Source organism: Mesoplodon bidens (genome assembly GCF_964165515.1).
Source record: "Mesoplodon bidens genome assembly, chromosome: 8".
Classification (NCBI taxonomy): Eukaryota; Metazoa; Chordata; class Mammalia; order Artiodactyla; family Ziphiidae; genus Mesoplodon; species Mesoplodon bidens.
Window position 1 is genome coordinate 110,342,563 of NC_138165.1, and position 71,852 is coordinate 110,414,414.

General features: G+C 44.0%; 1 protein-coding gene and 1 long non-coding RNA gene across 3 annotated transcripts; one reads left to right on the forward strand and one right to left on the reverse strand.

The window, feature by feature from the left end:
* The first annotated feature begins 5,330 nt into the window (after positions 1–5,330).
* Positions 5,331–17,729, forward strand: COPS8 (COP9 signalosome subunit 8). 2 transcript variants are annotated; one of them, XM_081243353.1, is made up of 8 exons: positions 5,335–5,505; positions 6,552–6,622; positions 7,772–7,820; positions 9,023–9,155; positions 12,394–12,501; positions 14,636–14,698; positions 15,884–15,931; positions 16,702–17,729. In XM_081243353.1, exons 1-8 carry the CDS (start codon positions 5,428–5,430, stop codon positions 16,779–16,781), a joined length of 630 nt encoding a protein of 209 aa, XP_081099479.1. In that variant the 5' UTR covers positions 5,335–5,427; the 3' UTR covers positions 16,782–17,729. The 2 variants fall into 2 exon arrangements, with proteins under 2 accessions (XP_081099480.1, XP_081099479.1); XM_081243354.1 differs by lacking the exons at positions 15,884–15,931; positions 16,702–17,729 and adding an exon at positions 15,624–15,841 and having other exon boundaries at positions 5,331–5,505.
* A 199-nt stretch (positions 17,730–17,928) lies between these two features.
* Positions 17,929–23,018, reverse strand: LOC308621945. The gene is made up of 3 exons (XR_014016545.1): positions 21,444–23,018; positions 20,195–20,800; positions 17,929–18,403 (listed from the first exon to the last, which is right to left on the reverse strand). It is a non-coding gene; the product is annotated as an uncharacterized lncRNA (long non-coding RNA).
* Between the last annotated feature and the right edge of the window lie 48,834 nt (positions 23,019–71,852).

The following is a 71,852-nucleotide window of genomic DNA, read 5'->3' on the forward strand; positions in this document are numbered from 1 at the left end:
ACTGCTGCAGCTGCTGCCTTGCAACTCTGAGGCAGACCTGTGTTGTCAGCAAACTCCGCCCATGGCTCTGGTCCTCTGTGGCCCGTCCTCTTTCCCCAGATCCCGCTGCCTCCTGCCAGTTCCTTTCTGTCTCCATGGATTTGCCTATTCTGAATATTTCATATAAAGAGAATCATACTGTATTTGGTCATTTCCAATTGGCTTATTTCACTTAACACAATGTTTTCAAGATTCCTCCAGGTTGTAGCACAGGTCAGTACTTCTACTGTTTTTATTGCCCAGTAGTATTCCACTGTACAGATAGATCACATTTTATTATCAGTTCATCAATTGATAGACATTTGGATTGTTTTTACTTTTTGGCTATTATGAATAATGCTGCTATAAACATCTACGTAAAAGTTTTGTGTGGACATATGTTCATTTCTCTTGGATATATACCTAGGAATAGAATTGCTAGGTCACATGATATCTCTCTGTTTAAACTTTTGAGGAAGTTCCAGACTGTTTTCCAAAGAAATTGCACCATATCACAGACCCACAAGCAGTGTATACGTGTTTCAACTTCTCCATATCCTCACCAACACATTTTTCTGCCTTTTTTATTATAACCACCCTAGTAGGTGGGAAGTAATATCTCATTTTGGGTCTGATTTGCATTTTCCTAACCAATAGTGATGTTGAGCGTCTTTTCATGTGCTTATCGGCCATTTGTACATCTTCTCTGAAGAAACGACTACGTAAACCCTTTGTCTATTCTTAAATTTGGTTATTAGCCACTCTACTTTTGAGTTATTCTAAACCCAAGTCTCCTATCCAACATATGATTTATAAAATTTTCTTGCATTCCTCGGCTGTCTTTTCACTTTTTTGATGTGTCTTTTGAAGCACAAAAGGTTTTAAGTTTGATAACATCTAACTTATCTATTTTTTCTTTTGATGCCTGTGCTTTTGATGTCATATCTGAGAAACCAGTGCCTAATCCCAGGTCATGAAGACTTAACGCTATGTTTTCTTCTAACAGTTTTATAGTTTTACCTCTTACATTGAAGTCCTTGATCCAGTTTGAGTTTATTATTGTATCTAGTATGAGATATGAGTCCAACTTTTTTCTTTTGCATATGGATATCTAGTTGTCACGGCACCATTTGTTGAGAGGACTATTCTTTCGCACACAGAATGGTCTTGGCAGCCTGGTCAAAAATTTATTGAATGTAAATGCAAAGGTTTATTTCTGGACTCTCAATCTGTCCCATTGATCTGTATATCTCCTCTAATTATCCTTTGACCTACATATCTACCATGTATTGATTACTATAGCTTTGTAGTTAAGTTTTTACATTGAAAAGTGTGAGACTTACTGCTCTTTTTAAAATTACTTTATTTATTTTTGGCTGCACTGGGTCTCCATTGTTGTGTGTGGGATTTCTCTAGTTGCGGTGAGCGGGGTCTACTCTTTGTTGCGGTGCGTGGGCTTCTCATTGTGGTGGCTTCTCTTGCTGCAGAGCACGGGCTCTAGAGCGCGTGGGCTTCAGTAGTTGTGGCACGTGGGCTCAGTAGTTGAGGCTCGTGGGCTCTAGAACATAGGCTCAGTAGTTGTGGCACACGGGCTTAGTTGCTCCACGGTATGTGGGATCTTCCCGGACCAGGGCTTGAACCCGTGTCCCCTGCATTGGCAGGCAGATTCTTAACCACTGTGCCACCAGGGAAGTCTGAAACCTACTGTTCTTAATTTTCAAGATTGTTTAGACTATTCCCTGTCCCTTGAATTTGAATAGGAATTTTGTGATCATCTTGTCAATATCTGCAAAGAAACCAGCTGTGATTTTGATCAGGATTGCAGTAAATCTGAATGTGAGTAGTATAGCCATCATAATATAAAGTCTTCCAATCCATGAACAAGAGATGCATTTCCATTTCTTTAAGCCTTCTTTAATTTCTTTGAACAGTGCTTTATAGTTTTCAAAGTATAAATTTTGCTCGTACTGTGCTAACTTTATTCCTAAGTATCTTATTCTTTCCATGCTATTGTAAATGAAGTTGTTTTCTTAAATTCTGTTTGTTCATGGTTACTGTATAGAAATCAATTATTTTTTATATTGATCATCTATTCCTGCAATCTTGCTGAACCCATTTATTAATTCTTGTTTTTTCAGTGGATTCCTTAGGAACTAGGTGAAATTTTGGAGTTCCGAATTAGCCATCTTCCCATTTCCAACCCCTTGATGACAACAGTGCTTCTCCTCTGAGAACTGTTGGGAGAGGAGGGGCAACTTGCAGAAGTGGGGGCTAAGCTAAGGGTAATGGGTATGAGACCTACACTCTCCAGCCTCAGGAGCCCACGCTTCCCTGCTTCATGATGACCCATCCTTCATCCCAAGCGCACTGGGAAAAACAGCCTCCCGCCACCCCCAAGGCAGCATCTCTGGGGAGCAGATCTTCCTTCTGGTGGCCTCTTCTCTACTGTCTTGCTTTTGCAGTATTTCTATATCTCTTCTGAGTCCTACCTCCTGGAATTACTGCCTTCTATACAACACTGCCCTTTATCATACCCCTTCACTCCATTATTGAAAGTTTGGGGGGGTAAAAACATAGGTACAGCTCCATCAGTAACAACTTAAAACTGAATGTCAGCCACTGCAGCCCTGGAAATCCATCAGCCCTTCACGGTCACTTGGAATTCTCTGCATGTAAGCCAAGTCTCACCATAGGCCCCCAATTACTCCATTCCCCTCACGCCCAGAGCCCTCTTTCCCTCTCCAAGACTCTCTTCCTTCCCCCCACTGTAGCTCCCAGCCTCCAATTCCCAAATCCCTGTAACTGTCTGTTAAAGAAGAGTTTGGTCCTCTGAATGACACCCCAAACTCTACCTCTACCCTGTGATTGTATTTCCAAAGCTTTATTGTGACTTTCTGTTCAGCAAAAAAAAACCATCTATTGTCTTCATCTTTTAGCAACCCATAGTACCTGCCAAAGCTTTAAAATCATAGTTTTCCCTTTAAATGATCAAACTGCTGGAATCAGGTGAAATTTCAGGGTTCTGAATTAGCCATCTTCCCACTGAATCCTTCTGAGTCAGAAATAGGTTGGGAGCCATTATCACATGTTGAAAATTCAAAATCCTGCTCCTCAAACTTTGCAGAATGATTTCAGAATCATTCTGCCCTTAGTCCTTCTCTCTTTTGCATGATTAATGAAACTTTGTTGCTTTATTCCTTCAAAATATCTCTAGTTATACTAGCTATTTGATACCTTCCTATTTAAGGTTGGCTATTCTTCGAGGGATTTTGTCGTCATTTTGTATTTTTATATTCCATCCAATGCATTACTAAACACAATCATTTCCACATGGAAACAGTGTTGATTCTGCAAAAATAATCAGTAAAGCCATCACTGTCTTAGCATCCTTAATAATTTTATCTTCTAGCTTGTGTTTGGTAAATGAAGTCCACAGGGACAGTGGAAACACAAGCAAAGAGACACACGCAGTATGTTGTCTGCCATTCCAAAGCGTGTTTAAAATACCCCATGAATCTAGAATTCTCAGTGGATCCCCAACGGTGGGAATTCACCCACCCAAGACTCAACATGAGTGCAAGACAACTGTGTTATGTCTTCAATAGAGTACACTGGGTGCTGACATCCCTGAAAGGCCACATTTTTCCCTTAGAACCTGAACTGGCTTCAAATGCATAATGTAGACAATGGTGTCCTAAGAAACACGAATAATCAAGGAACCTGATCATATTCTTTCTTACTTGTGTTACTTCCTTGTATGATGCTAAATATTCCTTTGTTTTGAAAACAATAACATAACAGTGAAGGGCAAGATAGGGCAACCCATGGTTCCTTTTGCTTTCAGTCCTCCCTCACACATCCATAAGCCTAACTAAGGTAGGGAGTGCTGGTAGGGCTTGTGCAAAAAACAAAGTGTGGTAAAAACAGTTGAGTTCATTTTGTGAAGTATTCCCATGGTTCTGATAAGGATAAAATACACACACATGTACGAGCTATGAAATACAAATTGTGTGATTTCTGTGATTCCACATATCAGTTAAATGCACTTATATTTGCTTTTAAAACTGGCTTCGCAATGGATGTATTGGGAGTTTGAGATTAGCAGATGCAAACTATTCTACATAGAATGGATAGACAACAAGGTTTTACTGTATAGCACAGAGAATTATAGTCAATATCCTGTGATAAACTATAATGGAAAAGAATATGAAAAAGAATATATATACACATATATAGAACTGAATCACTTTGCTGTACACCAGAAACTAACACAACATTGTAAATCAAGTATGCTTCAATAACAAATTAATTAAAATAAAATAAAATTTAACGGGCTTTGCATAAAGATGGATGGTAAAATTCATGCTAATAATTTAAAATTTTATTACTTTTTCTTTACTTAGGATATTAAATAGCAGTTTTTGAAATGATGTGAAAATCTGAGAGACACACTGCGAATAAAGGGAAAAGCTTTATATTACATAGCTTTAATTGTACTTTCCCGTTTTTTGAACAAGGGACCTGCGTTTTCAATTTGCTCTGGGCCCATAAATAGTGTAGCCAGCCCTGCAACATGGGACAAATGGAAGTCACTTCCCTGTCTAGCCAAGGGCAGCAAAACAAAGATGTAAATAAATAATTCACAACATAATGTTCGCTAACGATAAGCACCAGGCAGAAAACTAAGGAGGCCAGGATGGCCAGAGCAAGGCCAGAGCAGAGGGGATCTGGGAATTAGATCTTGAAGCCCTGCAAGCAATGTGAAAGACTGGATTTTAGGAATTTGCTGTTATGCTATCATTTTCATCAGAGCAACAAGATCTGATTTATGTTTCCGAAAGCATCGTTTCGGCTGCGGTGGCTGTGTGGGGAGTAGCCTGGAGGGAGGCAGGAGTGGAAGTCAGGATAACGTTGCAGTTCAGGCAGTACTGGAGGTCCAGGCCAGCGCAGGTTCCCTCGGAGGTGGGGACGTGAGGTCGCTGGAGGGGAGCCCGCAGGGCACCGCAGCGCCTTCACCGATGTGGCAGGGCTGCTGAAGGAGTAGGTGCGGGAGGAACCAAAAGTTAGGTTTTGAACGTTTAAATTTGCATGGCCTCAAAGCAAAGACGCCTAACCGTCCTCAAATATGCACACAACCCCTCCCATCCCGACTGTCGCTGCGCGCTCTTAAAGCGACTGGCTGCCTTGGAGGCCGGGCCAGTCCTCCAGAGCACCGAGAGCGCCGGCCAGAGCGGTGGCATACCCGCCCGACCGCAGGGATGTCCGCTGACGCGGCGGAACCAACGAGGCACCTGCGCATGGGCGCTCGGCGGCACCGTCGGCTTTTACGTCATCGCGGGCGCGACGCCCCGAGGGACAGTCTGAGGTCCGGCTCGGTGGGGAGGTTCGGTGGCGGGACCGGCCGGGAAAATGCCAGTGGCGGTGATGGCGGAAAGTTCCTTTAGTTTCAGAAAGTTGCTGGATCAGTGCGAGAACCAGGAGCTCGAGGTAGCCATTCGCCTCGTGGGGTCGCGCTTGGCATCGGGCCGCGCCGGTCTCCACGGTAACGGGGCCTGGGGCCCACGGGGCTTGGGGCCGGCCCCCTGCGGGTGCGGGAGCTGGGCGTGTGGAGTCCGGGCCGCCGGGGCCTGCTCCGAAGGCTAAGCCTCCAGGCCTGGCCTCCCCCAACTCGCTCGGAGCTTTGTTGTTTGTCTTCAGCTACTGAGCCCGAAGACGCTGTGCATCTTTGCTTCCAGCATCCTTTATGCTTCTCGTATTAAACAAAATCTCTTTCCTCCCCATTGTGGGTAGAGGTGGAGAATGTGTATATTGTTAAAGACGGTTGTGCAGGCATACACACAGACCAAGAAGATGTGATCACTGTAACCTTTTATTAATTCGGAAAGCCCTTCTTAGTCTCAGTCTCCTGTGATAACTGAAGCTTACCGTTTGTTTTCAGTAGGGCAGGTGAAGGTTATATCATGCAACTACTGAAGTAATTAAGGGTTGGGTTTTTTTCTTAGACCCTTAAAGACATTTATAGCATTGATATAAAAAGCTAATTAACCAAAGGAGGCAACTGCCAGGAAGCAGCCGCTGACTAACAGACACTTAGTAGATGTCTTCTGAATGAATTAAAATTGAATGAGGGGAGTAGTGTCTTTGTTACTCTTTATTACTCATTTATGTAGCTATTCAACGTATTTGGTATAATGGGCAGAATCATACTGCTTTAGGAATCTGTTGGAAATACTTCCTATAATAGTGAGGCTATTTAAATAAGAATTTGAGAACTGGGAAAGGGATCCCATTTAAATACTCTTGTGCGTATGAAGACACAGAGGCCCAGAGGGGGAGAAATCACAACTGATGACAGATCTAAACTTAATACTCTGGGTTTTTAGTGTGCGACACTTCTCTAAGCTGTTTCTCCATCTGTAATAGTAAGTCCTATAAAATATACTTAGTCTTTAGATGAGTTAAGAAAATACTTCTAAAAATATAAAAGTATAAGAATAAATGAGGCTTTTTTCTTTCGGTTTTTGGTCTTACAGGCTCCAGGAGGAATTGCTACACCCCCAGTGTATGGTCAGCTTCTAGCTTTATATCTACTTTATAATGACATGTAAGTACCTTTTACGTAAAGCTAAGAGAAGCATTTTCCTCAAGAAGTTATTCTTGCATTGAAATACCAACACTAAAGCATAGGCACAAGGAGCTTTACTTTTTAGTGTAATAATCAATATATTTATTCTGTATATTGAAAAATCATGACTTAAGAAATTGTGATTAGGCTGAGTTATTTTAAAATACACCTGTTTTACATATACCTTGTAAAAAACATTCCAGTTTGTTATGAGAAACCGCATTGTCAGTAAATTCCTTTAAATCTATTGATCTTTTCTTTATTCTCTTGTTATAAAACCTGTCTTTTATGACCTCTGTTTACTTAACTTCCCATGTAAAGTTTACTTAACTGTTTACTTAACTTCACAGTCTCTATTGAGACTGAGAGAAACTGAAGATTGAGAAGACTAAGAGGAATTTGTTACTAACATGTATGACAGTTCTTGAAAGGTTTTTGTTTTTTAATTATTCCTAATTCACGTTCATTGAAGAGAAGTCAGAAAGTATAGTTGTGCAAAAAGAGTCCCTTGTAGTTCTGCAGCCCACTGATGGTTACTGTTAAATTTTGTTTTAATTTCTTCTAAACCTTTTCATTTCATACCTTTTAAACTAAACTGAGATTTTCATTATTCACGTAGCATATAAATTATCTGTTTCCTGTTTTATAATCCTGTCGTCATATGCTTGAGGTCATTCAAGCTTGCGAACTCTTTAAAAAAAAAAAAAAAACTACCGTGAAGTTTTGGTGGCTCTATATCCACAAGTAGGACTAGGGGTCATGATAAGAAGAAAAGCATTGTGTACTGTGTATATTGTCAGGGAATGCCAGGACCCTGAAAGTGTATGAATTTGTTTATTTTGTATATGAATAAATTATTTAGGCAGTTCTATTTAAGTCTTTGTAGTGTTGCCTAATTTAAGATCTGTATTATTAATTTAAAAATGGTAAAACATTACTTTGGTAAAAATATTTCATGTCTTTTATCTGGAAAACCACTGTTACTTCCCCTGGATAAATTCATTATATGAATTTCACTCTGTATTTTATAGAGTATTTTAAAGTATACTTCTGGGATCTAGAATTTTAAACATTTACGGAGGTGATTTTTTTAAATTGCTTATTCTTTCTTGGGGGGGTGTAAATTAGGAATAATGCAAGATATCTTTGGAAAAGAATACCACCTGCTATAAAATCTGTAAGTAGTCTTCAATATACCTTATTACTTTAATATAGTAATGACATTCATTTAAAAAGCGATCTCTTAAAAGTTTCTGTTTTCTTTTTCATGTGGATCACAGAAATAGTTATTAAACTGGTATTAAAGTTTAAGAATAGATCTACAAATTCCTCTCATCAGAAATTGTAATTTCCCTTGGGTGGTACAGAAATCTGTGCTCAACTCCTGCCGATCAGATTTCTTAAGACACTTTGTAGAAGTGTCACTTTACACAATAAACAACTGGGTCAGTTTAGGTAAAAGTTTGGTTTTTATTTGTTAGTTTTTTGTGTGCAGCACTGATTTGTGCAGTTTCCTATAATGGTATTTATTTTGCAACTATTATTATTTTCAAGAACACTCTAAAAATAATAATTATTCAGAGCATTAAGATTTTTGCTAATTAGGATTTTAGATTTCTTGTTTTTCATGTGAGAATAGATGAACTCACTTGAAAGTTTCTTCCAGGATGGAATGAAGTAAATTTTTAATTTCAGGCGATTCACTGTGTCTAGCATAAATGTGAAGTGAATTTTTTGTACATTCACAGAGCATTAATAAGAATTCACCTGAATTCCTTTGTTTGTTATTGATATTTAGCAGCAGATCAGATTAGCATTTATACTCTCTTTCTTTCCTCCACATTCTATTAAATAAGTTTGGAATGTTCCTCCAGCTTTATTGGCTTAAAATAAAGCTGTAAATTAGATGCACAGTTTCAGTGGTATTAGTGGGAACTTTATCCTTAGGCTGCATTTTATGACATCTTAGATTGGGAGTCTATATTAGTAGCCATTTTGCTATTATTTTTGCCCTAAGAATAGGTGTATGTATTTTATGTACATGTATATGTGGATTAGTACATGTTCTGTATGTTATACATAAGTATATATGAAATGTAAATAAATGTAAATCTTCAAAAAACAATGTTTCAGATAACTAATTCCTAAACTTATTTGTGAAATATTGTTGGACTGCTTTCTCATGCCTTAATTTTCTGTTAGAATAAAACATGCAAATAAATTCTACAGTTCAAAACATTTGAAAACCTTTTTGATAATGGTTGGGCTGAAAAAGTAATTACACCTCTTAAAAGAAATGTTGAATTATGTTTTAAGATACAGTTGTTGGTATATGTGCAGAGTGAATATCTTCAAATGAGGCAATGATATTTATTGCAGGCAAATTCTGAACTTGGGGGAATTTGGTCGGTAGGACAAAGAATCTGGCAGAGAGATTTCCCCGGGATCTATACCACCATCAGCGCTCACCCGTGGTCTGAGACGGTCCAGCCAATCATGGAGGCACTTAGAGGTAGTGTTTCTTTGTGGCTCAGAATTAAGTCAGACTAGACCTGTTCCCTTAAGGTGCCGGGGTGTTGAAGTAAGTCGATAATGTGTGTGAAAATAGGTATGCTTTGCTAAGTGAGTAGGGTTGCAGAAGTCTTTTTTAGATTTGCTGTAATCATGCTTTGATTTCACATGGCTTGAGTTTATGTCGGCAGCTGAGGGCCTCACTGTCTATTAATTTAATTCTAGAAGTGAAGTTGCTTGTCAGTAAGAGGTGTTTTTTTTGCTACTGAAATGAAATGTAATATTCTAATAAGTCCAAGTCGTGAGTTGGATACGATTTCAAGTCCGCATGTTTGAAAGTAGAGACTGCTTTGGACTCTGTGGACCTCGGCATTTGATGGGGTTGTCTCCAGCTTCTGGATTTGTGATTTATCAATTCAGTACGCAGATGCTCGAACTTTTTTTAATCATGCTGAAAGATTGCAAGTGTGGTGCAACATAGCACTGATCCTGCAACAAAACTCCAAGGTGCTTCTCTCTTTCCATTCTCCCACCCCCAGCGTTTGCTTCCAGTCTTCTCGGTTCCCCCTCTTACATGTTGTTATGCCCTTCCTTCTTGTTACCTTGTTCCTATGGTCACTGCCTGCCCTCGCTGTCCACCCTTCTGCTCTGGAGGAATCAGTGAGCAGAAGTTCTTGAGAATCGCTCATCCCTCCGGCAGGGCACGTCAGCTTCTCAGGGGGCGGGAGGTGAAGGTTGCTTCTGAGGTGTACCTGGTTCTTGGCACGGTGAAGGTGAAGCAAAGCAATGTGAGCGAGGAAGCAGGAGGCACTTCCGTGAAGCCTGGAGGAAGTGAGCAGGAGCGCCGGGCCGGCAGCTGGGTGGGAGGGAGGCGTGCGGGCTATCACTGCTGCGCTGGTACAGTGGGGGCAGCTTGGGATCTTCACACTGGAGACAGCCTTAACCTCAGCCTCGTTGCATAAGCCCTGAGGAGCTGGGATACAGAGCTTCAGCCAGAGCAAGACAGGGAGGGGGCCGAGCAAATACATTCCCTGCCTTGCAGAATCCCATTCACCGAGTAAGGGAGCCCAGGTGCCACAGGCCTGGGTGGCCATCCGCCCTGGAATGGAAGGGCAGAGGTGGGTCGGGAAGGACGGCAGGCTCGCCTTCCGTTGCGTCTCCATGCCGGCGGTTGGCAGTTCCTGGTATGTAATAGGCACATTTACGTATCTGTTGAACAAACGAAGGAGCATTCTCTTAGGGTCTCCCCAGGACGGTCCCAGGATGAATTACCAGCAGTATTAGGTGCGAGCTCAAGTGATTCCACCCTCCAGCTTGTCGTCGTAACGCGTGCCCTCCTGAGGTTGCACATCTCCTGGCTCTCCCGGGCCACGTGGTGACCGGTGAGGATGTAGATGTCAGACTCATTCGTGCCGAGAGGTTAAAAGCCGCCCGAGTGTCTAACTGATGCTGTGGATCACTTAGCCTTGATTTCTGCTTTCCTTGTCCATCTGCTGTGCCTCCCCTTGTATGTTTCTCTTCTCTCCATTCTGCTTTTCTCTTTCACTCACGTTCTGTTCTTGTTCTGTTCCCCATCTTTTTCAAGTCTGAGCAGAGTACTTGAACTAAAGTGAATGTTCTTAGACTATGGTAAGCTTGCCAAATGAATGTAGTTTGGGGTGCACACTTGTAGTTTCCTCTTTCACTGTTGCTCTCGGTTCTTTTCCACTGAATGTCTGTAGCCATGAACAGAAAAAGTTCCTTTATCTCTAAGCTGTATTAGAAGTCTGATTTTAGGTCGTTTGCTGAGAGTTGGTAGCAAGAGGGAAGGAATTGGAAGAGGAGCAAACAGTGGCTCAGTGAAAGCTGGGGAGGGTGTCAGCCTCAGTGAGAAACGACGAAACGTGATTGACTGCCGCGATTTTTCAGGCAGATGGGAGCACAAAGCCTAAGGCTGGGGTCGGGCCCCCTTGGGTCCTGGTGAGACCTTCCACAAGCCTGTGTTCAGCACATGCTTCCTTAGAGATGCTGGGCCCCTCGGGGGATATAAAAGCCCTCCTGTAGAGAAGTTCCGGAAGTAATTGAGACGATGGGGTGGGGAGGGGTGCAGTGTACACCACAGGTGGTAAAAGACTGCTTGTTCAATAAGTAAACGTTACTGTGAGTTCAGAGAAGGGCGGAGATTGCAGTGACTCCAGTGCCACAGGGAGAGTTTATAAACAGACCTAGGACTAGAAGAGAGGAGGGCGGTTCAGACCACACAGCAGCATAAACCCAACACCCCGGGGACGAGAAGGTGTAAGGCTCCTCTGAGAGCCAGCAGGCTACTTGGGAGCAAAGTGTGTCTACGGGGATTGATGTGGCTGTTAGGCAGTGTCCCAGGAGTGGAGAGCGGATTTTCTTATGTTGCAGGGCTGTCTTGTACGTGTATACTTGCCTGTTAAATGTGGAAAGTAAAATCCAGAACACTTCCTAAGCATGTTGAAGGCAGGCGGGGGATCCTTTGTGTTACTCAGGGAGCAGCGGGCAGGAAGACAGGCCAGCTGGGCTCCACTTTCTACCGTTTGGTTATTGTCTCTGCCTCGTTCCTGAATTATTTAATGTGGAAATTTAAGCCTGGTTGGGAGGGGGGGCGGAAATCCCACATGTGGTCTCCAGGGAGGAGGTTTTGTTGCTGGAATTGCTTGCAACCCCTTTCTAAGAGGCTCAGTCATTCAGGATTAGCACCTGAATGACATCAGGAGTTCAGAGTAGACTTGAAAGTTAAGAAGGTGCTGTAATTATAAGGTTTGCTCTGCAACTCCCAGGTGTGGTCCTCTATCAGAGGCCCTGATGAAAAAGGACAGCTAATTATGGGACTAGGTAATTTCTGCTCCATTCATTCTAGTTTTTATAAGTGAGATAAAAGAAAAATTTTGAAACATACATCCCCAATACGTCCCAAATTTAAATGATATTTTCTTAGAGCTGGAGTCTTGTGTACATTAACTGTTTTCCATCTTTGTAATTTTTATTGTCACCTGAGATTTTTTGACCTAAGAGAAAGTATAAGAAATGCATGTGTTTATTCAGCAATATTGGAGCCCCTCTTACATGTTAGGCACCTCCCGCTGCACCTGGAAACGCAGAGACCTTTAGGTTCGTGTAGTCTTGCTTATCAAATTTGGACAAGGACAATGACGTAATAATTTAATTGTGTATTTCAAAAAAATGCCAGCTCTTGTGGTTCACTGTTTGCCAAACCTTCCCTCCCACAATAGATGCCACCCGGAGGCGAGCCTTCGCCCTGGTCTCTCAGGCATATACCTCCATCATCGCCGACGATTTCGCAGCCTTTGTTGGACTTCCCGTGGAAGAGGCTGTGAAAGGTATTTGGGGCTTACTTTTTACTTTCAAGGAAAACGGAAGTGTAAATTATAGGTCCACGGTCCCTTATCTGAAACCATTGGAACAGGATGTGTTTTGGAGTTTAGGTTGTGTGTGTTCTTTAGAAAGGTGATAGGAGACCTGCACTGCACCAACCCCCAGCAACCAGCACCATGTGACCGAGCCCAGTCGTGGTTCTGCAGGCAGCACAGAGTGCAGACTCGCACACAGTTGGCGTGAGGGAAGAGTGTACATAAAAGGCTTGGGGGTTCACGTCAGATTTCGCCACCATGTGAGTTAAAGAAAACTTTTTGGTTCATAGAGGTTTTTTTGACTTCTGCGTGTGGATAAGAAATTTCGGGTTTATGTTTACTAAAGCACTTTTTGCCAAAGACAGGCACCAGATAGCGATGTCTTAGAACAGGAGCTTTGTAAAGGAATACTTTGCCATTTTTATGAAATTAAAATTTGAATGTGTCTTTGAGATGTACCCTTGTTGCATGTGATTATTCTAGCTCTTTCCTTATGCAACCTCTTTACTGTTCCTTTAGTTATTCCTTATCATGGTGCACATGGTCTGACCCCTGAATATTTTCTAGTTTTATCTCTAAGACCTTTGATCAACTCCTAAGCCCTACTAAGTGATAGTGAGCCCTCCAAGTTGATGCCCAGGAAGGAAAAATTAGAGCTGCTGTTGACTAAGAGTGGGAGGGAAAAGGAAGGTGGTGAGAACAGTGCGTTCCTGGAAGAAAAAGCTAGCGAATGGGTACAGAGTCAAGCATTCGATAACATTCCCACATCTGAGCCCCAGGTTACAGCTTAGTTACAAGTGGTAGACAATGTGAGATGCAAGAAAATAAAGCATGTGCACATTATTTGCTTCTAAACGTGCCAGGTGGGTAACATTATATTCATAATTCTGAGCTTAAACTTTGTAACATCTTTAAATTATTTCTCTTCCTTTGAAAATCAGCATGAGGTGGGGGTTTGGTTGGCGGGTTTTCTCAGGGAAGGCAGTTTTAGTTGGTCCGGAGCTCGCATTTAGAAATCCCTGTTTCACCCTTCCTTGGTGAAGGGGGTCTCATCCAGTATCCCTTTTCAGCCCAGCTTTTCCCTCACCATTTCCTAACAGTAACCTAGATGCTTGCACCCCACTCTTAGCCACTGGTTTCCAAATGTGCTTTTGCATTTTCATTTTTCAGGTCATGCCCAAATTGTCCCCTCCCCTTGCTAGATTGCTGTAGAATATTAATACTGCATGTGCCTTGTGGTGGTGTTTTACGATGATGGATGTGTTGGATTCTCCAGTCAATATATGAGCTCCATTAAGCACCATAGATTATAAATTTCCAAGGCCTAGCACAGTTCTAGACGCATAGATGGCAGGTTAATGAACGTTCTTATAGTAAATCATACTGTTACTTACTAATACACACATTTATTTGTTTTGACTATCTTGAAATTGATCCATAATTTATTATCTAATAAATAGTATATCCCAGAGTCCGTACTCTTAACTGACTGAGTGTGAATCCTGGTACCCTTCCCCATGCTAGCTATGTGACCTAAGGCAATTTACTGGAATTCTCTAAACTTCCTTTTCCACGTCTGTTCAATTATGGTGATATGTCCCCTTTGCAGAGTTGTTGTGGTGATTACATAAAGTGATCCCTGTAAAAGCACCTAGCACAGTACCTATTGGCCAGCCTTCTGTGTTGTGTATGTATGCTGTTGCTTTTATTATCACCATCGTCTTATTACTGATGTAATGATTATGGAAAATACTAAATAAGTCTTCCTTATGTCTGTCTTTAATAAGGTTTGATCAGGTTAATACTATTTTATATATATATATATATATATATATATATATATATATAATAGAAAACTAATCGTCTGTTAGTGATTATATCAGCCTGATAGAATAAAATCATAGATGTTTCAGAAATATTTCAAAAACAAGTTCCCATGAGAATGCTGTCTCTAGTACACCCTTCTAGTAAAAATACACATTACAGGTTAATCTACACACGTCAGGTCTCCCATACAAGTAATGTCATTGACAGATTGTGAATCTTGTAAATGAAAAGTTTTTGGTTTTTTTAATTCATTTCTGTGTTAAATACACATTTTTAGGTATCCTAGAACAAGGATGGCAGGCCGACTCCACCACAAGGATGGTCATGCCCAAAAAGCCAGGTAGGTGGAGCTCTTCGTCCATCTTACAGCACTGAGCTCTTTTAAGATCACTGAAGTTTTTCAGGCATTGAATTTGAATAATTTGATATAAAATTCTGCTATGCTAACAAAATGAGAGTAACTCATGTTAAGTTCAGATATAGGATGGACACTTAGGGTAGAAAGGATCTTAAAGGTCACCTGGGGCTTCCCTGGTGGCGCAGTGGTTGAGAGTCCGCCTGCCGATGCAGGGGACACGGGTTCGTGCCCCGGTCCAGGAAGATCCCACATGCTGCAGAGCGGCTGGGCCCGTGAGCCATGGCCGCTGAGCCTGCGCGTCCGGAGCCTGTGCTCCTCAACGGGAAAGGCCACAGCAGTGAGAGGCCTGCGTACCGCAAAAAAAAAAAAAAAAAAAGTCACCTGGTTTTACCTTAATTTTTTTAATGTACTTCATACATAAACTATTTTATGTGAGTGTTTCATAATCCTTATTACAACTTAATTTTTAATAAGTATTAATCTCTCGTTCTCTTATTTATGGGGCCATTTCTAACTGCTTATTCTTAATATCTAAACTATTGCCTTTTAAAAAGATATTTAAAATATTCAGAAATTCCCCTTTTCTCCTCATGCTGTAGACACATAGACTCTTCTCCTAAACAAGATTTTCAGTGGCTTTAACTTTCACAAAATTAAGGTCTCTGGCCTTTGCAGGCCTTAAATGATTTGGCCTGTCCTCATTGTCTCCACCTGAATTCCTGGTCCCTCGGCCTTCCTCTCTGAAACGAGCCACGTTCCTTCCTGCAAGGAGGCTCCACACCCTCCTGCTTACCAGGAGTGGCCTTTCCTGCCCTGTCCTTAGAGCTGGCCTCAGTGCCCACATGCATAAACCTTCTGATCTGCCTCATCCCAGAGTTCGTTCCGTCTGCTCTGAATCCGTTGTTAGACATTGTTGACCCCACAGTAAAGTGGTGCACAAACGTCCATGTGCTCAGACCTGCGAGGGTGCGGAGGAGTGATGAGACGGGGTCCCGTCCACCTAGATGGTGAGAGAAGACTGCTGCAGTGAAAAAAAAAAAAAAACAGTGTAATAAAATAGAGCCTAACTGTTGTCTCTGTCTGAATGCCACTGCATTAAAAATGACGTGTTCTATGTGAAGGTTCTTTACAATGACTTCTGTAAATTGGGCTCTACATTTTATTTAGTTGCAGGGGCCCTGGATGTTTCCTTTAACAGGTTTATTCCCTTTTCAGGTATGTATTTTCATATGCTCATTTAAAAATTGTTTCATCGTTTTTCTTGTTTGCTGTTGTAGTATTTATTTTTCTTAGCTCTAATCTTATAAACAAAGGGATGAAATCCTAACTTGGTATTTATAATAGTACATCTGGTTACAACCATGAACGTGTGGGCTCGCCTCTGTAGCTTACCTGGAGGTAGTGATCCCCTCTGGCCTGGCTGCAGGGTGTCCTGTAGGGGAGGTGTGATCGAGCTTCTCACCAGCACTGACGTAGACGCGGCCCTAGGCTGACACGTAGTAGCTTAAAAGTTAGAAGTAAACTTTGGGGGGATGGGGTCCTTTGTGGGTTTTTTGTTCACTGACCATTGAGTAGTCTAGAGGAGCGCCTGGCATGTGGTTAACACTAGGTGTCTATGGAAGTAAATATCATGTGGGAAGGGTCTTTCCAAGAAGAGCTATGTTCCCTTGGTAGACGGATTACCTGTTAAAAGTATTTTTAACCTTCGCATGGAAAACTTCAGTAACAGCAAAGCCAGACATGCCTTTACTCCCAGTTTGGGAAAACTACTCATAAAAATGGACGCTTCTTGGCTTGTTTTTTTTTAATGTCCAAGATCATCATAAAAATTGACGCTTCTTGGCTTGTTTTTTTTTAATGTCCAAGATCAAGGCAAAGCTAAGAAAGTTTCCGTATTGTTAAAGACATCGGAGGGCGGGGGTGGCAGTGCCAAAAATTGTGACCCTGGTGTCTGACTTGAGTGTGTTTCTCTCTCCAACGCGCAGAGCCTGCCCCTGTTCCACCTATCCCCAATGAACAGCAGTTAGCCAGACTCACCGATTATGTGGCTTTCCTCGAAAACTGACTTATCATTCTGAGTTCAAGATCCACCTTCGGCATCCTGAATACTGACAGAAAAATGTAAAATTTTTATTTTCAACTTTATTGGATGGATTAAGCACCTCAGCATTCCTTACTGAGTATGTGATAAAATACGTATATAATATAAAGTATATTATATATATTTTGTCCTTGAACATGCCGAATGGTTGTTGAAACAATTCTCATTTTGTAATATTGGACAGTTTGGATGGAGCCCGTCAGCGTTAGGCAGTCCGTTTATACTTCCTAGTGACTCGTAAAAGACAGCTCTCCTGCCTCATGTAGAACCGTGGTTGTCAGCTGTTTCTTCTGCCCCAGCACACCGCACACTCCCATCTCTACCACAGGTTGATAGTTACAGTGATGCATCTGGGGTTTGAGGAGGACTGTCCCCAGGGGCAGTATCTGAAGTGCTGGGGACTCTAATTCACCCCCTTTGGAGAATATGCTCTTTTTCTCTCCCCTCCTGAGAATCACAGGTATAAAATGCTGAGATAGAGCTGAGGAACAGAGACCATCTCTCTAGTAAACCAGCTTGTTAACTTTAGGTTTTTTTCTGAGAGTGTGAGTGCATCCATTGCTGGCAGTGGAGGGCTTGCCGTGAACATGCGACGTATTAAAGACATTCATGAGAAGTATTAAGTTGTCATATTTCCTTTCAGAAGAAGGGAAACGTGAGTGTGGAAGGCACTGTTTGGGGAAGAAGCGATTAAGTGATACACTTTGTACCACTGTCCTGCAGCCCCTTGGTTGCTCCTATTTGGCCATTGGGTCAAGTTCTGCCCTTTGGAGAAATACCGAACAAGTCTTTCATTGTTTGTGTGACAGCCCTCTGAATATTTGAAGTTGTTTCTTGTATCTCCAGGTTAAAACCACCCCCTAGTTCATTTATTCTGCATTTGTTCAATAAATATTTCATTGAATTTTTCAACTAGAAAGTTTCAACTAGAAGTTTCACTATCCTGTCTTCCTGTGGACGTGTTCTAGTTCATCATTGTCTCTTTTAAATTACAAATTTCTTAATTAAATAGAAATGACCTATATAGTGGTAATTACATGATTCATGTTTTTCACTCATTTTAAATAGACTTTACTGGCTATTTCAGCTATTGTTAACATTTATGGAAATACCTGTTAAATTAATGTTTTATTTAACCTTGATATAAGTCATGTTGTTAAAACTTCTTGTTTTACAATTGAAGAAATGGAAATTCAAGAAATCAGAGGATCAATAGCTAGAAAGTAACAATGCTAGTTTGCTAGTTTTTGAACTTCTAGGTTTAAGGACAAATTGTATCCATGGGTCTTAGTTTTAATAGATTGGAATCAACCCAAATGTTCATTAATAGGAGACTAGTTGAGTGAACAGTAGTGTACAGTATGGTGGTGCCATGCAGCTGTAGAATGCATGCACGCATGAGTGAGTGAAGATCTCGGTGCACTGAAAGTGATCTCAGGTGAAAACACAAAGTACCGGGGGTTTATACTGTTATTTTGAGGGTAAGAAAGGGTGAATGGATATACAAATGTGCATATATGCATATTTACCTGTATTTCAAGCAGAAGCCATTGAAGGATAAACCAAAAACTAATAAAAATGGTTCCCTAAAATGGAAGGGGAGGATAGTCGAACATAGAGAAAAAATTATTTCAGGTGACTCATAGTATTTCATAGTATTTTGTTTTATATTATCAATGGGATACATATAAAGGACAAAAAAACTCAAACTACTGAATATGGTTTCATGGTTAATTTCAAAAACTATCTTGTTATCATTATTTGACAATAATTATCATTATTATTAAAAGTATATTATAGGATAAAACCAATTGGAAATTACATAATTTAATGTTAGAAGCTAATCTTAAATTTGACTCAACAACCTCATATGGTTTATTTTTCTTTCTAAACAGTAAATATTTCCTAGCTCTGCCCATCTGTAAAGGCCTAGAATAATTATAAGCCAGTAACAATGAGAACCACTGATGTCCAGGTTGTGGTCTCTAAATTCCATTTTCAACTAAATAGAACAAGAACTTATTTGCAAAATGGTTAATACTAGGTCTGGGGCAATAATTGTAGATTGGGGCTTCCCTGGTGGCACAGTGGTTAAGAATCCGCCTGCCAATGCAGGGGACACAGGTTCAAGCCCTGGTCCAGGAAGATCCCACACACCACGGAGCAACTAAGCCCGTGCGCCACAACTACTGAGCCTGCACTCTAGAGCTCGTGAGCCACAACTACTGAAGCCCACGCGCCTACTGAAGCCCATGCTCCACAACAAGAGGAGCCACTGCAATGAGAAGACTGCGCACCACAACGAAGAGTAGCCCCCGCTCGCCATAACTAGAGGAAGCCCACGCGCAGCAACAAAGACCCAATGCAGCCAAAATAAATAAATAAATATTAAAATAAAAAAAAATTGTAGATTGTACAGTTGTACGGATATCTGGTAGAAGATGTCCCAGGTTCAAGTTTCAAAGGCTAATAAGGTTTTTCAAAAGGTTATAGAAGCCAATTTGAAGGAGTTCCCACTGGCTAAACATGAGACAAATTGAGCATGAAAAATAGGTATATGTGTTTCTATTTTTAATCCCAAGGTCATAATTATAATATTAGAATAACCTCATCATATACAAGAAAGTACACTCGCTTATTTATCAATTTTCAGAACAATGAATTGATGCCCTAGCAATCTCCAAAGTAACAAAATTGAACGTGCAAAGTAGCCAACTAACCAATGATGGGAAATTCTTTATGGAAGAATTCCACCTAAAAATATAGATAGAAAATCAGTACTTTGCAGGCCCTAATGAAATAAGTAAGGCATCTAAGGAATGAATATCAGTGGCTGCTGAGATCACGGGGTGAGAATCAGCCCATCTTTGTGCTCTGGCTGCCACCGAGGCTGCCAGCTGCACGCAGGTGTAGTCTGACAGCACCTTGCTGTACATCCAGTGAGGGTTACTCTGACACTGCCACGGGCTGCCCTTGCAAACCCAGGGAAGAGAGTTAGCTCTTCAGCAGCTGGGGACGTGATGTGGTGAGTAAACACTCGCTTCCTTGTCTTAGGAAGACAATTCCAGGGTACCTGCTCTACCTGGTTTCTGAAAAGCCCCAAGAAGATTGAGCTTTGGTTGCCCATTGTAACCAGCCTGTCTGCAGCATGGCCTTGGACTGTTTCTTCTTCATTTTGCTTTTCCCAGTTCTCCTCTTTCCTGGAATCAAGAGCAGTGATCCACCTGTGCATGGAGGCTTAGCATCACTAACAGTGGCACAAGTGGGCCTGGTGTGGAGCCATAGTAAACACGTAGCATCAGCCATAAGTTTTCTTGTCAAAGCAAGCCCTGCCCCCCACAAAATGAATGTGAATCTAATCAAGGTTTTAGATTTACCTGCTCGTTTACATGGAATGTGGGAGTCGGATGAACAAGTTAAACACCCCACTAAGGAGCAATCAGCCAAATCTAGAATGAGGGGAATTTAGCAGGACAAAGAACTGAGTTTCCTTAAATAAATAACGTAAAAAGAGAGGTGGAGATGGCGATGAGGACATGCGTATTTCTGCTCCTGGTTGTACTTTCAGGCAGGCCCACAATGTGCCAAGAACTACAGAAAGAGGGACGCGTAAAATATAAATCTGTCTAACGGCACTGGAGAGTGAGGAGCTGAGGTTTGAGAGCAGAGAGGCTCATGAAGAGGTTATATCTGCAGCAGCCTCTTCCTGGGGGTGTGTGCGGATTCTGGTCCCACTGCTAAGAACCGAGCAACCCGTGGGACTTGGGTATTTTCACAGCGCTGGAGTGCTAAAAGCAGGACTTGAGAGGGCTAAACCACACTGCTGTTTATCCATCTGGTAAACTTTAAGGCTCCTTGGGGTAGGAAGTCAACAGGCCAAATCCAAAAAACCATTTGAGTACAGCTTGGTTTTCTTCAGTCCGCTGTGCTGGGCTTCAGTCGACACGAAAGGTTCGGGGTCGCGAGGTACCTGTAAGCATAAACTAGAGTAAACCATTAGTAAAACTGCAACTGGAGGATACTAGAAACTATTCAAACTGAAGTACAGAAAGGTATTGATACACAGTACAGAGACAGACCATGTAGTAATTGGAATCCAAGAAGGAGAGAGAGGATAAAGAAGGAAAATAATGCTTGAAGTACTGGCCAGGAATTTTCCAAAACTGATAAATCAAGCCACAGATTCAGAAAGCTCAGAAAACCCCACACAGGATAAATATGAAAAACCACACCCTGACACATCATAGTAAAACTACTGAAAACCAAAAACAAAATATTAAAAGCATGGGGGTGCAGGGAGGGGGACATTCTCTTCAAAGAAGCAACTGTAAAGCCAGAAGACAACGAAATGGCATTTCTAAAGTGTTAAAAGAAAAAACGGCTATTTATGAGAGTCACTTAACTTTCAATCTTCCTGTGTTGTTAAAAGTTGGGAAGAGATACATCAATGCAAATACTAAAAGAAAGCTGGTGCCGCTTAGGTAATACTACAAAAAGTAGACTTTAAGACAAGAAGCATTACAGAGAAGAATTTTTTGTGGAAAAGGTTGCATTGGATTCCTGTTGCTGCGGTAACAAATTGCCACACACTTGATGGCTTAACACAGCAGGGGTATATACACTTACAGTTCTGTAGTTCGGCAATCTGAGATGAGTCTCACGGGCTAACAGCTGTCAGCAGGGCTGCGTTCTTTCTGGAGGTTGTCGGGGACAGTCTGTTTCCTTTCCCTTTCCAGCTTCTAGAGGCCGCCTACATTCCTTGGCTCATGGCCCTCTTCCTACATCTTCAGAGCCAGCAACGTCGGGCTGAGTCCATACTACCCTCTGGTTCTCTTTTCTGCCCCCTCTTCCACTTTTAGGGATCCCTGTGGTCGGTTACCTTGGTCCCACCTGGAAATCAGGATAATCTATTTTAAAATAGGCTGATTAGCAAACTTAATTATGTCTGCTATCTTAATTTCTCTTTACCATGTAACCTAACATGTCACAGGTTCCAGGGGTTAGGATATGGATGTCTTTTGGACCATTCTTCCTACTACAGGAATCAGTTCAACAGGCAACAGGAATATGTAATTCTAAATGTATCATTAAATCTAAAACTAAGCCTAATCAAGCAAGGGTTGACACCTGAGAGTCCTATGCAGTCATGGGCGGGGGGAGCACTATCCTATCAGACATTAAAACAGTGCAGAGCCTCTGTTACTAAGAGCAAGGCATTGGAGCATGAGTAGCAGACAGCCCAGTGGAATGGAACAGAGAGATGAGAAATAGACCCAAATAGATGCAGGGATGTACTATAGGATAAAGGTGGCATCGCAGATCACTGGAATAAAAGTAGACTTTTTACCAAATGGTTCTGGGAAAACTGGTTAGCCATTGGAAAAACAGATCCATAAGAATAAAGTACAGATAGATCGGGGATCTTGATGTAAAAAAGTGAAGCCATGCCAGTACTAGAAGAAAAAATGGATGAATTCCTCTTTAACCTGGGCAAAGGAAAGGCCTCTGGCTCCCAATTCTGATTAAAGAAAAGAATGATCAATTTGACTACCTAAAAATAAAACATTTGCATGGCCAAAAATAAATAAACATGTCTGACAACTGAGAGAAAATATTTACAACATAAAGGACTAGTAATATTCCTAATATATAAATTGAGGGAAGTGGAAGAAGAGAAAAAAGTGACAAAAGACGAATACACAATTCACAAGACGTGAACACACAATTCACAAAAAAATTATAAAAGTGGCCCTTAAACATGAATAGATGTTCAACTTTATTGGTAAGAGAAATGCAAATTAGAAACAGTGAGTTAACCCATCCAATTGGCAAAAACTAAGAGTTTAACTGCATTCTGTTGTGAAACTCTGGGGAAATTGGTTCTCATGCTTTGCGGGTGGGAATTCGCATTGGAACAGTTCTTATAGAGGGGGATTTGGCAATATCTAAGGACTACATAGTCATTTACTTTTTATGCCAGCAACTAATCTTTAGGAATTTACCCTGAAGATTCAACTCCCACAATATAAATAGAAATATACACACACATACTCTAGGTTATTTATTGCAGCATTGTTCCTGATTGTAAAGAATTTGGAAACAACCTAATTGCTTATACATGAGTAGATGATGGTATATCCATGTAAGGGAGTACTGCGTATCTGTAGTAAATGATGATGACAATCACTGATGTGGAGTGATTTCCAGGCTATGTTGTTAAGGAAAATAAAGCAAAGTGCATAAAAATGCCTAGAGTATGCTATTTTTTTGTGTAAGAGAAGAGGAAATAAAATATACCTGTATTTGCTCCTCAGTGGAAACACACACACACACACAGAGAGAGAGAGAGAGAGAGAAGGGAAAATAATGGAATTGTTTGCTTTCAGGGTATGGGAAGGAATGAGATGGAAAGGATAGAAAAAACTTGGGGAATTAGGGTCACTTCTCTTTTGTACAGTTCTGACTTTTGGAATTATGTTAATGTTTCACATATTCAAAGAAGAAATAATATAAATGATGATGGAGGGGTGGGGAGGAGGAGTGACCCTGTCTGTATTTCAAATGAATAACATAACTGCCCTGAAGCCAAGGGACGTAACTCAAGTAGGTTTCAAACATGCTATTTAGATATGTCCAGAGGGTAAAGACAAAAGAACTTTAAACATGTTGAACTCCAGTTAGTGGGTTTCTTTTTTGCAAAAGTAAAAGTTAGCAGTTCTAAAACTACCTTGTGTGTATTCTAGGATTGAACAAATAAGTATATTGTAGATAATGGGATCCAGTTTTCCCACTGTCGGAGGAGTCAGTTATAGAAAAGAGGAAGCATTAGACTGAATCCTGTGGTGTTGGACTGAACTAGAGATATTGGTTTTTAAGATGGGTGGATGCATGGATGGGTGGATGGATGCGTGGATAGAGAGGGACATAGATATATCTCCTAATTCCATCCACCGAGAGAGACTAAGCTCTGTCCCCTGAGAGTAGAGCAATGACACCTGCCCTTAGGTCATTGCTTCTAGAAGCATCGCCACTAAAAGGAACTAGGGACTTCCACTTTGTGTCTTCTGATACAAAACAAAGAAAGCTTGAAAAACTGTTCCAGTTCAAAGGAAACTAAAGGTGCACAACAACTAAATGCAGTGCTATAGCAAATAAAAGTACATCATAAAGCACATTATTGGAAAGTAGATGAAATCTGAATAAACTATAGATTACGTCAGGAGCTGGCAAACTACAGCCTGTGGCCAAAACCAGGCTACTGCCTGTTGTAAATAAAGATTTATTGGCACACAGCCACACCCATTTGTGTGTGTACTGTCTGTGGCTGCCTTCAACCCACAATAGCAAAATGAGTAGTTCTGACAGATTGTATGTCCTGCAAAGGCTAAAATATTTATTGTCTGGCCCTTTATAGAAACTTTCCCAAATCTTAGATTAGATAATTTTGTTTCAACATTAATTTTCTTGATTTTGTTGATTTTACCATAGTGAGAGAAGAGAGCATCCTTGTTTTCAGAAAGTAAACTTACTTAGAAAATGAAATATTTATAAACATATATACACATACATATATATATACATAGTTTACATATATGTGCTTGTCAGTAATAAACATTAGAGCTACTTTTATAAGATGATTTAATCAATGAGAGCACTGAATCCTCAAAGTTTTTTTGCCTTCATACCGTTAGTATATGCAATACATTCATTACATAAGCTTTTCAAGCTTTGTGAAATTGGTGTTCCTGAAGAGTGCAGGCCAGTTATTTTGTAAAATGTCCTTCATTTGGGGTTTAATTATTAGATTTGGGATATACATCTTTGACATGAACAGCACGAAAGTGATGTTGTGTTCTCTTCAGTGTTTTGTATCAGAAGGCTCACAAATGTGGAACTCTCCAGTTCCTTTTAGAGATGCTTCCAGAAGCAATGATCTGAGGGTAGGTGTGCTTTTTGCTGCTGGGGTGTCATTGCTCTATGCTCTCTCAGTGGACAGACAGAATAGGCTCTCGCAGTGGATAGAAGTAGGAGATATATCCATGCACGTAATTGACTATCAATGCATTTGTAATACTAGGAAAGGTCTCCTGAAGATTTTGACACTCCCTGCCTCTAATTGAGAATTATTAAAATAAAGACATCTAAAAACAAAATGTCTCCAAACTGATAAACTATTATTGTCCAGTATGTTAATCCTAAATCATTGAAGTGTTCAGGAAGGAGGAAAGATACAGATTAATTTTAGACGTTAAAATCTAGGGTTAACGTCTGCTTCTGCCAATATACTTGTCTAAATGAAGAAAACCTCTAAGTCTAGAACAACTAAACTGTGGTTTAGAGTATTAAAATTATTTTTTAATATACGTTCATGAGCTCGCATGCAAATCCTCAAAGGCCAGAAACAACTGGACTCCAGCGCTGGAGCTGCATTTGTTCTTGGGGCATCTGCCAATCTTGATGCCCTAGAACCCGAGTTACTTTTGGCCACTGATAGGAAGGAAGGAAGGGAGGGAGGGAGGGAGGGGAGAAAGAATCAGCATAAACTGAAAACTAGAGGATTAAATTCTCAAAGACATTACACTAGCTATCAAAATTATAACCATATACTAAAAATATTACAAGTACACATATGTTAAAATGTTTATGAAACAATTTACTTAAATTTATTACATTATATTTCTTAAATATATGTACGGAAATCAAGGTACAGAAAGTGTGAAGAATGAACAAGAGACATCAAAAAATACCTGGCATATATGAAAAAGAACTAGAATCTCTCAAAAAGAAAAACGCAATAGTTAAAATTAGAATCTCAATGGATGGGCTGTAGCTTGGTACTGTCAGATTAAAAGGTTTATGTGCACAGCAGTCGTTTGCTGTTCAATGAAAATGGTAAGTTTGATAGCAGGTCCAAGAGGTAGAGAGAAATTACACAAACAGGTAACCCAGACTCAGATAGTTCCTGCCTCTATGGTACCAGCTCCTCTCCCGCGACTCATGCCTGTAGTTTTATGGGAGGTGTCTTCTGATAAGCAGATGGAAGAGGCAAAACCCCATGCCTGGTTCATGTTTAGGTCAGCTTGATGTGTTGATACAAGCCAAAAATGCATGGCTGCCGTATTACAGACCATTTAGTGGTGACCATAAAGGACAGCAGTGAGGGGAATAGTCCCAGTGGGCAAATTTCTGAGCAGTGCTTTTGGCCATTCACTTTGAGCAAAGTTAGGAGCCTATGTTATAGACTTAAAGACAGTGGCAAATGGCTAGGCTGGTTGTCAGGGTCCTGAAACGAGCAAGATTGGAAAATTGGAGATACAGACATCTGGGAAAGATGGTTAAACTCAAAGGAGTAGACACATAGCAGGTAAATCCCTGGGTTTCAATGTTAATGCCCACCAGAGAGCAACCACCAGAGAGGACAATCTCAACTACCAAGGTGACAAGATAACTTTTCTTTTGGATGGAAGCCGGGCTCTGTTCAGTCACCCTACTGCTGGCACAATGGGCCCCTATGTGGAGCCACCACGGTGGCAGGAATGGAGATCATGCGTGAGCTATAGGCAGGATGAGGTCTGTGTCACCAAGGCTGACCTGTGGCCTCAGCAGAAAGTGACGTTGAGCTCTCTAAGGAGCACCATTCCTGAAAGAAAGCAAAGAACCAGCCAGTGGCAAGTTGATTATCTTGGCCCTTTCCACCGTGCAGCGCAAAGGGCAGTGCTGCATCCTTATTGGAAGTGACATCTAGTCCAGGTGTGGTTTGCCTTCCATGCTGACAGTGTCTTCTCTAGCATCACATTCCAAGAACATCTAAAATATCTGATGTTGATAAAAATCCTACAGAACACTGCCTAGTCTGTTATATAGAAAAGGACATGAGACACTGGGTACATGACCACATGATCCATTGATTTTAAGCTATTCCATTGATTCTAAATCCTTACCTGAGAGTACCCAGCCGAATAGAATGGTGGCATGTCAAGGCTCAGCTAGTGTGCCAGCTTCGGGACAACAACTTGCCAATCGGGATGCTTCCCTCCAAGAGGTGGAGCATTTACTAAACCAAACCACAGCTAATGTGAAACTGTGTCCTCAACAGCTGGGAGACGGGAGCATGAGAACAGAGCATCATTGGATACCGTCCCCATAACTCCAAGAGATACATTTCCAGATTTTTTTGCTTTTCTCTTAAGGTTGTAAGAACATCACTCATTCTCTAGTTTCTACAGGTTAAGTTCTGAGTAATGATCCACAACTTATAAGGGCCCAGATGTTTCACAGCACTGTAAAGTCAAAGTTACATTCCCTGGAAGCGCCCAGTGAAAGTCAACTAGGCTTAATGAAGAAATTGTTCAGCAAGATAGCAGCAGTCATTTTCCAAATTTTGGATAAATAATCTTTAACACATGTCATAGAAGGAATGTTTTCGAGGAGGGGCTGTACAGCATGAGAAGAAAAGATGGGGTGGGGATGATGCTCATCCGCAAATATTGGACTTTCATGTGGAAAAGTTTCGTTTATTGCTTCCAAAAGCAAGATTGATTGAAGGTTAGAGAAGGCCAGTTTTGACTCAACCCAGAGAGGAACTTTTATTTTTTTATTTATTATTTTTTTTAAACATCTTTATTGGAGTATAATTGCTTTACAATGGTGTGTTAGTTTCTGCTTTATAACAAAGTGAATCAACAATACTTATACATATGTCCTCATATCCCCTCCCTCTTGCATCTCCCTCCCTCCCACTCTCCCTATCCCAACCCTCTAGGTGGTCACAAAGCACCGAGCTGATCTCCCTATGCTATGCTGACCAAATAGATTTTAACCTATTTTTCTCTCTCTCCAAGTATCTGTCTGCCTTCTTTCTTCTTTTCTGCCTTCTTTTTTATTTATTTATTTATTTATTTATTTATTTATTTTTTGCTTTATAACAAATTAAATCAGTTATACATATACATATGTATATGAGGAACTTTTAAACTGTCTAGACCAGCCCTATCCAATAGAAATAGAAGGTGAGTCACACATGTAATAGTAAATTTTCTAGTAGCCACTGTAACAAAGTGACAAAGGAAAACAGATGAAATTAATTTTAATGTATTTTATTCAGCCCAGTCCAAAGTGTTATCAGTTCAACAATGTCAACGATAAATGAGATATTTTACATTGTTTTCTTCATATTAAGTCTCTGAAATCCCACGTGGATTCTATACTCACAGCACATCTCAGTCTGGACCTCCAAAGTGTGCACCAGCCGGCCACATGCACCCAGTGCGTATTACACAGCAGTGGTCTGGACTGTCTCAGAGACCAAGAGAGTCCTGTCAGTCAGGTGTCAGTGGAACCAAGTTAGATATAACCACTCAGTAAGGACGTGTAGAGGAATGTGCTGGTTACGAAAGGGACAGTTTCCTGGTCTCTCCTCCCCACTTACCTCATTTCCACTTTATGTAGCAAAAACAGGAAGAACAGATCCCCACCTAACAGCATGCATCTTCTCTGCCCCCATCCACCCAAATTATGGCAGTGAGGGCTGATATGCCTTCTGGGAAGGATTAGCGGTTTTCCAGAAGTCTCCTAGCTTCCAACGAGTTTGGAGGATTTTTAAAACAACCTGCAATCAACTCTGCATTGAAAAGCAGGGAAACAAAAGCATCTATTGACTCTTGACAGCTCATGAGGAGTAAGTACAGTTGACCCTTGAACAACACGGGTTTGAACTACACGGGTCCACTTATACGTAGATTTTTTTCAATAAATAGATTGGAAAAAGTTTTAGAGATTTTTCAACAATTTGAAAAAACTTGCAGATGAATCACACGTAGCCTAGAAATATTGATAAAATAAGAAAAGTTATGAATGCATAAAATATACATATGTACCAGTTTGTCCTTATATAGGTGTAAGGTAAGTGATATTTAGGATAAAATTAATAATATGTTAGTTTTCTTACTATTTTATGACTAGCTTTCAAAGAATTACATCAATGTACAGTATGTCCCTCTCTCCTAACTGGAGATACTGCATATCAGTCTATCATCAGAGGTGTTCTTTTTTTAAGTATAACAATATTTCCAATGCTGTGTTATGAATGTGACTGTAATACTCTATGCTATAAAAGTTTTATAATGATTCATTCATTAGGATATAGGCTAGTCTACTGTGAAGCAATCAGATCGATTACACTAGGCAACCGTAAAGCAATCACATTGCTGCTTCTTCAGATCAATGCAATCGTTATACCTATAAATAAATATGAATTTTTTCACATTAGCTTTTAATTTTTGATGTCTAGTGTTAGTAATATGTATAACATCTACAGTGTTTTGTGTCATATTAGACACTGTTGATGTAGCTACTGACAATTCATCTTGTAAACAGATGACATAAACTTAGGGTATTGATAAACACAGTACTTTACTAAAAATGTATTTTCTCTTTCCTAAGTAACATCTTCTTTTCTCTAGAGTCCTCTATTGTAGATACATATATAATATATATAAACATACAAAACACATATTAACTGTTCCTGTTATCGATAAGGCTTCTGGTCAACTGTAGGGTATTAGTAGTTAACTTGGGGAAATCAAAAGTTATGTGTGGATTTTCAACTGCACTGGTGGGGGGGCTGGCACCCCTAACCTCCAAGTTGTTCAAGGGTCAACTGTACCTCTTTTTAAGCAAATGCTATTCCTAGGTATCCCCTCACTTGCGAACCACTGATAACACTGCAATTTGAGGAAGATGGAGGCTTGCCTTTTTGACAGAGTTGATAACCTTGGGTAATCTGATCATTTTTTAAGGTCCAGCAAAGTAATAACACTCCTGTGATCTTGTTGCTTCTCTAAGGAAAGGAAGTTTTCAGAACCCAGTGGAAAAGACAGTGTAATTTTATCTAAATATGTAAAGACAAGCTAAAACCAGGGTGGAAATTTTCTTCATTTAAGTGATGGACGATGTTCTCCTGGGTCAGTCGAGACAGTGGGAAACCAGTTCTTCCAACATCTTTTCAAGAAACGAGTGAACTTGTAATCACGACAGTATGGTAGGGGCACCAAAACAGAAATATAGATCAATGGAACAGGATAGAAAGCCCAGAGATAAACCCACGCACATATGGTCACCTTATCTTTGATAAAGGAGGCAAGAATATACAATGGAGAAAAGACAGCCTCTTCAATAAGTGGTGCTGGGAAAACTGGACAGCTACATGTAAACGAATGAAATTAGAATACTTCCTAACACCATACACAAAAATAAACTCAAAATGAATTAAAGACCTAAATGTAAGGCCAGATACTATAAAACCCTTAGAGGAAAACATAGGCAGAACACTCTTTGACATAAATCACAGCAAGATCCTTTTTGACGCACCTCCTAGAGAAATGGAAATAAAAACAAAAATAAACAAATGGGACCTAATGAAACTTCAAAGCTTTTGCACAGCAAAGGAAACCATAAACAAGACGAAAAGACAACCCTCAGAATGGGAGAAAATTTTTGCAAACGAAGAAACTGACAAAGGATTAATCTCCAAAATTTACAAGCAGCTCATGCAGCTCAATATCAAAAAAAAACAAGCAGCCCAATCCAAAAATGGGCGGAAGACCTAAACATACATTTCTCCAAAGAAAATATACAGATTGCCAACCAACACATGAAAGGATGCTCAACATCACTAATCATTAGAGAAATGCAAATGAAAAGTACAATGAGGTATCACCTCACACTGTTCAGAATGGCCCTCATCAAAAAATCTACAAACAATAAATGCTGGAGAGGGTGTGGAGAAAAGGGAACCCTCTTGCACTGTTGGTGGGAATGTAAATTGATACAGCCACTATGAAGAACAGTATGGAGGTCCCTTCAAAAACTAAAAATAGAACTACCATATGACCCAGCAATCCCACTACTGGGTATATACCCTGAGAAAACCATAATTCAAAAAGAGTCATGTACCACAATGTTCATTACAGCACTATTTACAATAGCCAGGACATTGAAGCAACCTAAGTGTCCATCGACAGATGAATGGATAAAGAAGATGTGTCACGTATATACAATGTAATATTACTCAGCCATAAAAAGAAATGAAATTGAGTTATTTGCAGTGAGGTGGAAGGACCTAGAGTCTGTCATACAGAGTGAAGTAAGTCAGAAAGAGAAAAACAAATACCGTATGCTAACACATATATATGGACTCTAAACAAAAAATGGTTCTGAAGAACCTAGGGGCAGGACAGGAATAAAGATGCAGACGTAGAGAATGGACTTGAGCACACGGGGAAGGGGAGGGGTAAGCTGGGACGAAGTGAGAGAGTGGCATGGACATATACACACTACCAAATGTAAAAAAGATAGTGGGAAGCAGCCGCATAGCACAGGGAGATCAGCTCGGTGCTTTGTGTCCACCTAGAGGGGTGGGATGGGGGGGTGGGAGGGAAACGCAAGAGGGAGGAGATATGGGGATATATGTGTATGTATAGCTGATTCACTTTGTTATAAAGCAGAAACTAACACAACATTGTAAAGCAATTATACTCCAAAAAAGGTGTTAAAAATTTTTTTTAAATAAGAGTGGATATATGTAAAAACAAAAAACGAGTGAACTTCACTGATCACGTGTGTGCATCCACCTGACCAAAGCGTGTAAACCCTGAATGTGAATCACAAGATTTCTCCTGGGTGGAGCTGTAGGCAAAGGTTTCATTCTGAATAAAAGGAACCAGGCCATTTTCCACGTGAGTCACATGATGGGAGGAATCGCCAAAAATCAATTTTGACTGAATAACATTCTCCTAATTGTATGCCAGTGCCTAGATGCTAAGAAGAGCCACTCACGACAACCAGCAAAATGCCCCACGTGTAATAATCCATATGATGATAAAAACCTATTTTCGGGTGTCCCATGTCAGTTAAATAACAATTTAAAAACTGGAGTAGGTTGTTTGTGAGGTTGTGTGGTGAGTGATGTCAAAGGAGAATGGTCTAAGGACTTCCAAATCCATCTGGCAGCCTTAAGCCGATTGGGTGGCTTCCTGTAAAATCTAGATTTCCAGCGAACTGCTACACAGGTTTCTGAGCCCACGTCACCGTAAAACACAAAGAACATGGATGGAAATACGGGAGCAGCCGCTTGCGTCTTGCCAGAGACACTTTGATAGGGACTGATTTCAAAAGGGCAGGAGGCTTTTGTCTTCCACCCTGTCTTCCAGGATGCAGGTTATCTCAGCTCAGTGGTTGTTTTGATGCTGCACCTGATGTCTTCCCTGTGCCCAGAGCTGCTGCTGTCGATGCGGGATCCCCTGCAGGGAAGCGTTTCTTCACGTCCACCCGCGCCCTCCTCGGGGCAGCCTGGGGCTCCAACCAGGGCAGCCAGACACACAGGGTCCACACTGAATGGCCTGAAGCATGTGGTTTAGGCAGAGCCAGACGTCTGCGTGATTCTTACCCCTCCCCTTGCTGTCACGAGGTCTTCTAATTGTCTGAAAAATGCTGCTGTAATGCACTTGGTGGGCAGGGTCATTCCTGTGGCTCCAGGCTTTGTGGATATCAGGTCACTATCACTCACTCCTGGCTGAAAACATAGTCTCCTAGAGAAATAAACCTTATCTAAAGGCTGGAGAAAGTGCCCTTAGATACTAGGTATTTTTGACAAAGAGAAGTTTTGTTTTCTTAGTTTTTAATTTTTTTGATCAGCCCTTGAGATGTCAGTCCTTTTGTCATAGAAGTGGAATGGATGAGTTTACTGAGGCTTGGCAAGACAGAAAATCTGTGGCGAATTTCGAGCTGAATCCCTAATAATTAGGAGAAAAAAATTAAAAGACCCAGCCAAGGTGTAATCCTTGGGGGACAGGGTGGGGGGCAGTGGTCATATACCTGAATTCATAAGTTTGGAAGACCAAATCCAAATGTAGGCTAAACTTAAAAATTAAATTAAATTAAAATATAATAATAAAAAATTAAAAATTTAATAATAATAAAACTAACAATTTTAAAAAATAAAGATAATTGTTTTAATCTCAAAAAATAAAATAGACAAAACCAAATCCAATTACCCTGGATGTTTGCTAAGAGAGGTCATCTGCAGAGTCCGCACAGGGAGCGCCAGCTGGGGGCCGACTGAGGACATGCCCCCCCGGGGGAGGAAGTGCAGCAGCCGTGGTCCAGGTCCAGTCCTGGTCAGGCTGTCAGCACCAACAGGCAGGCAGCATCGGCCCTGCACATTCAAGTGTGTGGCCCGGCCTTTGACTGCAACCCAGGTGTGAAAGCGCTCTGCTCTCATCCGAAAATTAACTCCAAGCGCTCTGCTATCCAGGTTCGTCGAATTTTCAGTCGTGAAAAATCATATTCACAGAGGGGGCCCCGAAAGCCCTAATTCTCAAAGTGTGTTCCCTGGGCCACAAGTTGGGCATCACCTAGGAGCCCCAGTGCAGACATACTAAACGGAAACCCGCCCTCAGCCAGCCCTGCAGGTGATTCTCTGCAAGGAAAGCCAGGGCGGTGGCTCCAAGGACTTGCAGTCTTCGTTCTGGACCCTTGCTCTACCCTCGTGCTGGCCCTGCCCTTGACGAGACACTCTAAAGAGGAGCCTCGCGACACGGCTTTTGTGTTTCCTGTCAAACTAGGGAGAAGGCAGCACCCATATCACCAAGTAACGTGCCTACATGAGACCCCTCGCGAGTGAGAAATTCCGCCAGGCCTCTGCGTCCGGAGAGGCAGGCTGGTGGATCCTGGGATCCTGAAACCAACACACCTGCCATTTCGCCTTGGCCCACGGGGAGCTCAGAGCTGTTCCCATGTGACGCTGGCTTTTCTTCCTAAACTTGCTCTTTCTCTCCCTCTACTTACTGCCCACACACCCTGATTTTTTTTACTTAATTCTCTTTATCCTGAATGAATTCCACTAAATGCCCTCCATATTTTTTTCTAGAACAAGTGGGGAATCCATTAGTAAATTAATATGATTCATGAAAATGAATAGTCTTCTCTGATGGTGATGTTTCCTCAATGGATAAAGGAAGTCTTCGTGATATCTTTCAAAGCACCACTTGCCAAATTTCTTGACCCCGACATTTGGCCTCACGTCCACCATGGCAGCTGCTCCCGGGAGCCAGGCGTGAACGTGCGAAACAACAGCCAGGATTTGTGATCCTCTGAACTTTTGTCATTAGAAGGGGAAGACACTCTAGCTCTCAGAATTGATGTTAACTTTTGCCTTTAGTGTTTTTTATATATTTAGTGTTTGACTAAGGTTTGTTATTTTAGTTTAGCCCACTGCCATGTTCTCCGTATACATTGTTTAATTCCCACAAAACTATGGGGCTGACCTCTGTGTCTCCATTTTGTAAATGGTAAGAGCGTGGCTTCAGTGAGCCCAAGGTCACACAGCAGTGATGGAGCTGATCATCTCAACTGTCACACTGTCCCAGAAGAAGGAGACCAAGGGTTGGCCAGAGTCCTTCTGAGACCACAGATGATGACAATTGATTCGACAGGAAGTTTCAGAGAGAAAACTGAGATATCTTGAAATCCTTAGTATCAAATGTTCAGATTAAGGCAGCAGATGTAAACACCCCGAGAATTTCTTATCCACGTGATCCAGTAATTTTTCTCATCATTTCTTTCTAAAGAAGTCATCTCAGATGTGGCTAAAGATTCTGGGAATGACAATATTTACCACTACATTATTTAGAAAATTAAAATGGCGTTTCCAAAGGAAGCAAATATATTATGAAGAACGGCTTAAGCAAAAGGCTCTGTTCTCATACTTGTGCTGCAGTTTGGCTGAACGGGGCAGGCTCTTCTTCCTTTGGAGATGCGTCTTGGGGTGAAGAACACAAGCAAGGACTAAAATTAATTAATGGTCTCAAAGTTCCAAAGGATGCTTCCGTGCTCGGCCCCTGGGGGGGGTCATGGGGGCAGGCTTGCTCCTGGTGTGGACAGAGAACCCTGTCCTGCAGGGTGGGTGGCTGCCTCCGTGAAGAGCTGGCTTTCGGGCGTGGGGACATTGGTTCTCGCCACTGTCCAGCACCACCAGGTCAGCCCTGATGATCAGCGTTCTGCTTCCTAGTTTATATAGTGATGCAGAAAAGTCACAGTGTCTCCCAGTCACTGAAACACACTTCTAACAGCCATGGCTGGTTTTCACTCCAACTTCCAAAACCAGCTTTGGGAGCACAAGTTTCATGGTTTTAGAAAAACAGCCTCCAACACCTGATGAGTCCTCAGCGTGCTTTCCCGTTTATCCCCCCTCCCCCAGAATCCTGATCTCCCACCACGTTCCAGACGTCTGAACAGTTAAGTGCTCATTATTTGTTGTACACTTCTCTAACTGAAATCATTCTTTGGTGTTTCAAATCCAGCTTCAAGTGGTGAGAAAGATGATTAGAAAAAGAAACCCACTGCTGTCAACATTTTTAAGAGAAGAATCACTTTTGCTTGAAGTGCTATCCCTAACTGTCCTAGTTAACCTGCCTTAAAGCTAGCTGACCATGACCGAGGGGTCTCACAGCGGCGCTCACAACGCCCCTGCCGCCTGGACCTTCCCGGCCACGCAGTCGTGCTCTGCTGGGAAGCTGTCCACCCCAGTCACGCTGTCACTGCTATCACCCTGGGCTTAGCTGGGGACCCTGGTCTACCCCATCTCCATCTTCCCTGATCTCCCCCTCCACAGCATGGCAGAGACCAGTCTACACGTTTTAATACAACTTGCTAAGAGTGTAAGGATGTGGTAGAAAAAGGCATTGAAGTGAGTGACTTTTCCTGGTGTCTAACTACTGTCAAGGCTGCAAAGAACAGAGAGCTTGATTTGGGGGTCTTAAGAATTGCAATTCAGGAGACACAGATTTGGCTAAATCCCCAAGAGCGTTCTGGGGAAGAAAAAGAGTCAGGGGTTTACAAAGACAAAAGCCACAAGGTTGTTAAAGTTGCCTGGACAGAGTGGGGACTGACAATGACACAAACCAGGAAATACTTGTCCTTAAGGAATCACCAGGTATTTTAGGGTAAGGGCCTGATAAGTATCTGGAGAAGGGCAATGAGCGGTCAAAAGGTCACACTGGTGAAAATGGAGGTCCTTTCAGAGAGTCACCAAGTCGTTACAGGACAGACACACACTCCCCAGTCCTCCTGGGCTGTCTGCCCATCACACCGGGGGCCTCGGCCTGTGCACCCTCGTCTGAGCCACAAACAGCTTCCCCCTCTGATAGCACAGGAGAGAGAGGGGCGCCCTTTGGAGTGAGAACTCTGTTTTTCCATCTAAGAGTGTCATGATGCTGGGTGAGTGTTTTTTGGGGGGACATTTGCAGAACAGAGCTGGTGCTCCGAAAGGAGTTTTGAGGGAGTCAGGCACCCCTTTCCCTGTCTGCAGGGGTCCACTTTCTACGGAGCCTGGCTAAAACCAACCTTAATAGTGTCCGCCCGAGTCACCACAACCGGGCTCCGGGTACGGCACCCTTCCTCCTTTCTCTCTGTGACCCACTAATCCTTCATTTATAAGAGAAACCAGAGCCCAATGACAGAACAAAAACTGCTCCCAGACACCAGCACTGGTCATGACCAAGGTCCTCAGCCTCCCTCTGCCTCTTTTCTGCCAGGGGAGTGGAAGCTTTCTTGGAGAAATGAGTCATTCAATTAACTTCAAAATATATTTAGAAACTTTGGCATTTACAAACCCATCCTGTAATTAAAAACACAAAGAACTGAAGGTTTTTCCATTGTTAAAAAGCATCAGTTTAGACTAACTGAATTCCTATGTTGTCATTTTCTGTGTCCAGTTTGGTGTAGACAAAAATTAAGAGGGGCACTAAATGCTCAGTCTGTTTTCTAACATCATAAAAGGATTGTGAATTTTAACAGACTAAATATCCTTCATGTCAATCCCTGAAAAGGAATTTGCAGCACTTCAAAAATTGAGAATTAAAAAGGCCCAAGTCTAGAAAAAAAAAACGGACCAGCATTTTCGTCTAACTGACTAAATCTTTCTACCAGGAAGAAGATTTTGTTTCTTTCAAGTTTGAAGTGTAAACCTGAGCCGCTCTGGCATCGTCCAAATTTAAAATGAGTTTAAATTCAAATACATTATCACGTGCAAACATATATATGGATGTGTGTACATACACCAAAGCAGCAGATCACCCACTAAAAGTTCAAGCATAGCACAAATAAGTCACCAAAACTCACCTCAATTGTCGTCTTCCTCCCCTACATGTTCTCTCCCTTTCCCATGCACCCCTGCTGTCTGTCCCACAAAGCACAGCCGCATGGGCACCCTCTCTGGACAGAAGCCCTCTCAGGAGTTGCGGTGCAGGGGTGGGTCAGCGCGCAGGGCAGGGGAACGGGTAGTGCCGGAGCCCGGCCGCAAGGTCCCATCCCTACCAGCCCACCAGCTTCCCTCCTGGGCCCAGTCGAGGCCACTGCCTGAGCTTCACTTTAAGGATTGCTAAAAGGTTCCCGTGTGGACCCAGGCTTTGAGCCAGGGTCCAGGCATGGGCTGCAGGGTCTCTGCAGGTCCGCAAATGCATGCAACCATGGGAGCAGGGCACGTGACTTCCCTCCGCATCCTAAGGGGACACAGGTGTGGGCCCAGGCCAGCCGTGCCCCTGCACCTTCCCGTCACCAGGAGGATCAGCCCTCAGCCCTGCTCCCCACCCAATCCTCTCTACCAGGGGAGACCCGAGGCTGGTCCAGGACCCTCTGGGTTCCTCGCACCCCACCTACTCCTGGGTCAAGGCTGAATCTGGTCTTCAGACCCTCCCTGTGTGAAGTCTGAGCCCAGGGTCCCACGAAGGCCCCTCCTCAAGGCCACCGGGGCACCCTCCCCGGCACCACCCAAGGATCACACCGTCTCTCTCCCCTCTCCGTCCTCCACACCCCACTCCCCTACTCGGACCTATTTCCCTCTCTTTGATGCTTAGTTTGTTTTCAACCCCATTGCCCCTCTCCACCTCCTCTTCTTTTTCTTTCTCCATTTCCTTTTGAGCTGAAACCAAATTTTGTAAACTTCAGCCTACCAGGCCCTTTCCTTGAAACCACTGTCTCTCCCACTGATAAGGGGAAGCCGAGGCTGGACGTGGGGGTTTCCCCGGCCTCTTGGACAGCGAGCAGTGCTCGTCAGCGCCTGGAGCCCCGCCTCTTGTGCAGGGGTCACTGCCGGACGAGCAGCGGCCTTGACTCCCCCGGCCTCAGACTCACGCTTCGAGCCAAGCCGTGTTCCAAGCAACTTGGGTTTTGCTTTCTGTAGTTTCTGAAGGAAAAGCGAGGCTATGGAGCTCGTTCCCACACTCCTCCAAAGAGGCTCCTACACGGGGCTGGGCTGCTTCCCTTTGAACCCGGTACGAAGTCTTCCTGCAGGGCGGCCAGCACTAATTAGCATTCATTATGCTAATGAATGTCTGCCAAATTCAATGCCTCAAAATGCAGGACAGCTGGTCCGGTTAGAAGGAAATTTTAGAGTTGCATTTGGGCCTCTGTAAATCACTGGATTTAAGCTCCTTGGAGAAGCAGTTAAGTTTGCTAAGTTCATACATTTCTGGCAGCTAAAATGTCCTACTTTCCCTTTTGTCTTGAAAAAATGTTAACCAATGCCCTGAAGGAGCAAAGACAGAAAGCATCATTGTTACCCAGCCGTTCCTCCCTGATTCTTATCAATGGTTCTCAGCTAAGGGCCCGCCAAAGTCTCAGGACAGCATCTTTATTTACTAAAACCTCCTGTTTCCTGGGATTTCTCTGAACGCCACATCAGCTCAAGGCAAAACATTTCTAAAGCTGCTTTGGTTCTGAGCTCGCTCAGCTGTGTCGGTGGTGAGATTGGTGTCGGGCTCTTATTTTCCCGGGTTCGGGGCAGGCACCCTTCCCGGTCAGGTTCCGCACAGCATCCGCTCCAGCTCTTGCGGGCCCGCCTCTAGCCTCTGTTCCCCGGGCAGGTGGGGGGCACCCACAGAGGGAAACCAGGCCGGGCACCAGCTGGCACTTCCTCCGCTCACATCTCCTGCCTCAGTCCCTGGTCCAGAATGACCCCGCTTTTCTCTCCCAGCCTCTCCTCCCTCACGTCTCCCGCCGCCCAAGAAACCACCTGGAAGAAACCCAGGTTCTCCAAGTGGCTAAATAAACAAGAAGCTTGTGACTCATCACGGGATGAGGCGGCTGGAGGATGGAGTGAACCCCCTGCCAAACCCATGACGGGAACCCTGACTCACAGCGGGAAGCGGGAAGCCGGAAGCCGGAGCTGGGCATGGATGGGGCGAGAGCTGAGTGGCAGTGTGCGCGCGCGCGTGCGCGGCCAGGCCGCTCGAGATGGCCGATCTGCTCTCTGCACCTGTGCTTGCCCAGCGCCTGCGCCCCCTGCACCTACTCCCAGAAGCTTGCCTGCCCCCCCCGCCCCCCCCGCGGCCGGTTCTAACACTCCACCTGCTAGTTCACTAAAGGGAAACCTTTACCCCTGAGATGCTTGTTTAGCTGAGGGATGTGCCCCCCCCACCAAGGCTGGTTTCCATGGTAACTGAGAAGGCCATCCGACATCAATCCTCGTATAAATGGCAGCCTTCTTCTCCCCGGAGCAGGAAAGGTTACTGCCATGCATGGTGGAGTGTCGCTCCAGGACCTTAGTTTCGGGTGTGTAAGGTCCCCGGTCCAATAAACACTTGACGTCCTCGTTGCTGTCTCTGGGCTCTTTCCTCCGCCTGGCGGCCAGGCAATTACAGGCCTGCAGGTCTGCGGACTGCGGCCCAACAGCGTGAGAGAGTCTGTGTGTGGGTGAGTGAGTGTGTGTGAGAGGGCGCGTGTGTAGGAGTATGTGAATGTGTGTTAGCCTGTGTGTGAGCATGAGAAAGTGTGTGTGTGTGTGTGTGTGTGTGTGTGTGTGACTGAGAAACTAAGTCTGTGTGTGAGCTTCTGTGTACAGGTATGTGTAAGCAAATGTGTATGCGTGAGAAACGGTGTGTATGGGGGACTGTCTTCGTGTGTGTTCCTGTGTATATCTGTGTATGTGTTACCTGCACACACATGCTTCTGTTTCCCCGATTCCCCTTTGCCTTCCCCAGACTGCTTTCTCAGGAATAGGCCTTGAAACAAGGTCCTTCGACTGGCTCCTGACTTAAGTCAATGGTACCAAACCGGGGCCGAGATGACAACCAGTCGATCACTACCCCCTCCCTACCCCTGCTCCTCGGCCAACCTGGGCTGAGTGGATTCTGAGGCTTCACAAAGCCTTCTTCTTCAGCTCATCCCACTCACCTGTATCCTTAGGGGTGATTCTGTGGTAACTCAGAAGCTGATAAAGGTCTCATGTTCTGTTTCAGTCGCGTGGAGCTGTCGTTTCTGCCGGGTTCATAAGGAGAAGCAAGACTTACTGCAGGGCTTCCCTGGTGGCGCAGTGGTTGAGAGTCCGCCTGCCGATGCAGGGGACGCAGGTTCGTGCCCCGGTCCGGGAGGATCCCACATGCCACGGAGCGGCTGGGCCCGTGAGCCATGGCCGCTGAGCCTGCGCGTCTGGAGCCTGTGCTCCGCAACGGGAGAGGCCACAACAGTGAGAGGCCTGCGTACCGCAAAAAAAAAAAAAAAAAAAAGTGCAGCAGCTGGGCAAGCTCGCCACTCCTCACGATGTTTCTCACCCACTATGATAATAAGGGAGAGAAACAGCACATGAAAAGGAGAAAAGGGGTAACTAGAAACCCAACCTCAACCAGGAAAGAAGCATCAGGTGAGGCTTTACTGAATGCTTTACAAGTTGAGACCATTCACTCCTGCAGAGAAGCCTGTGGGTCCGGTACTGTTTTACAGCCTGAGGAAATTGCCCCCCACCCCAAGGAGCAAGCTTGACCCTACACGGTGGGAATGGTGCAGCCCAGACCCTAAATTCCCTCTGATTCTAGCCCATCCTTTACACAATACCAAATGGATACCAATACCAAATATTTTAAAAGGTATTAGAGAACATAAACCTTGTCTTTCTTATATATTTTACAGGAAGAACCATCTTTGGAGCTGGGAAGGGCCTGAGGTTGTCTGAGAAGGTAGCCTTGGACAGTGAAAGCCCTTATGAGACCTTTGACCCAGAACCCTAACCTCGCCTGCATTAGATGCTCGGCAGGGGAGCAGATCATAAAGCAAATCCAAAGAAACTGTGTGACTGTCAGAACTAAAATGTATTTGTCCAGATCCTGGGATGTCCCTGTGGCTGAAGATGATAACCTCCATCAGTGGTTCTCAACCAGGAGCAATTTGGGCCCCCAAGGTTCATTTGGCAATGTCTGGAGGTATTTTGGTTGTCACAATTGGTGGTGGAGGTCACAGGGTCCAGGGATGCTGCTATGCCCCCCACAGTGCCCGGAACAGCCCCACCACAAAGAATGATGTGGCTCAAAATATCACTAGAGCAATTCCTTTCTTTACCCACTGGCCACTGGCATGAGGACACAAGTGATGGTAGCCTCAACCCCAGTGGACCCATTACAGCGCCTCCTAGCGAACTCAGGACCATACTGCAGTGGAGCCTAAAGTTGCGACTTCAGTGGGCAGCGCAAATTCCCTGGGGGTGACGAGACATGCTGCTGAGGACAAGACACCGGGTTTCCGCTAAAGGCTTAGCCCATGTGCGGCAGCCTGTGAGTCAGGCCCTGCCTTGTTCACTGTTCCTTTATTAAACTCCCTCACAATCCCTAGCTTGAGTGTGCCATCTGTTTCTTGCTGGCACCCTGTCACTACACCAATCTTCTTGCAGAGTAGTTCCCGATGCACACTCCTGGTAAACAGCAGGAAGAGCCCAGATCTGGAATTCTGCATTCCTGATCCAAGGGTTTCTGTTTAACTTAAGGAGTCCAAAGTGGTTATACCAGTTTACGCTCCCATGAGCAGTGTATGAAAGTTACAGTTGTTTTACATCTTGATCAACAGTATTGTGTGCTTTTAAAAAATTTATTATTTGAGTCATTCTGATGGGTGCATAAAGAAACTTCACAGTGGTTTTAATTTATGCTACTCTAAGGACCAATGAAGTTGAGCATTTTTTCATATGTTTGTTGGTCATTGGATATCATTTTTTGCCAAGTCTTTTGACCATTTTACTGTTGGATTGGTTTTCTTATTTTACTATTGACTTTAGGAGCTCTGCATATGTTCCAAAGATAAGGCTTTTGTTAGATATATATAATGCATATGTATCTTCCTCCACTCTATGGGCTGCCTTTTCACCCTCCATATGTCATTTGTCTTGATGTTAGTACCTGGAGTTTCTTTTCATTGCACTTGTTTATGCCCACTGATTCTTGAATTGTTTCTTTTTCCTTGGATTCCTCTTTGATTTTGCTGAATTTTATTCCAAAGCACATTTTGGGACATATAGAAGATAATATTCTGATTTCTTGAATGTTAACAGGTCTTTATTTAGCCTTTATTCTTTATTGGTAGTTTAGCTGGGTATATAATACTTTGAGAATGCTCTTTTTCTACAACTGCACCAGTGAAACGGTTATGAAGAAAAAAATACTTCCTTACGTCTCATTTACAATATATATTTCAAATGTCTTAACCTTGGTTTCTTTTTGTTAAGTTTTCTTGTTTCTTAAAATACCTGTTTCATAGAGATTCAATTTCCCTGAGTGGGCCAACTGGTCTTCATTTTTTCATCTGCAGAAACTAGTGAGTTTTAGATGCTTTAAAAAAAAAAAAAAAAAAAAAAACTTTACAGAGGGAAATCTATTCCAGGTAAAAGAATGGAAAATTTTAGAATTCTTGGCATCTCTTTTTGGTAGATTTAATGTAATTTGATGTGCAAGGCAGGTAATGGAAGGTGGCACACACCTGGGAAGTCTTCTGCGGGGAACAGTTTCCCCTCCCAGTGGGCCATCTGCTGTGGCAGTCTTCAGCTGGCTGGGAGTACTTAACCTTTAACTCCCATTGCCAGCTGACAGAGGTCAGCAGGAGCTGATGCAACAGAATTTTCTTCTCCATGCAGAGAGTTGCCCTCCCCACCTCTCTCTCTAAGCAGGTATTATAGGCTGAGGTTGCCCCAGAATGGCTGCAGCAGAACTGAAATTCAACCCCTATGCACTCAACCACCATAATCTGTAGCCCCCTCTGGAAGATATAAATGGTGGGATGGTCCACATTTTCCTTTAATCTCTTTTTTTTTCTGGTACCATTTCTTATTTCAGAGCTTCAGGAATTTAGGAATTTAGATGGTGCCTTTTCCAATTCCCACTGATTATGGAGAATTTTCCTTGTTATACTGTTAGGTCATCTCAGTGGGGATTTGGTAGAGTAAAGGATATAAAAACTACTAAAGGTTAGAATATCACCCTGAATGAGAAGACCTAGTAGAAGCTTTGTGATGGAAATCATCTGTAGATTTAAATGCGTGCCAAACAGCAAATTCAGAGATTTAGGGATTAAATGTGATTAAAACCCAGACTTTTGACTATTGCTTCAGTTTCTAGTAAAACCCATAGCCAATTGGAGTGTCTCCCTTATTAGCTCATTCTGAAATCATCAGCAATTTACATCTTACTCGAGTGATCCAACAGCTCTGGCTTAATTATCCATGAAACTGAAGGTAGCCTTCAGCTAGAAGAGCTAATGGACCTGCTTCTTAATTCAGCTGCCGGAAATCCAAGGTATGTCTCTGAAAATGCCTTGATTACATACATACTTTGGGGAGATTCACAATTAATCTTTACCAAGTGTTCCCATAAACGCTAGTTTGAATTCTTTTTAAATCAAGATAGCATGTCAAGGATTTCTATAATTAGTTCAACTCGACCTCTTGATAGTCATCATGTTTATTTTTGGATGACTATTTGCTATTAGCTCTACTGCTCAACACTAAAATACAGTCCCTTAATCCGAAAAAGAATATATCTATAAATAAATCAATTTGCTGTGCACCTGAAACTAACACAACATTGTAAATCAACTATATTTCAATTAAAAAATAAAATAAAATAAAATACAGTCCCTTTCCTAACTAATTTTACTCCATAAGCTCTATGTTGTTAAACAGATCAAGTCACATGACCTAATGAAAGTTTAAGTATATTTAAAATTTCAATTTTCCCCAAAGTGATTAATAAATGAAATTCCCAATGAAAAGCTTTGAAACCCTATAAAAGTATGCCATCTTTTTTCTTGCTTTTTATTTTGAAATAATTTCAGACTTACAGTTGCAAAAATAGTACAGAAATTCTACTATACTCTCTTCGTCCAGCTTCTTCAAATATTAACTTCTAACATAGCCAATAGTACAATTATCAACACCAGGAGATTAATGTTGATATAGCACTATTAACTAATCTACAAACCTTATTCACATTTCACTTCAATTGTCCCACCCATGTCCTTTTCTGGTCTAGGATCTGATTCTGAATCCCACACTGCATTTGGTAGTCCTGTCTCCCTGGTCTCCTCCATCTGGGACAGCTCCTCAGTCTGTCTTTTATGACCTCAGTGTGAGTGAAGAACATCAGCCATTATTTTGCAGACTGTCTCTCAGTTTGTATTTGCCTGATATTTTCTCATGATGAGACCGAGGTTATGCATTTTTTGCCAAGGATACCCCAGAAACAGTGCTGCTCCCTTCTCAGTGCATCATAGCTGTGGGTACATGAGGTCCATGTCTTATTACTGCTAATGGTCACTTTGATGATTTGCCTAAAGTGGTCTCTGCCATGTTTCTTTACTGTCATATTAGCGTATTTCCCTTTGTATTTAATAAGTATCTGGTGGGGAGATACTTTGAGACTAGGTAAACATCCCGTTTCTCATCATACTTTTCACTCACCAATTTTACCATCCATCGAGTGCTTTTTGCCTACAACAATTATTAGTATGTGTTACCCAAATAATGACTTATTATTTTCATCATTCTTTCTACATGTATTAACTGAATTTTTATTGTAAGAACTGTTCTTTCTCTTATTTCATATGTTCAATTATTTATTTGTAAATAACCTCTTGGTTATTTAGTTTATTCTAGGAGTTATAATCCATGACCATCATATGATGAGTTTTTTTAATTGCTCGACTTGTCCCAGATTTAGTCATTGGTGATCCTTCGAGTTGGCTCCTGTTTTGGCAATGACCCCATCATTTTTGGGTCACTGTCATATTTTCTGGCACTACAGACTGTTCCTGGCTAATCTTGTACATTCCCTGGGCCAGCTCTGGTGTCAACTGTTTCTCCAAGGAGCCCTGTTCCTTTAATTGGACAATGTTATTTAGAAACCAAGATCTGGGTACTGGGTGTGTTCGTTGCTACTGGGATGTCACTTCTTCTCAGCCCTTTCATTTTTCATTTAGGTTTACTTGTCACTCTGTTCCATTTTGGATTCCCCCCACATTCTGTTTGTCGAAAAAAAAGTAAGATGGTCTCAATTTCCTTCACTGAAGTTGTGTTTTACCTCCTCCCGTTGGAGGCCAGAGCTCAATACTTCTAACTACGTTCCTACCTCGTTTCTCCCTTTCTTACTTTACATGTTAAGAGTATAGAATGTTTGACAAATTTGATATACTTCCTAAGGGAGCTGGATAGGAGCATCCATCCTGGAGCCTGGCTGGCAGGCAGCCTGGCTGACGTCCCCAGGTGACCTCAGGTTCCGGTCTGAGAGGCCTGTAGTCCATCTGACCTTGTGCTTGCAGTTCAGCTCTCTCTCAAACACACCTTTTAGGGACGGAAGGGATTAGTCATGCAGAGAGTAAACAGTTTTCCTCAATAAAATTTAGCATCTTTCAAATACCACCTCAACTTAGTTTTTTTTTTTTGTTTGTTTGTTTTTTTCCCCAGATTTACTTCAGTTCACCTGATTGAAATACTCTAACTCTGGCTTGGGAGGGAGATTTCCTGTTGAAACATGTGGATGGATGTTCTGATCCACAATGTGCATCTTGCGTGTGGAGTTGTTTTTAAAATAGCAAGTTGTTGTTGGGTTTTTTCCCCTGTGCTTCAGATAGCCCCAAACCAGAGAGGATGTGTGTAAATAGGCACTTTAATGCACTATTGGAGGGAAAATAAATCATTTCAAGAATGTTTGAAATAAATTTTGCAACACATTTTGAGATTGAAAAATGTTCATATTCTTTTACTTCTCAATTTCTTCTCTGGGAATCTATTCTTGGGACAAAAGCAATTTAAAAAAAATAGGCAGATGTTCATTTCAGCATTTTTGCAATAATAAACCTGAGGGGGGAAAAAACTCCAAAATATCCAATCATAGGAAATGTGAAGAAATTACTACGAATACTCTTGATAGAATATTAAAGAGCCATTAAGCAGATTCCCCAATAAATTTGTAACATGAAAAGGATTATCACATAATAAGTTTAAAAAGGAAGATCCTGGGTTAGTTAGACATTTGTACAGAACACACACACATTGTTGTTTATGCATGTTTAAAAGACCAAGAGGAAATATACCAAAGTATACATAGTGGTGATGGTACTTCGTGTATTTTTTTCTTTCTACTTCTTTGCGTCTTGTAAATCTTCCTGAATGAGCACAAATTACTTTGATAACACGTGGAGAAAATAAGGTTTTTCATTTCTAGTAAGAATAAGTGGTTGGGCTCAGGGGATGGCACACAACAGAGGTCCTGCCAAGGGATCCAGCTCCAGAATCCCTTGTCTGGGCTCTGGGGTTTGAGCTGTAAAAGGGCCGGGGAGCATTGACCTAGCCTCCAGGCCTCCAAACCAGCCATTTGTCCAACATGGTCATGGCAAGACCTGAGGTGAACCTAACTACACATTGTCCAGAGAGCTACCAAGGCCAGACCTACCATGGCCCTTTGAGCTGACCCTGGTGCTGCTGGGGTCTCCTTGTGTGGTTGAGGAGACCAGGGGTGGGAGAAGCAGCAGATGTTTAGAACATTAGGGCTTGATCATCAGGTCAGGATGCAGCCTCAAGTCACGCACCAGGGTAGACTGGATTGGCGAGTGTAGGGATCTGGTCCCCTTTGCACTAGGACTCCGCAGAGCAGACCATGGCCCCAAAATGTCATGTCAGTCCCTAGAGACCTCCTTGCTGTTCCATAAATAGTGTATCGTCTGTGTGTCTCCTGACACATAGGCTCCAGTGGATTCGGCTGGGTGGGAGAATGTGCTGAGCATTCCTCGGGACCACAGCCCTCCCTAAGGCCCAGGTCACTGACTCATGTCCCCACAGGCCATCTTCTCCTTTGCTCGCAGGAACAGTTTTTGGCCCGTAGCCCTGAGCTGTGGGTGGGAAAACTGCATCTTCAGGACTTCAGGGAATAGTTAGTACTCTTCACTGTACACCCTTTCTAAAGACAATCAAAAGATGAAAATCATCTAGAGACCTGGAGTTTCTAACCACGGGCACACACCAAGCCTGTTGCCCCTAGGTCCTCATGTCCTCCTAAGAGAACCGCCAAGGGGCAAGAGGTGTGAGTTCAGAAAGGCCTGGGCGACCCCCTCCCAGCCTTGCTCCTCATCCAGGCCAGGGCTGCCCAAAATCCTGCTCCCCATCCTGCATTAACTCACTCTGCAGAGATGTTCTAACCATTAAAAATTTTCAGTATCTTGTTCAAGATGGCAAGCCCCTCAATCAAACTTTGCTCTCTCCAAAATTCCCATGGAAAATAACAGAACAAATGTAAGAATAGTGCTGGGGAGTGAATCAACACTGGAAAACAGGGAAGGTTGATGTTCACAGGCAAGAAACCTCAGGAAACGTCTTTACTGTACAAAGTAGATGAATAGGAGGAAAGAAAGGATGGACTGATGGGTATAATTGCACATATCTTAGAAAACCTCCCCCGGAAAGAAAGTGAGGGAATCCCTGCAGAGGCCCCAAAGAGCCTCAGGCTCAGCGGCCCAGGGCCTGGAGGGCATGAGGCTGCTGGACAATTTGGGGAAGTGTGGCAGGGTCAGCGCTTGTGGGACGGAGGCTGTAGGTGCTCTGATCGGCCCAGGTTCCACTGCCTAAAACAGACATCACCAAGGAGAAGTGTTATGCTTCTCACTGCATCACAGCCTCCAGCAGATCCTGGCCTCTTCTTCCCACCATCCACGGGGTTTTTAATCAGGCACAAACACTCCTGAAGTCAGAGCCACAGTCTTTCCAGGAGGACCAGCAGTGGGGCAGTGAGCAGACGGGGAGGTAGAAGAACTGGCCGGGAACCACTTGCCCTGAACACAAAGCTGGTCTCCCCTTAGTTGGTGGCAGGGCCAACCTTTATCTATGACCTGAGATGGGCCAAGTGGACCTCAACAGACTGAGGCAAAGGGACAGCATGTTTTTGGAGGCTCTGATGGTCATCCCAGAGACAGAGGTTCTTGTCCTAGGCCTCCCAGTTACCAGCTCTGTGACCTTTGGGCTTCATTTTCCTCATCTGTAAAACAGGTCTAATCTCAGTACATGACCCATGGGGATTTTGTGCAGACTCTGTGTGGTGATATCTGTAAATCAAATACCCTAAACTATTCCCCTGAGACTCCGTGCTGGGCACTGAGAACTCTGACAGAAGTAGATGGTCAAGAAGGATTTGTTGAATTTACTCATGTTGTTTGTTATAATTATCCGATGCTGCAAAACGAAGCCCCCCAAAACTCAGTGTCTTAAAGCAATGATAAATTATGTACTTTTTGATATGGCTTTGTGTGGGTCAGGAATCTAGGAGCAGCTCGCCGTGTGCTTTCTCGTGAGGTTTCAAAGACAGGTGTCAGCTAGAATTTCAGTCATCTGAAGGCTGGACAGGTTGGAGGACTCACTTCCAAGGTGGCTCATTTGCATGGTTAGCAAATCAGTGCTGCTTATTGAGAGACGCCTCATCCCTCTCCGTGTGGGTCGGTCCATGTGGCTTGGGCTTCCTCACATAATGGTCTCTGGGTTTCAAAGGTGAACATCCTGACATTGAGAGAGAGAGAAAGAGAGAAGCAGAAGAAGGAGAAGGAGAAGGGGAAGAGAGGGGTGGGGAGACCAGGAAGAAGCTGTATCTGTCTCTTTTCTTATGACTTAGCTTAGGAAATCATATAGCATCAAACTTCTGTCATACTCCCTTGGTCAGGCAGTCACAAGTCCCTGCCCAGATCTGAGTGGAGAAACTAGACACCACCTCTCAGTGGGAGTGGGAGGAACCCCAATCACGCTGTAAGAATAAATATGTATGAATACTAATATGTGTCTTTGGAACATAGAGTCTGACACATTGTTGCTCTTATTATTAGAAACTGAGAGAGCAGATTCACACCATTCTTTTGTCAAAAACTACTGGCTGTCAGAAACTGGTCTGGGGTGTCCCATGTGTGAACAGATGTGGACTTTTCTTGCCAAACACCTAGTTTGACAAAGACTGGAAATATTTATAAGCATAAAAAATTGGCTGGGTTAGTGAAGCAGCATGAAAAACAGAACACCAAAGAACAATTCAAGAATCTATCAAATTTATATCATATTGCAAAATTTCTTGCACTTAATAAAAACCTGGCTGTGGGGATTCATGACATAGTTGCCCATGATATATGGCTTTGAGGAGGCGGGAGGTGGAAACACAGGAGGGAGGGAATCTCCCTCTCTCAGTTTTATGGTCTTCACTCTACTCAAGCCTCTGAGCCCAGGCAACCCTTAACTCTCAACACATTGCCATCACATGGAGTGCTCTAATTTTGCATCATCATTCCCACTCATGTCTTCTTTTATCCTATCCTCCCTCTCGCCTGGTACAACGGAGGAGTGGCCCCAGCACTGACTGCAGCCAGCCTCTTTGGAGCCCATCTGACCTCTCTATTCTCAGGACCATTTCATGCTGATTTTCATTCTTTCCTGTATCTTTGACATGTTGCTCTCATTGTCTCCTTTTCATCATTTCATGCCACTCATCTTTAAAAACACACCCAAGATGATCATGATCACCACCAGTGAAAACCACCACCAGTACAAACAATCCTTTATGCATGCTTGTTTTATTCTGGGTTCTCTCAGAAATGGAACCAATAAAGATATATTGATATATAGTTGTATAGATATGAGAAAATGGGAACAGTGAGTGAGGACAGTTTGGGCAAGTTTTTCTGTGAAGGGAGAAGAAAGACAAGATAATAGCTGCAGGGGGATGAGAGTGGAGAGTATAATGTGACGGTTAATTTTATGTGTCAGTTTGAGCCACGGGATGCCCAGGTATCTGGCTAAATATTATTTCCAGGTGTGTCTGTGAGGATTTTTCTGGATGAGATTAACATACATAATAAGGAATTAGCTCATGGGGTTGTGGTTATTATGGAGGCTGGGACGTCCCCAGTTCTGCAGCTGGCAAGTCCGCAAACCTGCAGCTGGCAAGTTGAAGACCCAGGAGAGCTGATGGTGTAAGTTCCAGTCTGAGTTTGAGTCCAAGGGCAGGAGAAAACCAACGTCCCAGCTTGATGACAGTCAGCCAGAGCTGAGCACATTCTCTCTTGCTCCACCGTTTTGTTCTACTGAGGCTTTCAAAGAACTAGGTGAGGCCCAACCACAATGGGGAGGGCAATCTGCTTTCCTCAATCTACTGATTCAAATGTTCATCTCCTTCACTGGATTTGGGAACCAGGGATATTGGGGTGGGAAGGGCCCTTACCCTTTTCCAGACTCAAACTTCAGTACCTGCCCAAGTATTAAACCTTCCTAAGTAGACATCCATCACAGCAGATGAAGCTTGTGGGTTTGGGGCCCCAGTGTGCTCTGGAGATCAACCGAGATCTTGTCCATGTACCGGGGTCTAGATGGAGTGTTTACTCCAAGGTGCTTTTGTTCATTTTGCTGTCTGAATACTGCCAAAATATAGAACTATTAAATAAAAATTCCAGTCTTTGCTGTAAGGACAAAGAACACCCTGTCTTCTCTAAATCCCTAGGGACTGGGAGTTTTGTGGGAGAAGGTACTGATTGGTCAAGAAAGGCCCTCCACTTTTCCTATCTGTCTTACCTGTCTGTCCATCTGTTCGTCTCTCTCTGTCTTATATGTCTGTTTTTCTTGTATGTCTGTCTTAAATATTTGTCTGTCTGTTGTACAGCACTTTCACTGATGCCTTAGTGTGATAGATTTCTTAGGTTGACCCATGACTTTGACCTCTACTTCCAGCTCTAAACCCAGAACCAAAGATGCAAGTCAGAAAAGGACTGAGATCTGGTCTTTCTGTTGTGAAAAATGTTCATTCTGCCTTCAAGGATCTGTTATTTTATTTTGTATAATCCTGTCTGGCCAATCCTCCTTGGTTTATCATATGTAATTGAGATTTCATTTTTTCATCAACTTTTGAAGTTGATTTGAGTTTTATTTTTACATTCACAAACACTGAAATGTAATGGATGGGAAGAAAAATCAATAGGATTTCACCCTAGTCAGCATGTATACAATGGACCTCCTAACTCCCAGTCTGTTTTCTCTGAAATATTTCAGTACCATGCACAAAGCCAGAGGAAGCTGAATACCAGTTTGGTTTACTGTAGTCTCAAACTGGATAGTCAGGGAGCTGTTGGCTTTCTGATCTTTAGTTCCCTTAAGGAATACCCAAATCGTACTTTAAAAACAGACCCCGCAGCCTGGACTTTTCTCCTGAGAAAAACCTCTTGTGCCCTGCTCACATTTTCCCTCTTGTGGGAAAACCCTGAAGACAGAGACATGTGCTTCTAATTTCTATGTTGAATATACTTATTGTTTCCACACTCCATTTCCTTTTCTGCACCACAGATTCCTGCAGTGTGGGATGAGAGAGCTGGTGTTGTCTGGTATAGGATCTGTTGAGTCATAGGGTTTCTAGGGAAGAAAATACTTAACATACTGTTGTTTTAATTGTTTTCCTTCACAAACTCAACAAGCCTCTTGAAAATTCAATAACTTATGAGATCATTTTGCAAGACCTAAAGAGACACATCAGAAAATAAAATATCAGAAAATATATACATGTATACTCTAAGTAAACACAGACTTCAAAATGAAGTCAAGAAGCTTGGCAGTTCCCATTTGTATTTTGCCAAACTCAAAACAGTTGTATTTTTATAGTTTTAGATGTTCTAGAAACTCAGGAAATGACGAGCTTGCTCATCTCTCACTTTTATAAGGAACACTGATTGTGCCACATTTAGGACAATGGGGGGCAAAAGGGAGAGCCTGTTGAACCCAGGAATCTTAGGATGAGTTTGAAATTTGTCAAAGAACTCCAAGGATGCTGGGAAAGTGTGGTCAGAGTCTTGTGGGGATGGGAGTGACAGACATGGGAGCTATATCCGAAGGGTACAAAGGTAGAAAGAAAGCCACTCTGGGAGGAACAAGTGCTGCAGTCCTCATGGATGCTCTGGATGCTGCAGGACCCATTCAGGAACACACAGGCAGGGCAAGAGTCAGTGACACTCAAGAGCCTTGGCTCCCGGATGGGAGGGTGAGGACCTCATTCATGGAGGCATCCCCCTCTACCACCTGGTCACCAGCTACGACCTCTGTGTTGCCAGTTTTTAACTGTAGCCATTCTGTTGGGTTTGTAGTTTTGTCTCATTGGATTTTTAATGATTATTTCCTTGATGGCTGATGATCCTAATGATGCTGAGCACATTTGCATGTGCTTAGTGGCCATTCATGTATCTTCTTTTGTAAAATGCTCAAAATCTTCAGCTCATATCCTATTGGGTTGTTGATCTTCTGATTAATAAAGATTTCTTTATATGTTCTGGAAATAAGTCCTCTGTCAAATGTGTTTTGAGACTATTTTCTCCCAGTCTCTGACCGCCTTTTTATCTTCCTAAAAGTCTTTTAAGGATCAAAAGTTTTAATTTTGATGAGTTCAACTAACTGATTTTTTCTTTTTATGGTTAATGCTTTTTGAGTCCTGTGTAAAAAAATATTTGCCTACTTCATTATCATGAAGATTTTTTCTTATTTTTTCTTCTAGAAGCTTTACACTTTTAGCTTTCATGTATATATCTGTGACACATTTCATATCAAGTTCTGTATATGCTCTGAGGTAAGAGTCAAGGTTAATTCTTCCCCATATGGATATCAAACTGTTCCAGGACCATTTGTTGAGTCTTTTGTTCTATTGATTGATATGGATACCCTTAGTGAATATCACTGTCTTTATTACTGTCGCTGTGTAGTAGGTCTTGAAATTATGTAGTGTAAATCTTCTACTTTCTATGTTTTCAAAATTGTTTAGGCATTTCTAGTACATTTAATAATTATCCATAATAATTTGAAAATAAACTTGTCAATTCCTACGAAAAATCCTGCTGGGGTTTTGGTTGAGGTTGTGTTAAATCTATACATTTGACAAATCTGAGAGAACCAATATTTTAACAATGTTAAATCCTCTAATTTACAAGCATGCTATTACTTAGGTCTTTTTAAAATTTTCTTAGCAATGTCTTGTAGTTTTCAGTGTACAAATCTTATGTCTTGTTACATTCATTCCCAGATATTTCAAGATTTTGCCTGATAGTGTAGATGGTATTTTTATTTTCCTTTTCTGTTGTTGTTTTTAGTATATAGAAATACAATTGATGTTCATGTATTTACTTGTATCCTGCATCCTTGCAAAATCTACTAATTAGTTATAGTGGCTTTTTTTTTTTGTAGGATTCTTAGGATTTTCCATGTATATGATCATGTCTTCTGTGGGAAAAAATACAATTTAACATCTTCCTTTCCTATTTATATATATTTTATTTTTTCCTCTCATCCTAGTGCACTGAACAGAGATTGTACTACAGTATTGAAGTGAAGTAGTTAGAGTAGAAATCCTTACCTTGTTTCTGATCACACAAGGAAAATATTCAATTTTTCACTATTAGATATGATGTTAGCTGTAAATATTTTCATAGATGCTCTTTATTGGATTGATAAAATTATCTTCTGTTCTTAGTTTACTGAGAATTCTTATCAAGAATGAATGATGAATTGTGTCAAGTTTTTTTCTATATTTATTGTGATGATCATATGTGTTTATTCCTACTACATTCTATTAAAGTGGTGGATTACACTGATTGGTATTTGAATATTAAACCAACATTGCATTCTTGATATAGTCCCCTCTTCGTCATGTTATATTAGCCTTATATATGTATTGCTATGTTGGTTTAATAACATTTCATTAAGAATTTTTGCTTCTATGTTTATGAGGGATGTTCTGTAGTATTTTTTTCTTGTAATGTCTTTGTAAGTATTCATACTGGGGTTATGCTGGTTTCATAAAATGAGTTGAGATATGCTCCTTTCTCTTACTTTCTGAATTTATGTAGAATTATTATTATTTCTTCCTTAAGTGTTTTACTTATATAAATGTATAGCTTAGCATTCAATCTAAGACTCAAGAGGACTGCTATACACATAGCTCATGCTCCTTCTATATATATAGCTCTCTCCTCTCCAGCACTCTGAACAGCAAATTCTGGCCACTTCATCCTGCCCCAGTTCTGACCTCTGACTTCTCAACCCAGCAAGACCACCATGGTAAGGTACCCCTCTCAGCGCTGTGGTCTGGGATGTGCTCAGAAACAGGCAGAAGGCTAGGGCAATTGTAGGGCTTACTTTATTTATATTTTATCAGAGATTAGAATCCTACCCTGCCTGTCACCTTATACTTAAAAACAGTTGTTTCAAGAATTTTGACCAGATTTCTAGTGATTTCAGTGGGAAGGTACGTCTGATACCAGTTAGTTTAGTGACTGGTTTGGCTCTACACCGACAGAGTACAGTTGTTGTGACAAAACTGTCTGGGCCACTGAGCCTGAAATATTTACTATCTGGCCCTTTACAGACAAAGTTTGCAGACCCCTAGAATAGATGATGCAGAAGCTTTACCAGAGTGTTACTTCGAATGCATGTTATGATAATTGTTTACTTTTGGCTTTAAATTTGGTCTTTTCTGAGAACTGGATGTCTCTCTGTTGGTTGTCGTCTCTGTTGAAAGATGAACCATTTCAGCTCACGGACTTTATATAAACATTCATAAGCCCTGTGAGTCTTCACACAAACACCCACGAGACAGGAGCCACATACCCACGGTCACTCAGTAAGGGAAGCGGGAGGTTTCATAGTCCCCTGCTCTCCTTCCTTGCCAATGACCATGTTTAACCTCAGCTAATGACAGCTGAGTCCCAGGGGCAATGTCTGGGGTTTTCCATCTTGTTCTGAGACATCATGGTGCTCTTCCTGGCCCTGTTTGGGGTATTCATATAGTTGAGTTACCATATTGCATAACCAGGACTAATCTTTCCAGCACAATGTAAGACCAGTATGTGTATGTGATAAAATGTTAGTCATGAGCAGCAGTATCTACAAGAAAATTCTTTATGTTATCAAAAGTTATATATTCTTATTCTTGGATTCTATATAAGTCAATATGATTAGAAATTTGAGTTGTTCTTTTTTAATTAGCAATTCCCTTTTCATTCACGGATATACCTGTATGGTGATAAATAATCGTCTACAACTACATAAAAGAAATATTTCCAAAAAGGTATGGGTTATGTACCAACCTCTCTTTTTTTAAATTTTTATTTTATATTGAGGTATAACTGATTTACCGTGTTGTGTTAATTTCAGGTGTACAGCAAAGTGATTCAATTATACATATATATATATCCATTCTTCAGATTCTTTTCCCATATAGGTTATTACAGAGTACTGAGTAGAGTTCCCTGTGCTATACAGTAGGTCCTTGTTGATTGTCTATTTTACACATAGTAGTGTGTGTATGTTCATCCCAACCTCCTAATTTATCCCTATCCCCATCCCCACGTTTCCCCTTTGGTAACTGTAAGTTTGTTTTCTATGTCTGTGAGTCTGTTTCTGCTTTGTAAATAAGTTCACTTGTACCATTATTTTAGAGTCCATGTGTAAGGGCTATTTGAGTTGTTCTTATGAATATATCCGCTGAGGTTCCTTACTGATAACCTTTACCAAGTGCTAAAGCACTATAGTCAATTTATGAGAGAATACATTTTTTTCTCAGTGTAAGAGTTTAGTGGAAATTCTCAAGCTCCAGTTTCAAGCTTGGGCTTCGTGCTAAGCACCTGTGCAAACCACCTTGTGCAATCTTGACAACCACACTGGGATGCAGCATTCACGTCCCCAATTTACAGAAGAGAAAATCAAGGCTCAGAGAGGCCTGGAGAGGAAACACCTGGGTGACCCCAACGTCCATGCCCTTGCCCTTCTACCAGTGAATCCCAGCATGTATTTTCAGTCTTTTCACGTTTGTTGTTGTTAACAACTGTGGAAACCACTGAGTTAAATATAACCCAGAATGTTCTTTACTGCCACATTTGTCAGCTCCATTACAGGCACCTTAAAGCACTGGAAATCCTAGAGGGGCCTCTACTGTCAGCTGACACAGGCCAGGCCATCAGGGGAGAAGGATGGTGTACGTAGTGCTCCATGGAATTCCAGCCCGAGAAGCATCGCACCATATTGCTTCTGGATTATTTCTACCCCAAAACCAACTGGACAATGACCTGAAGAGGCAGCTGCTGTTGTTACCCCACTGATGAGGAGGAAGCTGCTCTTCCAGAGGGTAGTGACTGGCCTGCTCTCACCACCAAGGGCGGAAGCTGGGATTTGGCCCCAGCAGCCCCGCTGCCCAGCCCGAGGCCTTGCCCCCTCCCTCCCCGTGCCGATCCTCGCCGCCACCCCGGGCCCGTGCGGTCCCTCTGCCACGGCCCCTGCCCCGGCTCATCACTGTGCACCCGGGCAGCAGCCGAGCCCTCCTCCTTACGGATGCTGCCGCCCCTTCCGTCCAGCTCCGGGAACCCCTTGTTCCACCAGAACAACTGCGGGGCGGGGGGAAGCACAGCCCAGCCTCTAGACAAATGAAGGGTCCTCTTTCTACTGAGGCTTTGTTCTCACCAACAGCTTGTGTCGGAGTCGGCGTTTCCTGTGGGCCAGCTCGCCTAAGCCCCGGGGGCTGGGACCTCTGAATGTCGCTTAGGAGATACGGGGCAGGGGGCCTGGCTCTCGGGCGCCCCGGCTCTAGAGCCATTGCTGAAGGTCTGCCTTGGGAAGGGAGGCCCTGATCTCCCTGCCCGGAGGCTGGCAGCCTCTGAGCTGATGGGGTGTCCCCCAGTCACACAGGTGGCCCCCTGGATGCTTGTTCTCCCTGTGCCCATCCCGTTTCTTTTGGCAGCAGCCCCCCATTCTCCTCTGGGGAGCGCCCCTCCTCCATGGTGCTTGCTCCCGGGAGGACTGTTGCTTCATGCCACCTGAACTTCGGGCCACATCCCCTGGCACCCGGGGGCCAAGCAGACACTCTCCTTCCTGAGGGGTTAGCACTTGAGCAAAGGGACAGGGCGAGGGTGGGGCAGGCCCTAGAGAAGCACACCTTGGTTCCCGCTGAGACCACTTTTCACATTTCTGTTATTATTTCTTGTTAATCAGTTATGTGGAAAAGCTTTTTCATACCAGCTGGCATCATAGGAAGGTTCCAGAATGAACAAAAGTGAAATAAGTAAGTGAGCTCACTGACTCATGGGGCAAGGGGCTCTGAAGCCTCCATCATTCTGGAGCCCCTTCCATCTCCGTCCTCCACACGGACCACCCGTGGGACTCTGTGGAGGCAGAAGAACCTTCTAGAACCAGACAGGGAGACTCAAGCAGAAGCTCGTAAGCTTATTAGTTATTCCTTAGGACTGCTAGCTCTGGCTTCTTACTGGGCAGGAGAAAGTGAAGAGAATGTTCTTGTTTAGTAGCTACACTGATTTCTGGACAAGACTCAGACAGACAGACAGAGCTCAGGAGCGGGAAGGCAGTGAGCTCCCTGAACAGAAATAGTTTAGCTCCTCCGGCAGTTCCTTGCTGTTGAAAGAACAGGTCGAGTTACAACAGCATCGGAAAGTAAACAGATCTGCTACCGAGTGTTTGCTGAAGTGAACATGGAAACCCTGAGGGGAGAGAGTGCGTGTGCCGGGGTTGAGGCTCCCAGGCGTCTGGGGACAGGGGTGTAGAATATTTGAATCATAGCCTGAGCCACAGTGTAAATTGTGGGGCTGGGTGTGGGGTGTCTACCCTGTGCTGGCAACCCTTGGAGGGTGTGTGTGTTTGCGTATGTGTGCGTGTTATGTGTAGTGAGTTGTGTGCATGTGTGTGTGTTTGTACATGCCATGTATGGTGTATGCATGTGTGTGTGTTTGTGTACATGCTATGTGTGGTGTGTGTACATGCTATGTGTAGTGAGTTGTGTGCATGTGTGTGTGTGCATGTGTGCATGCTATGTGTGGTGTGTGTGCATGTGTGTTTGTGTGCATGCTATGTGTGGTGAGTGTGTGTTTGTGTACATGCTATGTGTGGTGAGTGTGTGTACGTGTGTGTGTACATGCCATGTGTGGTGTGTGTGCATGTGTGTGTTTGTGTGCATGCTCTTTGTGATGAGTGTGTGCGTGTGTGTGTTTGTGTGCATGCTCTGTGTGGTGAGTGTGTGTTTGTGTTTGTGTGCATGCTCTGTGTGGTGTGTGTGTCTGTGTTTGTGTTTGTGTGCATGCTCTGTGTGGTGAGTGTGTGTGCCTGTGTTTGTGTGTGTGTGTGCGCGCATGACAGTGCAGCCCCTCACACCAGGAGGGCCCCCAGGGCTGGAGGCAGCAAGGTGGGAGAGGAATATTCCCCCAAAGAAGGAAGAGGAAGCAATCTCTCCAGGCAATGCTCTCCTCCTCCCGTGGGCGCAGCTGTGACTGCACAAAGGGTCCAGCCACGTGGGTTACAGATGCAGGTCTATGCAGGAAGGTGTCTCTGTTTTGCTTTTTTCAGCATTGTTTCCGGAGCAGTTCGTGGTCCCAGAGCACAGGTTTCCTCCACCACCACAGTGCAGCCTGTATTTCTCAGACTAGCTCCTGCCTAACGGGGCCCTGAACCTCCGAGGATGTAATTAGAAACACATATGAGGGATGGAAAATACCAGGAGGGGGGCAGAAAACCTTTCCCAGTGGAGTCGGTGAACTGGGAGTCCTGTGACCCGCTGGGAGAAAGAGAAGTGACATCTTCTGGGCCCATTTACACGGGCCCCAGGGCTGTAATCCCCACGGAAGCCCACAGGGCCCCTGCCCAGGGAACCTACCGACACTGTAACCCCTACTGCTGGGGCTAGAGACCCCACCCCAGCTCACCCCAGAGACTGAGACAGGGTGGACCCTGGGACCACGGTAGCCCATCCAGTGATAGGCCAGTGACCTGCATCCTGTCTACCCGGCTCCAGGCAGGAGCTGCCCAGTCAGTGCTTCTCTGGGGATGCAGATTAGGGAACTCGAGGGATACAGCTGGCCAGCAGAGTACAGGCCTTGCAGACACTGCAGTCCTCAAACAAACCAGAGTTAGGGGTGTGCAGGATCCATTTGAGAGAAAGAGGAGGATGGAGGAGAGGCATGGGGGCAAGAGGCCATGAGCACGTGGTCCCAGAACCAGCTAGACAGATGGACAGCTGACTCCAGACCCCGTCCCCACGCACCAGCATCCATGGATGTTGGGAGATGCCCCAGTTTCCTGACTTAGCTTGAGCGGTCCTTGCAGTGAAAAGAACCCTCTTTGATTAGCACAGTACTTTATTTGATTCTCACAATCACCTGGTAGGCAGTGCTTATTACCCCATTTTACAGGTGAGGAAGCTGAGGCTCAGAGAGCTAAGGAACTTGCAAGAGGCCACAGAGCCAGCCCACAGCAATGCCAGGAACTGACCCCACGGCTGTCCTACCCCATTCCCATCTCACCACTCCACCTTCCACGATCCCCTCTTTTCCCTTGAAACTCTCTTCTTTGGAGCACAACTTGACCCTCTTGGGATCTACAGGATTTGCCTCGCTCTTGAGTCTGTAGCTCCAGCTTTGGACACGTAGCTGGGTGATCCTTGCTGTCCTTAATTAAAATAACACCAGCAAAATATCCGGAGCACTTGTTGCCGGGAGATTCCCAGCACATGCTCTTTGTCTGAATGAAGTAATAAACAAGTGTCAAACAGCCCAGTCCGCCAGCATCCACAGCAACAGGGTCACAAGGCGTTTAAATCACATGAAAGCAGCTGCTGAGAGCATGGCTGCCTGTGTGAGGGCTGCAAGCTCAGTCTTAGCTGCGGAGGGGCTCAGTGCTGGAGGGACAAGTGGGCTTCAGGGCAGGGAGGCCAGTTGGGGGGGCCTCAGCACGGAGCCCCAGCATCTCTGCGGGGGCTCCTTCCTCACTTGAAGCCCAGAGATCTGGCTGGACTCCCAGGGATTCTCCAGAATTGTGAGGTCCCTCAGAGGGCTCCCTGGGGCTGGGATAGCTCGATATTTCATTTTTAATTTATTTTTTCCCCCGTGAATCTGACTCCTTTCAGGATCCCACTCAATTTGTATACTGAGTGCTGATGATGTTCATATTCTCTGCCAGTAGCCTCTAGCTCTAGGGCTCCAAGAGGATCCTCCCTCCCAAGAAACTTCTCCCCCAGGGTCACTGATAAGCCTCATCAGTCAGTACACACAGCCCGTCCACCCCCAGTTTCTATAATCCTCTCTTCTGAAAAACATTCCCTTTGCTTGCTCTGCCTTATTTGTCCTGCCTTCAACACCTGCCTAATTTTGTCTACCTTTTCCTCATCCATCGCTTTTTTCAGTGTGATATGATACAGCCTTACAAAAAAGCTCCTGACTCTGGAGGCTGAGACCTCCAACCTCCCCCCACCCCTTCCCCACCTTCCACAGACTCTGTGACCTTGGGCAAGCTGTCTGACCTTGGTGTGTCTCGATGCTCCAATTCATGAGACCACATGACAGGACCTACCTCAGCCAGTGCTAAGTTAATGTACATTAGTTCTCCATAAATACTAGTGTTGTGTTTGCTTATTCTCTGCCCTGAAGGACTTTTTGAACTTTTAGGGAAGTAAGACCCTCCTTTCAATGACGGCACCATTCCCAGGGAAGTGCCTGACGTGTGGTGAGTGTCCTGGTGACCACCTCCCCTCACCACTGAGCAGTGATGTGAGAAAATGTGAGAAGAATGTGTCTCCAGCCCATCAAGAACTGGATTCTTTCAAGCCAGGTCCTCACACGGGGATCCCAACCAGCTGTCTGGTGCCTCACTTTTTAGTATGAACGGGACGAACCAAGAAACAATTAAGGAAAATCATCGACATGAAGACCAGAGACCAAAATCAAACAGAAAAAAAGGAACCCAGAGAAAATGGAGACATGGCAGGAAGCAGAAGAAAAGAATTACAACTGTTAACCTCAGAGAGATGAGAAAACTATGGCATCCAAAAAACAAGCATGAAAGTTCCCTAAATACGGAGCAGAATATGAAATCGCTTTCAAACCCTGGAAACTACAGCAAAACAAAATGTTCGTAGGAGAGCTGAAAGGTCAAGTCAAGGAAATCTCTGAGTTAGTAGGAGAAAAAGAGAAAGGGATGAAAGGTAGAAAAGATGAGAAAATGGGGCAGCCGTGTCGGAATGCACTGGGTGGTTTCTGCCTCCCCTCCAACCCTGATTCTCCTTTCTTCTCCTGCTCTGCACCCAGGGGGCTGAACTCCAGGCTCGACCCCAAGAGGACCCCAGCCCTCCAGCCTCCAGCTTAGATGGGCCAGTGGGAGGTCCAGTAAGACACCAGCGGAGGGAGAGCAGCGCAGGAGCCTAAGCACATCCACAGGACTCTTTCCTCTCATTCTGGAGGCAGCTCCCCCTTCCCCCCTTTGGGGGTTACAGTCCCACTGTTACTCCCCCAGGGCACTGCATGGCCTCGCCAATTCTCCATGTTCAAACCCTCCTGGAATTACCTTAATCTGAGTGTGCCCTCTGCTGTCTCCTGAGGCCCTAACGAATCAGAGCTCTAGAAAAAGGACCGAGAGAGAATGAGGAGGAAGAGTATTATCAGTGGAAATATCCCTAAGATAGTTTCCCAGAATTTAGAATCTGAGTCTCCAGATTGAGAGGGCCCACTGAATGCCAGGTACAACTAGGAAAAAGGAAAGAAGACCCACATAGATGCATGTTGGTATGAGATGTCACCACACCAGGGGGAAAAAAAGAAGAGGCCCTAAGAGCCTGCAGAGAAAAGCTGTCACAGTCAAGACTGAGATTCCCAAAGGCACTGGACTCCTCAGGATCAGTGGTGAGGGTGGGGAGGCAATGAGGCAATGCCTTGAAAAGGTCAGCGAAAAATACCTGAAAGCAGAGTTCTATAACTAGCCAAGCTGTCAGTCATTCTGAGAGCCCTGCTGCAGGGTGCGCCTGGCAAAACAAGGGTCCAAACTAAGAGAGAGGGAAACCTGGAAATCAGGAAAAAGGGGATCCCAATGCAGAGCAGGCAAAGGGTGAACCCTGCTGTGGCCAGGACCATGGTAAGTTCCAGAGGAAGAGCCTCCAGGGAAAGTAATGGGCCTGTTAGGCTCTTTCAAAATATTTAAGCATGTGGAAAATAATATTGCTGGCCATTTGCCTGATCAGATAGATCATTTGCAAAAAGTAGTGGTAGACACACAGAGAACCAAGACAATAAAAAATGATGCAATTATTAAATCGAGGAAAAACAAAAAGTTGTATAAGAAAAATCTCAACAGTGAACAGTATTCACATGATTTTATCAAATCTTATATTTTCATCGCATTGGGAAGGTGAGAAAAGAGAGTAGAATTGGAGTGGGGTTAACAGCTAAACCTGTCCACTCTAGACCCTCAGCAGAGAGATAATGTCTAGTGTTGGGTACCCGTGATATACCAGGGCAAGCATATTATTCAGAAATACAAGAAGAAACAGAATTTTTAAAAGACTGAAAGTATGAACTGAGGGTGGAAAAGTTCGAGTGATGGGAAAATGTGTTTTTCCTCAATCCTTACAGCACTGCTTGGTACCCTTCAATTACGTGTGTGTACCACCTTGACAAGAATTCAACTTTTTGTTTTTGCGGTACGCGGGCCTCTCACTGTTGTGGCCTCTCCCGTTGCGGAGCACAGGCTCAGCGGCCATGGCTCATGGGCCCAGCCGCTCCACGGCCTGTGGGATCCTCCCGGACCGGGGCACGAACCCGCACCCCCTGCATCGGCAGGCGGACTCTCAACCACTGCGCCACCAGGGAAGCCCTAAAGTTAATTTTTAAAAGTATGTTGGAAGAGAAGGAGAAGGTTTGGAAAACAGGTCTGGCCAGCTGAAGTTAGATGTTGCCATGTGAGAACTTGGGCCTTGTATAGCCAAAGACAAGCCAGAAATTCTGATTTTCACATGACACATCATGATTTCAAGTGGTTTTAAATAATTTTAAAGAGACTTTAAAACACTATGAAGACAAAAACAAGCATACAAACACCATGTCTGCAGGTCACATGCATCTTGGAAGCTCCAGCGTGATGCTCCTGGTTATAATTCTCAGACATCATCTGTATTGGTTTCTGGGGCTGCTGTAACAAATTATCACAGATGTCATGACCCAAAACAACATGAACTTAATCTCCTACGAAGAGTTCTGGACCAGAAGCCCAAAGTCAGTTTCACTGAACTAAAGTCGAGGTGTTGGCAGGACTGTCTCCTTCTGGAAGCCCGGAGGGGAGGATCTGTTTTCTTGCCTCTTTCGCATTCTAGAGGCCTCCTGCTTTCATTGGCTCGTGGCCCCTTCCACCACCTTCTGCAGTCTGCTCTGTTCTCACTTCTTCTCTGACTCTGACCCTCCTGCCTCCCTCTTATAAGGACTCTTTTGGTTATATTGGATAATCTCCCCACTTCAAAAGCCTTAACTTAACCACATACGCAAAGTCCTTTTTACCATGTAAGGTAAGACTCACAGATTCTGGAGATTAGGATCTGGACATTTGGGGGGAGCCATTACTCAGTCTTTCAGCCTGTGGGTCTCGACAACTAATGGGTCATGGGAACAATTTAATGGATCAAAAGTAGCATCCTTAAAAATCAAATAGAATAATCAACACACTACTATACGTAAAATAGATAAACAACAAGGACCTACTGGGTAGCACATGGAACTATATTCAATACCTTGTAATAACCTATAATGGAAAAGAATCAGAAAAAGAATTTATATATGTATATGTAAAACTGAATCACTTTGCTGTACACCTGAAACTAACACAACATTGTAAATCAACTATACTTCAATTAAATTTAAAAAAAAGAATATAACAATCAGAGGCACCACACTTGGTGCAGGAAAGTGCTGCAGCATGAAACTTATCTCAGTAATATTGATACATACATCTGCACATACAGCACATGTGTGTACACAGGGTCCCAAGGTTAAAGGTCGGGCAGAAGTTGGAAAACCAGTGGTGAAGAACACCTGGTGATGGACTTTGCATGGAGTGCTCAGTGAAGAGGGCGGGGAGGACTTGCCTCTGCCTTTCATTGGCTGTGTGACCTTCTGTAAGTCAATTAACCTCTCTGAGTTAGTTTCCTAGACTACAAAAAGGGGATAATCAGACTATTATCCTGGATTTTGTGAATTAAATGAAACAAATGTGAAAGTCTTTCAGAGATGCATGGCACTCTGGAACTGTAAGGTCATGTAGCTGGTGCTGGAGGGTTATTGAATTGCCCCAGATGTAAAAGGTCTTGTAAGGGAATGTTAAGTGTTTGCAGTTACCACTGCCTTCCACAAGATGGCATCCTTGAAACACAAGGAGGTGGCCTCAGGGGGCAGCTGGTATCAGGGACACTGACTTCAAACTTTAGGGCCAGGGTCTCCTTGCAAGGGTGGTCTTCCAAAAACACGGGATTGTCCTGACTTACTTTTTCCAACCAGCGACATATCCCTCCTGAACTGTCAGCTGTTTGCTAAACCGAGGAGGCACTTCCCTGCTCTCAGAGCAGTTGCAGGTCACAGTGAACAGTTCCTAAATAAGGGATCCGGTGAATCAAGGAATCCCCTGGAGGTTTCCCAGGTTTCCCGTTTGGCAAACCTTTGTTGGGATTTCTTGTCAGGGGGCTTCCTTGCAGGATCCCCCTGCGGGGGGAACAGGGATACGGAAATCCTTGTCCTGTCCCTCGCAGAGGTGTAAGTAACATCTTGTTGGACAGAGAAGGGAGAGCAGACAGCTCAGCAGCGCGAGAACAGGCCCTTCTCACTGAGAAGGTGATGGGGCTGAAAGGGCAGGTGTGCCTTCTCCAGGCCGCTCCGCTCCCCGTGGACAGGTGGGCCCCTCCTCACTGGTTGTTCACACCAGGCTTTCAACGTGCTTGTCCCCCAACACCAACGACAATCAAACAGCAGACCTCAGTCCCTGCACCCAACGTGACTACCTCTCTCCTTCCTTGTCTCCACCGCCAACTTTCTAGAAGGGTAGAAGGGTACCCTCACCTCGACTTTCCTCCTGTATCAACTCCGATGCTCAACCCACAGTTGCACAGATGGCAGCTCCTTCCCCTGGACGGCCTCCTGGTTGCAAATTCCACATCCTCTTTCAGTTTCCTTGCTGTGATTTCCAGGCCTGGGGCAGCATCCACCACTCCCTCCTCCGACCCTGGGTCTCCCGGCTTTCCCGAGCCCCTCCCCCTGCCCCCCATCCTGGCTCCAGGCCTCTGCGTGCTCTCCCACCTGCCCGCTCTCCCCACCCCAGCCTTCCTCCAGGGCACTGCCCTCCCTCTGCTGGCCGCTGGGAACGTCTGTGCCCCAGCTTCCTTCCCTTCACAGCTGTCTGGGCCAGGGGCAGGAGGCTTGCAGACCAACCTCTCTGATCCAGCCTCTCACCCAGCAGGGCCCTCATCTGTCCTTTGAGAGAAGGGACCGGCTCCCATCACGGTGTCCCTATGGACACAGGCCTGGGCCTTTGGCCAGAGGGACATCTGCTCAAGGTCATGGCAAGGTAGCAAGCAAAAGAGGCTAGAGAACTTCCAAGAATGACTCAAACTAGAGATAAATGGAGTCTCAGGAGGGAAGGGGCATGAGGAATTCTTTCCTTGGGGCTAAACAGAGGCCCCAAAGGAGATGGAGTTTGGGCTGTGCTCTTCAACCAATGTGAATTTCACACACTTACCATTTAAAAACAAAAAACTCAGCATGCAATTGTTGAAAGGGGGTTGGAAGAGTGCACAGGAGGGAGAGGCACCCCCGACACGGTAGCAGAGATTGCAGCATCTTTCTTGGGCATCTAGTTTGGGCCAGACTCCCGGCTAAGTGCTTTCCAAGGACCACCTCATGTGGTCGTCACAGCAACCTCAGGAAGAATCATTATCATGCCCATTTTACAGCGAAGGAAACTGAGGCTCAGAGGAGTGAGTGAGTCTCCCCAGGTCCTGCAGCCAGCCTTGGGGTCAGAACCTTCCTGTCCTCCGTCTGCCCAGGGCTCGCAGGCTGACGGCCGGTGCTCCCAGGAAAACACCCTTGACCTGACGTCAGGTTGTGCTGGGAGCCTCTTGAGGCCACACATTTCCTTTTTCCCCCCCTTTTTTTAAACACCTCTGAATGCTGCTTACTTTAACTGGAAAGTTCTTTATACCGCTACATACACAGAAGAGTGAAAATTCTAGCAACCAGCTGCAGAAGGTTCCAAAGAAAATGACAGTTAACTTTACGTGGGCAGTTCTGTGACTCCCCCTTACTTTCCCTTTCCTCAAATTCAAACACTGTAATTAGAGAAAAATTCTAACCGCCCTTCCCCATGGAACGCTGTTGAGGGGAACCGCAGTCAATAGAGAATACGTGATGTTCTGTGGTTCCTGTAGGAAAAGAACAGCCCAGGATAACAGAAAATGAGAAAAAAAACAGAGATCTACAAATGCCCCCTGCCACCTGGTGCACAGGGCGTTCTGATGTCACTGGGTCTCCTTTGCAGAAACACCCGGTCATTTGGTCTTAGGCTTCAAGTGGCCACATCCCTTCTGGTCAGTAGGATCTGAAGCTGCATGTCGGGGAGGGAGCTGGGGAAGGGAGGAAGGTTTACAGATTCCACGTTAATAAGGGTTCAGATGAGCAAGAGCATCCTCCTGTGTCAGACGTTCTCATCCCCGCCCCCGCCCCCCACCCCCGCCCTTGCCGCCCCTGACCCAGTCACCATGGAAAACACGAATCAGAAGCCGGCTGCTGGCTGGGCTGCGGGGTCATGAGTCACAGGCCTGGCTGTGTGGGAGCTGCTGCTCCAAGCCAGGTCCAGGGGATAATCCTTCACTGGACGTTCAGTTTCTTTGGTCCACTGGTCTCCTGGACGTCGCCCAGGTGTGTGCTCTCTGGCTGAAAGGATGGGTCTCCAGGCTCCAGTGATGAGCACGTCTTCAGAGACCAGCCTGCCTGCCTGTGGATTAACCCTGGAGTCCTCAGAGCAGCTCAGGAGGAGGCTGCCCCTCTACACATTTCCCAGACCAGGGAAGCAAGGTTGAGGCTCATCAGCCTCAGGCTCAGACCCATTTCCGGGGCTTTTTCACTGGAGTCTGTGCTCTTCATCCGTGTCATGCATTGCACCCCAAACGAACTGAGCACAACCTGGAAAGCACTTCTGACGTGACCCTGTGCTTCTCTGTGGCAATGGCCACAGAGATGTGCATGGGGGTCCCCCCTGCCCCCAACCCCGGGTGCACAGAGGAGCCCACTGCCCACCCAGCCTGGGGCTGCAGACAAAGGGTTCAACCTCGCACAGTCTCTCAGCTTCTCTGGACTCAGCCGCTTCTGCAGGGAGAAGAGGGTGCTGGTTCCCCTCTCCTCCTTGCCTGCCCTGCTCAGCCACTCAGCAGGTGGGAAAGGGAGCAGTGGAAGACCTGCCCCCCAGGCTGCAGTGAGGTGCCTGCGAGGTCCTGAGCCCCCCGCTCAGGACTTTATACACTTTGTCGCCGTTGGTTCAACAACAGCCCTCAACGCTGGGTGCTCACTGCCCCCATTTTACAGGCCAGGAAACTGAGGACCAGAGAGCTTCAGGGAGTTGTCTGTGGTCCCTCAGCCGTTAGGCAACAGGGCCAGGATTTGAACCACGCACTGCTGGCTTCAGAGTCTATAGTCTAATTTATTCTGACTTTACCTCCCTCCTCCAACCCTCCGTGGCTGGCTGTATGTGTGGCAGAGACCACTGAACAGTTTGCATATGGAATGAATAAAAGTGCTTCTATACCGCTGCTCTGCTATTTTGTGAGGTCCTTCTTGCTTGACTTGTCATAATATCCAGCAAGCTCCTCTGCCTCGAGGAGAAGTTGGTTGTGCTTCAGCAGAGTCTGGATTTTGATACTGCTCTTATCCAGGGACAGACAGACAGCGTGTCTCGACTACAGACAGAGCCAGTGGTCTATCTACTATGGCCAGTTCAGACAGGCTCTTACGTGCTGTGTTAAAACTCAGGAATTTCGTGAGGGAGTTGTTAAAACACAGCCATTGTTACAAATGAAACTGTACACGTTTACAATTAAATAAGTTATTATCAACAAAGGTAATCAATTCCCCCAATTTACCACTTTTTCTTATTGTATTACAGTTCACTGTTACCTACTGTTTATTTAACTAAATCTGAACGCTCAAGTACTATATAGTGGTGTGATACTGTGTATCTCTTCCCAGCTCTGTGTTCAGTTACTTCATGTGGGTAGCTTAAAATTGGCCACGGTGGAAGTATCCACACCCTGGAAACTGGCAAACACTACAAATCAGGTGGTTTTGGTTTGGGGTTTTCCTGGAGAATCGGTTATTAAACATCTATCTGCACCCCACTGGAGACAGCATATCTGCAGCATCTTTCGTATTCAAAGCAACATTTATTTACAATAGTTTTCATCTAAGTAAACGTGGATAGAAAGACAAAGCCTTTTGAAAGGCTAATGAAAGGTTACAGGATTCTCACTGAAGCCCGGGGAGACCATCCACACAGCATTGCTACAGTTAACGTGGAGAAGAGAGCTGCACACTCCACGGCCTTGGATGAGGCTCGGATCAGATGAGGCTACATCTCAGTGTTCTCGCAAAGGCCTGCCCTTACTCAGCACAGATGAATCAGACCAGTCCTTACATCGTGTTCCCCATGGAGACAGTGGACCTGGCTCCGGGGTTCTCTTTTTTAATTACTCCAAAGGAAATTACAAATTATTTCTCTGTGGGACTACCCAGAAAGGCTTCCTGCCCCACTCTGGACATCAGTAGGCCCTCATCATAAGACTTGGCCGGTTCGTGCAAACGGCATGTGGATGTACATGGCAGACGAAAATGCAGTGAGGATACTTTGTCTCTAATAGAAGAACAGAGTAATAAATGTGGATGGAGGGGCTTTGCAGCTGGGAGAGAGAACGGTGGGCCAGGCCTCCTGGGGTTTGTTAAACTGAGTACAAGAGGAATTTTTTAAAGGAAATGCTAGAAAATAGTATTAGAGTTCTCTTAGGAGGCCCTTCTTTAAAGTTTTGTTGTTTTGAGAAAAAGCCTAAATATAACACAGCCTCGTTTTGTATACCCAGTTAGTTTTTGTTTTTGTTTTTGTTTTGTGGTACGCGGGCCTCTCACTGTTGTAGCCTCTCCCGTTGCGGAGCACAGGCTCCGGACGCGCAGGCTCAGCGGCCATGGCTCACGGGCCCAGCTGCTCCGCGGCATGTGGGCTTTTCCCGGACCGGGGCACGAACCCGTGTCCCCCGCATCGTCAGGCGGACTCTCAGCCACTGCGCCACCAGGGAAGCCCCTCAGTTAGTTTTTGATGACCTGTTTAAGAAGGTGACAGAGGAGAGTCCTTAGGGGTCTTCAGAGAGGAGTGAGGTGCACAGGAGGGGGGTGCCGAGGAGTGTGTTGGGGTCAGGCATAGATGCCTTCAACCGGAAGCTGATGTAAGTGGCCAGTCCTGGCCGCCCCGGACTTCCCGTGGGGTGCCTTTGGAGAGGCCAGACAGCTCCTTCGAGGTGAGAGAGAGTCCAGGTGTTTGAGCTCAATCCTGACTCTCAGCAGCAAGGGATGCGCTGGGGGCACAGCCCTCAGAGATCCTCCAAACCACTTCTATGGGGGGTCATCACAGTTCCCTAAATACATGGGCTGGAAGGAGATGGACAGACAAGGTTTCTGTAGAGGGAGACAAATGAAGAGCTTCCATGATGACCGGGGAATGGCCATCTTGATCGCTAAGCACATCAGGAGGCCCTGGGTCAAGCACTGGCCAGAACGAAAGGGAGGTATGGTGTCCTGACGGTGCCATGGGGCCAAGGCCAGCAGAGAAGCCCAGAGGCTGAGCCTGCAGCTATGATGAGGGGCTGAGGTTGCAGAGGACCCTGAAAAAATGGGGAGATGTTTTCTCACCCACAGCTGGTGGGATGGATCCCGGGCTGCCCGTCCTCAAAGGCACCGTGACTGTGTTTTTCAAAAGACATAAACACATATATCACCTTTGACCTTGTGAGTCCATCTCTAGGACTGATGATAAAATACGCTTTGTGGCATTATTTGTAACAGTAAAAAGTAGGAAACTGATATCTCCAGTAGTCGAGGGTGTCCAAAGTACTAGTGTACTAGCCAGTGTGAAAAATCAAATTTCTGAAAGTATTTGATGACATGGGACAATTTGAATAATATGACGGTCGTGAAAAAAGTGATCACAGAAGTTCATGTGTGACACACTCTTGTGAAAGGCATAGAAAAAGAGAACTGCTTCAGAACTCATCAAATGTTTGCCTTTGATTGTTTTACATTAGGAGTGAGTCCTAGTTCCTTCTTTATATATTTTCTTCTATAAAACTGTTTTATTAACTATAAAAATGAGGATTGAGCAGAGTCATGTGTCAGGTGAAGAGAGAGGTTTGGAAGGAAGGACTTGGGCTCCCCAGGGAGGCTCCTGATCGAGACACTAATCAAAGCCACTTCTTTTCTAGATCTTCCCACACCCCCTTGGTGGGCCACCCCTACGTTCCAAAAACTGGAAAAAGTCATATCCTAGAGCTACACCTTTGTAATTCAGAACCGTCCTATATAGCTTAGTATAGAAACTTGGATCAGGTAAAGAATAACTATTCAGTCAGCCTCACATGGAGGATCAGGAAATGCAGACTGTAAGTTCCACCCAAAGATTTAACCACAAGTTTTCCCATCATTTCCCTCTGGAACCTCTTTAGCCTGTCTGAGTGATGAAATGTATCTCCCCAAAGACTCAAAGCTAAAGGAGAGGCATCATGTGTCCAGGGTGAAGGGGACATTTAGCAGAACAAGAGCAGCCAAGTAGATCTTTAGACTAAAAAGCTGAACGAGTTTCCTTCCTCTGCCGGGGGGCTGGCTCTGGGAAGGGAACCCTGGGCGGGAGCTCCCTGGAGGTTCTTACTAAGCTGTGAAGGACTGGCTGGGGAGGCTGGTGAAGTTCTGTGATGTCTGTGACAATCTCCAGAGGAAGAGTGGTCAGGCCACGTCTCAGGGACAGCCCTTGGCTCAGGAGGCTTTCTCAAAGGGTCACCTGCCCTCCAAATGTCTCCTTAACTGGATTGCCCCAGGGTCCGAAATACCCACTGTTATTGAAGTCACTAGAGGCCCATCGACAGGTGACCATGCGACCTAGAAGGTCACCCATCACCATCTGGAGAGAGAGAATAGGCCTAGAGCTTCAGTGAGGACCGAGGGCAAGGGAGACAAGTGTATTAAGTGGGGCTGGGGGAGACCCGGGGCTGCCTGTTCAATGATGTCAGCCCAGTTACCCCCAGCGCCAAAGACAGTATTTGTGGGTCTAACCATGTTTGAAAACTAGCTGCAAAATTTTACAAAATTACTTTCGCTTGATAGTTTCATTTTGTAGTACCTTCTCTTAATATTTGGGCATTTGAAAAGTTGAGAAGCAAGTATCTCACCTTGTTTTAATCAACATTAATTTGGATTTCCATTAATTACTAGTGAGATTGAATGTCTTTTCAAAAGTTTATTAGGCATTTGGGTATATTCTACTATCAGTTGACTACTTATGTCTTTTGTTCATTTTTCTGTCAGAGTGTTTATCTTCCAGTCCATGTGTTTGTTTGTTAGGTTTAAAGGATTTCTTTATCTAATCCCAATACTAATCTTTCATCAGATTATATAAATTGCATGTTGCTTCTCATAATCAGAGACTGTCTTAACTTTGGCATGTCTTTTGTTGCACAGAAGTTTTTAATTTCTAATTCATTAAATTTATCTTTTTCTTTCTTTCTTTCTTTCTTTTTTTTTTTTTTTTTTTTTGGTGTGTGTGTTTTCTTTAAGAAATGTTCCTTTACCCCAAAG

Excerpts from the sequence above, each read along its gene's own strand:
- COPS8 (XM_081243353.1), top strand. The coding sequence starts at position 5,428 with ATGCCAGTGGCGGTGATGGCGGAAAGTTCCTTTAGTTTCAGAAAGTTG. Across the intron at positions 6,623-7,771 it reads TATCTACTTTATAATGACAT|GAATAATGCAAGATATCTTT; the intron begins GTAAGTACCTTT and ends GGTGTAAATTAG. Across the intron at positions 9,156-12,393 it reads AATCATGGAGGCACTTAGAG|ATGCCACCCGGAGGCGAGCC; the intron begins GTAGTGTTTCTT and ends CTCCCACAATAG.